Raw genomic sequence first — 72,089 nt, forward strand, 5'->3', positions numbered from 1 at the left:
GTCCCATACCTTTTTCCCTCCGCAGGGAGTTGAGTTGTAGCAGTGTGTTACGTTCCCTCTTCCTAGAGGTGTACGTAACAGTCCTCTTAAAACACGTGGGGATTACAGACTGGGACAAGGAGAGGTTGGAAATGACCGTGAATATGACTGCTAGCTGTTCTGCGTATGCTCTGAGAACGCGCCCTGGAATACCGTCGATCCCTGCGGCCTTGCAGGTGTTGACCTGATTGGAATCCGTTGTGGACTGTAGCCCCTGCCACGTGTGGTGGGCATCGGAGCCTGTAAAATATGATTCCACCTTATTTCTATCAAATCAAAATGTTTTTGTCACATACACATGTTTAGCAGATGTTATTGCGGGTGTAGTGAAATACTTGTATTTCTAGCTCCAACAGTGCAGTAATATCTAACAATTCACAACTGTACACACAATACACACAACCTAAAATATTAATAATGGAATTAAGGAATACATAAATATTAGGAAGAGCAATGTTGGAGTGGCATAGACTAAAACACAGTAGATAAGAATACAGTATATACATATGAGATGAGTAAAGCAAAAGTATGTAAACATTATTAGAGTGACTAGTGTTCTATTATTAAAGTGACCAGTGATTCCATGTCTATGTATATGAGTCAGCAGCCTCTAAGGGGCAGGTTTACGTAACCGGGTGGAAGCCGCCTATTGATGGCTATTTAACTGTCTGGTGGCCTTGAGATAGAAGCTGTTTTTCAGTCTCTCGGTCCCAGCTTTGATGCACCTGTACTGACCTCGCCTTCTGGATGATAGCGGGGTGAACAGGCAGTGGCGTAGATGCTTTTTGTCCTTCTTGTGACATCGGGTGATGTAGGTGTCCTTGAGGGCAGGTAGTTTGCCCCCGGTGATGAGTTGGGCGAACCGCATCATCCTCTGGAGAGCAACTGCTGTTTCAGCCGGTGCTACTGATGCACTAGGCGGTGACACAGCCTGACAGGAAGCTCTCAATTCTGCATCTGCAAAAGTTTGCGAGGGCTCCAGGTGCCAAGGCAAATTCCCTCCCGAGGCCGAAGAGGCACCGTTGCGCCCTCCTTTACCACACTGTCTGCGTGGGTGGACCACCCCAGATCATCAGCGATGTGTAATCAGAGGAACTCAAAGCTTTTCACCAGCTCCACTTCGGTCCCGTCCATGTATTGTCCTTTTGCTTGTTTGATGACTGTGGAGGTCATAGTGGGACTTCTTGTTCCTGTCCTCAACCGTAACCATAGTATACAACATTCACCATAAGATCTGACAACTCCCTCGGCTAGTAGAAGGTTCAACCGTAACCATAGTATACAACATTCACCATAAGATCTGACAACTCCCTCGGCTAGTAGAAGGTTCAACCGTAACCATAGTATACAACATTCACCATAAGATCTGACAACTCCCTCGGCTAGTAGAAGGTTCAAACGTAACCATATTATACAACATTCACCATAAGATCTGACAACTCCCTCGGGTAGTAGAAGGTTCAACCGTAACCATAGTATACAACATTCACCATAAGATCTGACAACTCCCTCGGGTAGTAGAAGGTTCAACCGTAACCATAGTATACAACATTCACCATAAGATCTGACAACTCCCTCGGGTAGTAGAAGGTTCAACATTTGATCAGCATATATTCCTAGACGGGTGAACAATGGGTCGGCACTTCGAGTCAGCACACCAGTTGTTGTTGATGAAGAGGCAAACACTTCCCCCTCTCGATTTCCCTGATTCCACTGTCCTGTCCGCACGGAGAATCCATCGAGTTGGATAGCCATGAGGGGTATCTTGTCTGAGAGCCATGTTTCAGAAAAGCAAAGAATATTGCATTTGAGAATCCGCAAACGCAGGTCCACCATCTTGGCCAGTAGAATGGAGAGAAGATGTGGTCGGTTCTCCCTTTGCCATAATGTCGCCAGGATCCCCCATCTCATATGTTGATATCACTGTCATTCTTATTGGCCTATGGCCATAAAGGCAAGCATTAATAGATATCCATCAGACTCTACTTCCTAATGTTCTCTGCTTAGTTCTTCTTGTCACTTGTGTGTCCTGTTGTGTGACCTGTTGTGTGACCTGTTGTGTGATCTGTTGGGTGATCTGTTGGGTGTCCTGTTGTGTGTCCTGTTGTGTGACCTGTTGTCATGTTGTCTTGCATCTTCATTTTATTTTTCAAATTCCTCCAAAGGCCAATACTGTGAACTGAAGAAGTGAACAAATTGTGTGTTACGGTCTTCATTGGCCCATAGACTTTACCAGGCCTCCTAGACTTCACCAGGCCTCCTAGACTTCACCAGGCCTCCTAGACTTCACTAGGCCTACTAGACTTCACCAGGCCTACTATACTTCACTAGGCCTACTATACTTCACTAGGCCTACTAGACTTCACCAGCCCTACTAGACTTCACTAGGCCTACTATACTTCACTCGGCCAGTGCTGAGTTTGTCGCCCTCTATCGGTATTAGGTCTGGGTGCATGCAGTTCATCTCAGCTCAGCACTGGTCTGGAGCCGCGCGCAGCTGTCAAACCGAACTAGGACAGATGATAGTTTGTAACGGAGTGACAGTTGGTCCGTTGTGCCACTGACTGGCAGAGTAGCCCACGGAATTTATGTCGGCCTGTTACCAGGTCTCACACTGGATAGTTTAGGAAATGGCTGCCAAATTTTGACAGCAGTCTTGGAAAACAAAGTGTATTGGCCCACATTTGGAAAAAAAATATGTTTTAATCGTCTAAATAATTTATTCATGGCCATAGCATATCTGACAGTTTATAAGTAGACTATAGTTTACGAACATGGCAGATGTTCGTCTAACTTTTAATGTAACCCCCTCTTCCTCTTCACGCGCTTGTGTGGCACAGCCTAGCCAGTGACCACCTGACTCCTGCGCGCGATCGCAGCTCAACCTATAGCTCTGTCGTTGGCATACGAGAGATAGCCAGACAGGGCCTTTCGAAAATAGACGGGACCACTTTGACCCCTTTCCCATATCCCCTCCCTCCGCTCCTTCTCTCTCTGTCCTCCTTTCAGACCCCTCCCTCTTGCTCGTCTCGCCGCGTCATAGTTGTACCTCGCGCCCGCCGCCAAGTCCGCACCAAGTGTACAAAACTGGACCACAGAGAACCAGAGAAAACACTCCAATAAGCACGGCGCGTTACCGAGAACAGAAAACTACCAAGGGAAGGGGGAGTGGACAATTCGGAGGGCGAACGACCGGTGGGAATACCCAACAAATACCGAGCTGAGTGAGTTGCCTCAATTGACCTAAAGCAGCCGTGTCCTACTATAATTAATAACGTCAATAACCGTCGACGCCGCAGTTGAATGCTGCGACAGCTTCTTTTACCGCATTGCCAGTGTGTGCGTAATGCTGGGAAAGTCATAGATTGTGACAATGTGACTGCGCACTTTTTATCCGCGGACAGTGTCGAGCTTTAAGTTGTAACTGCTGAACCAAATGGAGCATGTTGTGCAGGGCCAGAGGGGAGGGAGGGGGGGGGGGGTTGCCCCCTTCTTTCCTTATAGGGGTAGCATTATTAGGCTACTGTGGTAGGTTTCCAGATGTGTGAGTGTGCGTGCTTGCGCGTAAGAGCTTAAGGATTGTGTGCGTGCGTGTAGTCGCCAATATTCTTGTTATTGACAGATCAGGGAGATCTGTTTCATTTTCCTATTTGGGATGGTTAGGCCCTCTCCCCAGAGCCCCAGAGTGGTAAGGGTAGGGCTGGGGTTAGATAGAGCTGGGGGTGGGAACGGACAGTTTGGCATGTCTATATTAGGAAAGTGACCATGTCATTATTTTGCTCTGTCTGGAGAGCCATGCCAGAACAGAGCAGAGAATATAAGAGCTAAGGCCTATCACAGCAACAGACAGACAGACAGACAGACAGACAGACAGACAGACAGACAGACAGACAGACAGACAGACAAACAGACAGAACTTGTCTGTACTGTAATGGAGGTGGTTGAAAGCATTGATTGTTAGTCGCTCTGGATAAGAGCGTTCCCTACATGGTAACAATGTCAATTGAATGTAAATGTAATGGTTTCTGGGATATGAACAAACATGCAGTAATGGAAATCTATGTATTCCTACTGTTATAATACTGTTTAATAAAGAGTAGGCCTACCTTATTATACTGTTATAAACTGTTTCATAAAGAGTAGGCCTACCTTATTATACTGTTATAAACTGTTTCATAAAGAGTAGGCCTACCTTATTATACTGTTATAAACCGTTTAAAGAGTAGGCCTACCTTATTATACTGTTATAAACTGTTTAAAGAGTAGGCCTACCTTATTATACTGTTATAAACTGTTTAAAGAGTAGGCCTACCTTATTATACTGTTATAAACTGTTTAAAGAGTAGGCCTACCTTATTATACTGTTATAAACTGTTTAAAGAGTAGGCCTACCTTATTATACTGTTATAAACTGTTTCATAAAGAGTAGGCCTACCTTATTATACTGTTATAAACTGTTTAAAGAGTAGGCCTACCTTATTATACTGTTATAAACTGTTTAAAGAGTATGCCTACCTTATTATACTGTTATAAACGGTTTAAAGAGTAGGCCTACCTTATTATACTGTTATAAACCGTTTAAAGAGTAGGCCTACCTTATTATACTGTTATAAACTGTTTAAAGAGTAGGCCTACCTTATTATACTGTTATAAACTGTTTCATAAAGAGTAGGCCTACCTTATTATACTGTTATAAACTGTTTAAAGAGTATGCCTACCTTATTATACTGTTATAAACCGTTTAAAGAGTAGGCCTACCTTATTATACTGTTATAAACGGTTTAAAGAGTAGACCTACCTTATTATACTGTTATAAACTGTTTCATAACGAGTAGGCCTACCTTATTATACTGTTATAAACCGTTTAAAGAGTATGCCTACCTTATTATACTGTTATAAACCGTTTAAAGAGTAGGCCTACCTTATTATACTGTTATAAACGGTTTAAAGAGTAGGCCTACCTTATTATACTGTTATAAACTGTTTCATAAAGAGTAGGCCTACCTTATTATACTGTTATAAACTGTTTCATAAAGAGTAGGCCTACCTTATTATACTGTTATAAACCGTTTAAAGAGTAGGCCTACCTTATTATACTGTTATAAACCGTTTAAAGAGTAGGCCTACCTTATTATACTGTTATAAACGGTTTCATAAAGAGTAGGCCTACCTTATTATACTGTTATAAACTGTTTAAAGAGTAGGCCTACCTTATTATACTGTTATAAACTGTTTAAAGAGTATGCCTACCTTATTATACTGTTATAAACGGTTTAAAGAGTAGGCTACCTTATTATACTGTTATAAACTGTTTAAAGAGTAGGCCTACCTTATTATACTGTTATAAACTGTTTCATAAAGAGTAGGCCTACCTTATTATACTGTTATAAACCGTTTAAAGAGTAGGCCTACCTTATTATACTGTTATAAACCGTTTAAAGAGTAGGCCTACCTTTATTATACTGTTATAAACTGTTTAAAGAGTAGGGTTGCCTTATTATACTGTAATAAACGGTTTAAAGAGTAGGACTACCTTATTATACTGTTATACACTGTTTAAAGAGTATGCCTACCTTATTATACTGTTATAAACTGTTTCATAAAGAGTAGGCCTACCTTATTATACTGTTATAAACCGTTTAAAGAGTAGGCCTACCTTATTATACTGTTATAAACTGTTTCATAAAGAGTAGGCCTACCTTATTATACTGTTATAAACTGTTTAAAGAGTAGGCCTACCTTATTATACTGTTATAAACTGTTTAAAGAGTATGCCTACCTTATTATACTGTTATAAACGGTTTAAAGAGTAGGCCTACCTTATTATACTGTTATAAACTGTTTAAAGAGTAGGCCTACCTTATTATACTGTTATAAACTGTTTCATAAAGAGTAGGCCTACCTTATTATACTGTTATAAACTGTTTAAAGAGTATGCCTACCTTATTATACTGTTATAAACCGTTTAAAGAGTAGGCCTACCTTATTATACTGTTATAAACGGTTTAAAGAGTAGGCCTACCTTATTATACTGTTATAAACTGTTTCATAACGAGTAGGCCTACCTTATTATACTGTTATAAACCGTTTAAAGAGTAGGCCTACCTTTATTATACTGTTATAAACTGTTTAAAGAGTAGGGTTGCCTTATTATACTGTAATAAACGGTTTAAAGAGTAGGCCTACCTTATTATACTGTTATACACTGTTTAAAGAGTATGCCTACCTTATTATACTGTTATAAACTGTTTCATAAAGTGTAGGCCTACCTTATTATACTGTTATAAACCGTTTAAAGAGTAGGCCTACCTTATTATACTGTTATAAACTGTTTCATAAAGAGTAGGCCTACCTTATTATACTGTTATAAACCGTTTAAAGAGTAGGCCTACCTTATTATACTGTTATAAACTGTTTAAAGAGTAGGCCTACCTTATTATACTGTTATAAACTGTTTCATAAAGTAGGCCTACCTTATTATACTGTTATAAACTGTTTAAAGTATGCCTACCTTATTATACTGTTATAAACCGTTTAAAGAGTAGGCCTACCTTATTATACTGTTATAAACGGTTTAAAGAGTAGGCCTACCTTATTATACTGTTATAAACTGTTTCATAAAGAGTAGGCCTACCTTATTATACTGTTATAAACCGTTTAAAGAGTAGGCCTACCTTTATTATACTGTTATAAACTGTTTAAAGAGTAGGGTTGCCTTATTATACTGTAATAAACGGTTTAAAGAGTAGGCCTACCTTATTATACTGTTATACACTGTTTAAAGAGTATGCCTACCTTACTATACTGTTATAAACTGTTTCATAAAGAGTAGGCCTACCTTATTATACTGTTATAAACCGTTTAAAGAGTAGGCCTACCTTATTATACTGTTATAAACTGTTTCATAAAGAGTAGGCCTACCTTATTATACTGTTATAAACCGTTTAAAGTAGGCCTACCTTATTATACTGTTATAAACCGTTTAAATAAACCGTTTAGTAGGCCTACCTTATTATACTGTTATAAACGGTTTAAAAGTACCTTATTATACTGTTATAAACTGTTTCATAAAGTAGGCCTACCTTATTATACTGTTATAAACCGTTTAAAGAGTAGGCCTACCTTTATTATACTGTTATAAACTGTTTAAAGAGTAGGGTTGCCTTATTATACTGTAATAAACGGTTTAAAGAGTAGGCCTACCTTATTATACTGTTATACACTGTTTAAAGAGTATGCCTACCTTACTATACTGTTATAAACTGTTTCATAAAGAGTAGGCCTACCTTATTATACTGTTATAAACCGTTTAAAGAGTAGGCCTACCTTATTATACTGTTATAAACTGTTTCATAAAGAGTAGGCCTACCTTATTATACTGTTATAAACCGTTTAAAGAGTAGGCCTACCTTATTATACTGTTATAAACTGTTTCATAAAGAGTAGGCCTACCTTATTATACTGTTATAAACTGTTTCATAAAGAGTAGGCCTACCTTATTATACTGTTATAAACGGTTTAAAGAGTAGGCCTACCTTATTATACTGTTATAAACTGTTTCATAAAGAGTAGGCCTACCTTATTATACTGTTATAAACCGTTTAAAGAGTAGGCCTACCTTATTATACTGTTATAAACTGTTTAAAGAGTAGGGTTGCCTTATTATACTGTAATAAACTGTTTAAAGAGTAGGCCTACCTTATTATACTGTTATAAACTGTTTAAAGAGTAGGCCTTTGGCCAGTAACCGAAAGGTTGCTGGTTCGAATCCCGTGCTGACAAGGTAAAAATCTGCCGTTCAGCCCCTGAGCAAGGCAGTTAACCCACTGTTCCCCGGGTGCCGAAGATTCAGTTGGGTTAAACGAGGAAGACACATTTCAGTTGAATACAGTCAGCTGACTAGGTCTTTCTGTTACACTGCATTACACTCTATTGCACTGTATTACACTCTATTTACACTCTATTACACTCTATTATACTCTATTATACTATATTACGCTCTGATACACTCTATTACACTATTACACTATTACACTATTTACACTCTATTATACTCTATTACGCTCTGATACACTCTATTACACTCTATTTACACTCTATTACACTATTACACTATTTACACTCTATTATTCTCTATTATACTCTATTACGCTCTGATACACTCTATTTACACTCTATTTACACTCTATTATACTCTATTACGCTCTGATACACTCTATTTACACTCTATTACACTCTATTACACTATTACACTATTTACACTCTATTATACTCTATTATACTCTATTACACTCTGATAGACTCTATTATACTCTATTACGCTCTGATACACTCTATTTACACTCTACTGCACTCTATTATTCTCTATTACGCTCTGATACACTCTATTACACTCTATTTACACTCTATTACACTCTGTTACACTCTCTTATGCTCTGATACACTCTATTACACTCTATTATACTCTATTACACTCTATTACGCTCTGATAGACTCTATTACTCTATTTACACTCTATTTACACTCTATTATACTCTATTATGCTCTGATATACTCTATTACACTCAATTTACACTCTATTACACTATTACACTCTATTTACACTCTATTATACTCTATTATACTCTATTACACTTTATTACGCTCTGATACACTCTATTACACTCTATTACACTCTATTTACACTCTGTTACACCCTATTACACTCTATTTACACTCTATTACGCTCTGATACACTCTATTACACTCTATTTACACTCTGTTACACTCTGTTACACCTATTATACTCTATTATACTTTATTACGCTCTGATACACTCTATTACACTCTATTTACACTCTATTACACTCTATTCCACTATTTACACTCTATTACGCTCTGATACACTCTATTACACTCTATTTACACTCTATTACACTCTATTATACTCTATTACACTCTATTACGCTCTGATATACTCTATTACACTCGATTTACACTCTATTATACTCTATTACACTCTATTACACTATTACACTCTATTACACTCTATTACACTATTACACTCTATTATACTCTATTACACTCTATTACACTATTACACTCTATTTACATTCTATTACGCTCTGATACACTCTATTACACTCTATTTCCACTCTATTACACTCTATTATACTCTATTACACTCTATTAGACTCTATTACACTATTGCACTCTATTTACACTCTATTACACTCTATTACGCTCTGATACACTCTATTACACTCTATTTACACTCTGTTATACTCTATTACACTCTATTTACACTCTGTTACACCCTATTACACTCAGTTACACCCTATTACACTCTATTTACACTCTATTACACTCTATTACACTCTGTTGCACTCTATTTCCACTCTATTACACTCTGTTACACTCTATTTCCACTCTATTACACTCAGTTACACTCTATTTACTTTCGGTAACACTCTGGTCACATTTCTTATGATAACTGTGTCATGTTGCTGAGTAGAGCTGGGATCAAGACTCACACAGCAGAGACCTAGATACCTTTTGTATGTGGTGACTGGAATTCCCTGATAACACACACCCCAGAAACAAGCGGAACTAAGGCCTATCAGTTCATCCACCCTATCAACTGTCGGGTCGTGTAATGCTGCATACATACATACATACATACATACATACATACATACATACATACATACATACATACATACATACATACATACATACATACATGCAGTGGCAAAATCATAAAGCACTTGGGTGAGCACATATTTGGCTGTTTCCTTGGAAACAGATTAAGCCAGTTGTGGATTTACAGGTAGTTTCAATGGTTTCTAGTCTTGGACATCCATCTATCTGATAGTAAGAGCTCGTATTAGAGATACATTATTGAAGAAGGGCAAGTTGTTCCTGTAAACTGAGGTTAATTGAGTCAATATCAGAAGCATGTTTACACCAAGGACTCATGGTTGACAGGACTGGTTTGTTCATCTTCAGTTGTCCAGTGGAGCCACAGCATTCTATGCTGCTATGTGTATTTGTTTGGCAATGTTTCGGTCTTCATTGAGGCTCCAAAAAGGTCTCCCATCTCCAAAAATCCCAACAGCACAACTTGACTTTCTTCTTTTACTCCAGCATTTTATTTCACCTTTCAGAGAGATTTGCTCAGGTCCTAATTCTCCTGGGCTCCTGTCTGCAGGGGCAGCTGGGTCATTTTGGATATGGGTTTTAGTGCCAGCCTATGGCCTTTCTTCTGTATGTGTGTGTTCATGTCCACGCACCCTTCATTTCCTTATATACAGGAAATATTCAGTTTATCACAGATGTACATATTAACCAACAGTACTTACTTCTATATAGTATTACGTTACATACAGACTACTGCAGTTTGAGTTTATATCTTGTTTTAATGCTTTACCCATTTATCTTGTGGTCTGATCCCATATCTTCATCAGCTGTGTTTGTGTGTGTGTCTGTGTGTCTGTATCTGTGTGTGTGTGTGTGTGTGTGTGTGTGTGTGTGTATGTGAGTGTACGTGCGCATGTGGGTGTTTGTGTGTGTGTCTGTATCTGTGTGTGTGTGTATGTGAGTGTACGTGCGCATGTGGGTGTTTGTGTGTGTGTCTGTATCTGTGTGTGTGTGTATGTGAGTGTACGTGCGCATGTGGGTGTTTGTGTGTGTGTCTGTATCTGTGTGTGTGTGTATGTGAGTGTACGTGCGCATGTGGGTGTTTGTGTGGGACAATCACACTATTAATATCTGTGCTGATGGATCATCTGTGTCTCCTGTGTTTTCACGGCTTACATTGTTCTGTGGCCCGTTGCCCCGGACAATAACAAGACAACAGTACATCAGCAACAGACACATAACAACTCAACAATGTTAAATTACTATCAGCAACAGACACATAACAACTCAACAATGTTAAATTACTATCAGCAACAGACACATAACAACTCAACACTGTTATATTGCTAATCAGCAACAGACACATAACAACTCAACACTGTTATATTGCTAATCAGCAACAGACACATAACAACTCAACACTGTTATATTGCTAATCAGCAACAGACACATAACAACTCAACACTGTTATATTACTATCAGCAACAGACACATAACAACTCAACACTGTTATATTACTAATCAGCAACAGACACATAACAACTCAACACTGTTATATTACTATCAGCAACAGACACATAACAACTCAACACTGTTATATTACTATCAGCAACAGACACATAACAACTCAACACTGTTATATTACTATCAGCAACAGACACATAACAACTCAACAATGTTAAATTACTATCAGCAACAGACACATAACAACTCAACAATGTTAAATTACTATCAGCAACAGACACATAACAACTCAACACTGTTATATTGCTAATCAGCAACAGACACATAACAACTCAACACTGTTATATTGCTAATCAGCAACAGACACATAACAACTCAACACTGTTATATTGCTAATCAGCAACAGACACATAACAACTCAACACTGTTATATTGCTAATCAGCAACAGACACAACAACTCAACTTGACTTTTGACGACACTTCCATCCTAAAATACCATCGTGTGTGTTTCGCAGAATGCCAAGAGTCATAGCTTATCAATGGAAGAGGTGAGATCAGTCCCATGATTCACATCATTTAAGTTGGATTGATATTACTTCTCTTGGTCAATAAGAATTTCATGATCTCTTGAATGATTGATTAAATGCTTGATTGATTGACATTGCATATCTGTAATTGTCACTTCCTCACTAAATCATGTTTCCCTCCTTCACTCACTCTTCTTCTCTCTCTCTCCCCTCCCCACCTCTCTCCCATCCTTTTCTTCCCCACTCTCACTCTTCCTCTCTCCATCTCTCTGCCCCCCCCCCCCTCGTCACCCCTCGCTCACTCTGCCTCACTCCATCTCTCTGTTACCCCACACCCCTCTCATCGTCACCCCTCTCTCACTCTTCCTCACTCCATCTCTCTGTCCCCCCACACCCCCCTCCTCGTCACCCCTGTCTCACTCCTCCTCTCTCCATCTCTCTCTCCATCTTTACCCCCTCCCTTCTTTGTTTCCATAGCGATGAGTCGCAGCATCGTACGACAGAGTAAGTTCCGGCACGTCTTCGGACAGGCGGGGAAGACGGAGCAGGGCTATGATGACATACGCGTTTCCAAGGTGACGTGGGACAGCTCGTTCTGTGCCGTCAACCCAAAGTTCCTGGCCGTCATTGTGGAGTCCAGCGGGGGCGGTGCCTTCCTCGTCCTGCCCCTCTCTAAGGTAAGTCAGCCCTTAAAGGGGCAATCTGGGATTCAAACAACAACAAAGTAGACACCCTGACACTTTTTTTTGGTAAACAGCTCAGGGATGGGGCTGGAGGTCAGTCAAACCTTAACTTGTTATGGCTGGGGGCAGTATTGAGTAGCTTGGATGAATAAGGTGCCCAGAGTAAACTGCCTGCTACTCAGGCCCAGTTGCTAATATATGCATATTATTAGTATGCATATTATTAGGATAGAAATCACTCTGAAGTTTCTAAAACTGTTTGAATGATGTCTGTGAGTATAACATAACTCATGTGGCAGGCAAAAACCTGATAAAAAATCCAACCAGGAAGTGGGAAATTTGTCGTTTTTCAACTCTTTGCCTATCGAACATACAGTGTCTATGGGGTCAAATTGCACTTCCTAAGGCTTCCACTAGATGTCAACAGTCTTTAGAACCTTGCTTGAGGCTTTTACTGTGAAGAAGGGGGGAATGAAAGGGGATTGAGACAGAGGTCTGGCAGAGAAGTATGAGCTGACCACGTGCGTTCACGTGAGAGTTAGCTTGAGTTCCATTGCATTTCTGAAGACAAAGGAATTCTCCGGTTGGAACATTATTGAAGATTTATGATAAAAACATCCTAAAGATTGATTCTATAAATCATTTGATATGTTTCTATGTTAAACTTTTCGTCTGAACTAAGCGTTCACGCATTGTGCATTTGGACATAAATGATGGACTTTACCGAACAAATCAAACATTTATTGTGGAACTGGGATTCCTGGGAGTGCATTCTGATGAAGATCATCAAAGGTAAGTGAATATTTATAATGTTATTTCTGACTTCTGTTGACTCCACAACAAGGGCGGATATCTGTATGTCTTGATTTGTTGTCTGAGCGCTGTACTCAGATTATTGCATGGTATGCTTTTTCGGTAAAGCTTTTTTGAAATCTGACACAGCGGTTGCATTAAGGAGAAGTGTATCTATAATTCCATGTATAATAGTTGTATATTTTATCAATGTTTATTATGAGTATTTCTGTAAATTGATGTGGCTCTCTGCAAAATCACCGGATGTTTTGGAACTACTAAACATAACGAGCCAATGTCAACTCAGATTTTTGTATATAAATATGAACTTTATCGAACAAAACATACATGTATTGTGTAACATGAAGTCCTATGAGTGTCATCTGATGGAGATCATCAAAGGTTAGTGATTAATTTTATCTCTATTTCTGCTTTTTGTGACTCCTCTCTTTGGCTGGAAAAAATGGCTGTATTTTTCTGTGACTAGGTGCAGACCTAATATAATCGTTTGGTGTGCTTTCGTCATAAAGCCTTTTTAAAATCAGACACTGTGGTGGGATTAACAAGAAGTCTTTAAAATGGTGTAAAATACCTCTATGTTTGAGGAATTTTAATTATGAGATTTCTGTTGTTTTGAATTTGGCGCCCTGCACTTTCACTGGCTGTTGTCATATCGATCCCGTTAACGGGATTCAAGCCATAAGAAGTTTTAAAGGGGTATTCTGCAATTGCTACATCAATTTTTTTTACTTATAAATGAATGACATATACCCATTGACTCTTGAAGAATATTACTTAAAATGCCTCATGACCTTAGTTCAACTGTCGTAGCCCATCAGAACCGAAAATATAAGCTTGTTTTACTCCAATGTTTGTAAATAAAGTAAATATTTTTTTTACAACCCACCATATCGCCTCAAAACCTGGTTAAAACTATACATTTGATATCATGGATGGTCTCTATGCATCCATAGTCGTCTATGAATTTGAGCGTGACATCCCTCAGCTTTCTACAGAAACAAGAGACAGAGGCTTTTGTTATTGTTTCAACTGCTGATTGTCGCTTTATCCGTTTTTGACCTTTGCCTGTATATTTGAACTTATCCTGAAAGTCGTCTGTCATCCATGGTTCGAATTTGTTTCAAAAGCCACTACCAGTACTAACTCAACAAAACACAATGCACCGACATCGCATTTATGCTTCAGCTGATATCCGTGTCATTTACAGCTAATGTGATCTCTGCTAAAGTTAGGGAAATGGCCTTTAAAAGTCAAGTGCAGTGCGATGTCAGTTTGTTTGAATCCCAGCCTTGGTTTGAAGTTCCTCAGAGGTGATTTAACAAAATATTTTGAACACGATGAGCTTTCTGTGTTGGGCAGTTGAATTGGACTGTGTTGTCAGATATATACATCTCAGTGAACTTCTATAGTCCGAGCTAAGTCTTAGATCCCAGATTGTGTTTTGTTAAAATGTCAGAGTGGTGTGTTACCTTTCGTCTAGCTGATATGCCTGATGGGAACAGCGTTCATTGTGTGGGCACGATTGAGGTCAATTGAAAAGTTATATATTCAGTCAATATTGTGTTTATGTGTGAGAGTTCACTTCCAATCAGTGGCATAACGCAGTTTCACAGGACCCTCCCGCAAGGTGCGAGCAAGGCCCCCCCCCCCCCCCCCCATTTTTTTAAATTTTTACAATTATTTTGGGGGATTTATTTTGCCATGGGGCAAAGAGAGCAATTTGCAATTTTATAGCTAATGTCATGTTATTTTGCACATTTTGCCATGAATCCCCTCTCCCCTCTCTCTACTCCCCCCCCCTTGCTCTCCCCGAGTCTCACGTTTCGCCCTTCTCTCTCCGAGTCTCACGTTTCGCCCTTCTCTCTCCGAGTCTCACGTTTCGCCCTTCTCTCTCCCCCTGCTCTCCCAGAGTCTCACGTTTCGCCCTTCTCTCAACCCCCTGCTCTCCCAGAGTCTCACGTTTCGCCTTTCTCTCTACCCCCTGCTCTCCCCGAGTCTCACGTTTCTCCCTTCTCTCTACCCCCTGCTCTCCCCGAGTCTCACGTTTCGCCCTTCTCTCTACCCCCTGCTCTCCCGAGTCTCACGTTTCGCCCTTCTCTCTACCCCCTGCTCTCCCCGAGTCTCACGTTTCGCTCTTCTCTCTACCCCCCCTGCTCTCCCCGAGTGTCACGTTTCGCCCTTCTCTCTTGGGCCAGATTCACCAAGTGTTTTCTTTGTGTACCAGAGCAAAGTTCTGCACCAGTTTCTTTCCACGGGAAATAACACACAGAAACAATAGAACAAAATAAATATGTTAAAAGGAGACAAGGAAATCATCTAGATAGATAAGTATAGATAAACACAGTTTCATGCTTATCTCACTCCCCTCTGAAACAAGATGACAGGTGGAACCTTTGCACCTGGCGGGAACCGAGCGTTTAGTCTGGCCGTAAGTACCCTGCTCTCTCCCCAGGATACACTGGAGGGGATTGTTCCTACCACCGACTGAAAGCTCAGACTAACTAACCACCTGTTTAGTAAAACCTGCCAAGACAAGATAGATACTTAGAGGATTTACAAAGTTCTAGACTGGTAAGATAATAGTTGCCATTCATTCGAGGTTTAGTTAGATGTTTATATTAGTGTTTGCCTCGTGATGAAGGCAGCTTATTGTCGAAAAGTTAGCTAATTACAGTAACAGATGTATTGCATCGCAGCAGTAGAGTTCCAAGCCAGCTGCCTTGTTGTTCTTTCTGTGTTAATAACAGGGAACGTTTGGTGCCCTTCGTTCAGTGTCCTTGCTAGGGGAAGAATTCAGCTGGGAACTCTTAAGGTGGTGTTGAAGTTGTTGTTATCTGAGTTCTCGTGTGTTTCCCTAGAGGACAAAGCTCCCGATGTGTTACTGTCAGGTCAGGCCTTGCTCTCTTCGCAGTCTATCCACACACAGCAAGGTGTTACCTGAAGCAGGATTTCCCTACCTTCACTCAAGACAGGTCCCCCTGCCTGAAGGCGTCCGCATGCTTCCCAGCCAAAACAGTTCGGAAGAGTTTGTGCATGAAGAGTGCAGATACTGTAGCATGATGACATTTTGGGATGTTTTTGTTTGTTTTGGAAACGGCTTTTCGGGCAGACAACATTTTCTATTGAGGGAAGACGAAGTTCGGAGCCGACGTCAACGCCCCATTGTCGGTGATTGGTCAACAGTAGGGATTCTTCAATAAAGTCTTTGTTGTCATTAGGGTTGCACATTTTGGGGAATATTCAGAGGTGGACACTTTCTGTGGGAATTAACTGGAATACATGGGAATTAATGGAAATATATGCAAATTAATAGACATAGCATTTCTCTTTTCAACAAAAGCCATTTGCTATGTTTTTCCTACCATTGTATTTATAAATATTGCTCCAGGCCTAGGCATATTGAACTGCTTTCCACTGCCTGCTGCAACTCAACAATCAGCTATTTGCCACGCGCTGCCCAAATTGCGCGTTTAAAGCAATTAAAGAAGCAAATGATCCTCTGTGGCCAAATCATGCTCTCTGGTGTAGAATTTTGAATTAATTAATTAATGCATATGCATGAGTAATTATATAGCTAATCTTTGCAAATGTCATAAAATGCACTTCGGGGGACGGTTATCTTCCCCTATTCTATTGGAGGTGCTGCCTATGCTGTCCAATGTGAATGTAACAGGTGCATAACACAGAACTGTCTCTGCTCACTGCTGAGATAAAGGCACGCGGGCTAGTAGCTTCCCTCCGAGCGATGCTCTGCATGGTCCTAAAGCCAGCCTTTCAATACACGAAACAGTCATTGCATTTTAATCGGGATTTTAATTATTTCATTCGACTTTTTTTGTAGCCTACTTTTACATTGTTGGTCTTGAGCTACGGTATGGCGACTGCCACCTGGCACAGACGTCAGTTCAGCGTATGGTTTTGATTTAAATTTGGTTGAGTTGTCAACGAACGTGAATTCAATGTAACAATAACAAAACATGTCACCACGTCATTGGATTTAGGTGTCACGTTCTGACCTTGGTTCCTTTGTGATGTCTTTGTTTTAGTATGGTCAGGGCGTGAGTTGGGTGGGAAGTCTATGTTCTCTTTTCTATGATTTGGTATTTCTGTGTTTGGCCTGGTATGGTTCTCAATCAGAGGCAGCTGTCAATCGTTGTCCCTGATTGAGAACCATACTTAGGCAGCCTGTTTTCCCCCTTGAGGTGTGGGTGATTATATGTTCTGTTGTGTGTCTTCACCAGACAGGACTGTTTCGTTGTCGTTTCGCTCTTTCACTTGGTTGTTCTGTATTTCAGTGTTCAGTTTGATTCATTAAATATTAACGTCATGAACCTTCTTCCACCAACAATGGCCGTGACATTAGGTTAGTGACATTAGGTTAAACGTTGGGTGAAAAAAATACTAAATTCACTTACGTTGATGACTTTTTTCAAATACAATCAGTTTTCCACGTTGATTCAACGTTATCACATTTATGTTTTGGTTGAAATGACTTGTAAACAACGTTGGTTCAACCAGTTTTTGCCCAGTGGGATACCCTGCCGTACCCAGTGGGATACCCTGCCGTACCCAGTGAGATATCCTCCTGTACCCAGTGGGATATCCTGCCGTACCCAGTGGGATATCCTGCCGTACCCAGTGGGATATCCTGCCGTACCCAGTGGGATATCCTCCTGTACCCAGAGGGACATCCTGCCGTACCTAGCGGAATATCCTGCCGTACCCAGTGGGATACCCTGCCGTACCCAGTGGGATATCCTCCTGTACCCAGTGGGATACCCTGCCGTACCTAGCGGAATATCCTGCCGTACCCAGTGGGATACCCTGCCGTACCCAGTGGGATATCCTGCCGTACCCAGTGGGATATCCTGCCGTACCCAGTGGGATACCCTGCCGTACCCAGTGGGATACCCTGCCGACCCAGTGGGATACCCTGCCGTACCCAGTGGGATATCCTGCCGTACCCAGTGGGATATCCTCCTGTACCCAGTGGGATACCCTGCCGTACCCAGTGGGATACCCTGCCGTACCCAGTGGGATATCCTGCCGTACCCAGTGGGATACCCTGCCGTACCCAGTGGGATATCCTGCCGTACCCAGTGGGATATCCTGCCGTACCCAGTGGGATACCCTGCCGACCCAGTGGGATACCCTGCCGTACCCAGTGGGATACCCTGCCGTACCCAGTGGGATATCCTGCCGTACCCAGTGGGATACCCTGCCGACCCAGTGGGATACCCTGCCGACCCAGTGGGATACCCTGCCGTACCTAGCGGAATATCCTGCCGTACCCAGTGGGATACCCTGTCGTACCCAGTGGGATATCCTCCTGTACCCAGTGGGATACCCTGCCGTACCCAGTGGGATACCCTGCCGTACCCAGTGGGATATCCTGCCGTACCCAGTGGGATACCCTGCCGTACCCAGTGGGATACCCTGCCGTACCCAGTGGGATATCCTGCCGTACCCAGTGGGATATCCTGCCGTACCCAGTGGGATATCCTGCCGTGTGGGATATCCTGCCGTACCCAGTGGGATATCCTCCTGTACCCAGTGGGATACCCTGCCGTACCCAGTGGGATACCCTGCCGTACCCAGTGGGATATCCTGCCGTACCCAGTGGGATACCCTGCCGACCCAGTGGGATACCCAGTGGGATATCCTGCCGTACCCAGTGGGATATCCTGCCGTACCCAGTGGGATACCCTGCCGACCCAGTGGGATACCCTGCCGTACCCAGTGGGATACCCTGCCGTACCCAGTGGGATATCCTGCCGTACCCAGTGGGATACCCTGCCGACCCAGTGGGATACCCTGCCGACCCAGTGGGATACCCTGCCGTACTCGGTGGGATATCCTGCCGTACCCAGTGGGATATCCTGCCGTACCCGGTGGGATATCCTCCTGTACCCAGTGGGATATCCTGCCGTACCCAGTGGGACATCCTCCTGTACCCAGTGGGATACCCTGCCGTACCCAGATTCTACCCTGCCGTACCCAGATTCTGCCGTACAGAGATTCTGACGTACAGAGATTCTCACAAAAGTTCGCTCTACCGGGGCTCCCGAGTGGCGCGGCTGTCTAAGGTACTGCATCTCAGTCACTACAGACACCCTGGTACAGATACCCTGGTACAGACACCCTTGTTCCATTCCAGGCTGTATCACAACTGGCTGTGATTGGGAGTCCCATAGGGTGGCACACAATTGGCCCAGCGTCGTCCGCGATTGGCCCGGGGTAGGCCATCATTGTAAATAATATTTTGTTCTTATCTGACTTGTCTAGTTAAATACAAGTTAAATATAGCAGTTACCACTGGACAGGGTTTTGGGGCCGGGGAACATCACATTGATGCAAACATATTCTGATCTCTGAAACTGACAGTAAATCTGAACAACTGTCTGTCTATCTATTAGTGAAAAACAGACAGACAAAGAGAGCGAGGCGGAGAGAGAGAGAGAGAGAAAGAGAGGAACACTGCCGCTACCTCGCTCTCCAACCAAGGTGTGTGAATTGAGGAGCGAACTGAAATGACTGAATATCCTGTTCACTTCAGAGTGAGGAGAGTTATTTATATATATTAGAGCGCTGGACAGACAGAGGGAAGAGGAGTGGGAGAGACATGGTTATACTGTATATTAGAGGGCTGGGAAGAGGAGTGGGAGAGAGGGAGAGACATGGTTATACTGTATATTAGAGGGCTGGACAGACAGAGAGAAGAGGAGTGGGAGAGACATGGTTATACTGTATATTAGAGGGCTGGGAGAGGAGTGGGAGAGAGGGAGAGACATGGTTATACTGTATATTAGAGGGCTGGGAAGAGGAGTGGGAGAGACATGGTTATACTATATATTAGAGGGCTGGGGAGAGGAGTGGGAGAGAGGGAGAGACATGGTTATACTGTATATTAGAGGGCTGGACAGACAGAGAGAAGAGGAGTGGGAGAGACATGGTTATACTGTATATTAGAGGGCTGGACAGACAGAGAGAAGAGGAGAGGGAGAGACATGGTTATACTGTATATTAGAGGGCTGGACAGACAGAGAGAAGAGGAGTGGGAGAGACATGGTTATACTGTATATTAGAGGGCTGGACAGACAGAGAGAAGAGGAGAGGGAGAGACATGGTTATACTGTATATTAGAGGGCTGGACAGACAGAGAGAAGAGGAGTGGGAGAGACATGGTTATACTGTATATTAGAGGGCTGGACACAAATCAAATCAAATCAAATGTATTTATATAGCCCTTCGTACATCAGCTGATATCTCAAAGTGCTGTACAGAAACCCAGCCTAAAACCCCAAACAGCAAGCAATGCAGGTGTAGAAGCACGGTGGCTAGGAAAAATTCCCTAGAAAGGCCAAAACTTAGAGAGGAACCAGGCTATGTGGGGTGGCCAGTCCTCTTCTGGCTGTGCCGGGTGGAGATTATAACAGAACATGGCCAAGATGTTCAAATGTTCATAAATGACCAGCATGGTCGAATAATAGTAAGGCAGAACAGTTGAAACTGGAGCAGCAGCATGGCCAGGTGGACTGGGGACAGCAAGGAGTCATCATGTCAGGTAGTCCTGGTGCATGGTCCTAGGGCTCAGGTCCTCCGAGAGAGAGAAAGAAAGAGAGAAGGAGAGAATTAGAGAACGCACACTTAGATTCACACAGGACACCGAATAGGACAGGAGAAGTACTCCAGATATAACAAACTGACCCCAGCCCCCCGACACATAAACTACTGCAGCATAAATACTGGAGGCTGAGACAGGAGGGGTCAGGAGACACTGTGGCCCCATCCGAGGACACCCCCGGACAGGGCCAAACAGGAAGGATATAACCCCACCCACTTTGCCAAAGCACAGCCCCCACACCACTAGAGGGATATCTTCAACCACCAACCTACCATCCTGAGACAAGGCTGAGTATAGCCCACAAAGATCTCCGCCACGGCACAACCCAAGGGGGGGCGCCAACCCAGACAGGATGACCACAACAGTGAATCAACCCACTCAGGTGACGCACCCCCTCCAGGGACGGCATGAGAGAGCCCCAGTAAGCCAGTGACTCAGCCCCTGTAATAGGGTTAGAGGCAGAGAATCCCAGTGGAAAGAGGGGAACCGGCCAGGCAGAGACAGCAAGGGCGGTTCGTTGCTCCAGAACCTTTCCGTTCACCTTCCCACTCCTGGGCCAGACTACACTCAATCATATGACCCACTGAAGAGATGAGTCTTCAGTAAAGACTTAAAGGTTGAGACCGAGTTTGCGTCTCTGACATGGATAGGCAGACCGTTCCATAAAAATGGAGCTCTATAGGAGAAAGCCCTGCCTCCAGCTGTTTTCTTAGAAATTCTAGGGACAATTAGGAGGCCTGCGTCTTGTGACCGTAGCGTACGTGTAGGTATGTACGGCAGGACCAAATCAGAGAGATAGGTAGGAGCAAGCCCATGTAATGCTTTGTAGGTTAGCAGTAAAACCTTGAAATCAGCCCTTGCTTTGACAGGAAGCCAGTGTAGAGAGGCTAGCACTGGAGTAATATGATCAAATTTTCTTGTTCTAGTCAGGATTCTAGCAGCCGTATTTAGCACTAACTGAAGTTTATTTAGTGCTTTATCCGGGTAGCCGGAAAGTAGAGCATTGCAGTAGTCTAACCTAGAAGTGACAAAAGCATGGATTCATTTTTCTGCATCATTTTTGGACAGAAAGTTTCTGATTTTTGCAATGTTACATAGATGGAAAAAAGCTGTCCTCGAAATGGTCTTGATATGTTCTTCAAAAGAGACACACAGAGGAGTGGGAGAGAGGGAGAGAGATGGTTATACTGTGGAGTCCGGTTCCCTTAATAAAGATGAGAAAAAATGACTATAAAATAAATAAAAATACTGAGCTATATTGTATTTTATTTAAAAAAAAGTTGTATTATATTATACTAATACAATTGCTCAGATAAATATTTTTTTTCTTCTCAAAAAGCTAAGGGTGATAAGTTTTGACACCCCTGTTTTCAATACCTTTCAACGCATCACCTTGTGAGGATCAAGGCACTGGGCTTTTTCCTAAAATGTTTTATGAGTTGGAGAACCCATTGGAAGGGATCGTAGACCATTCCTCCGTACAGAATCCTTCCAGATCCTTGATATCCTTCGTCTGTACTTATGTTCTACACTCTTCACTTCAAACCACAGGTTTTCAATAGGTTTCAAGTCCAGAGACTGAGATGGCCATTACAAAATGATGATTTTGTGTCCAGTTAACCATTTCTTTGTGGATTTTGATGTGTGCTTGGGGTTATTGTCTTGCTGGAAGATCAACTTGTGGCCAAGTTCCAGCCTCCTGGTAGAGGCCACCAGGTTTTTGGCTAAAATGTCCTGGTACTAGGTCAAGTTTGTGATGTCCTTGACCATAACATCATAGATCCAGCAACATATTTTACAGTAGGTTTGAGGTTATTTTCTGTATTCTCATCTCGACAAACTCACCACTGGCCAAAGGGCTCTATTTCTACGTCATCCAACAAACGTAAACGCCTGGAGTTTAACTAAGCGGTGTTGGCACTTGGATTGGAACCAGTGCTGTGGTCAGATGACATGAAAATAGAGCCCTTTGGCCACGCCAACTAGTGGTGGATTTGGCGTCTAAATTATTACCTGTTAAACAACATCTCTTTCTCTGGGAAATGGTATTGGTATAAAATAATATAATTTCCCCATTTTGTTGAGGATACAATATAATATCTATATTATTTTATACAGTCTGTTTTGCTAATCTTTATCAAGAGTGCCAATCATTTCAGACCCCACTGTACATTAGAGGGCTGGAGAGTCAGTCTATATATATCTGTGCTGCTCTCCATCCATCCTGCGCAGGGTCCGAGCCAAAAGAAAAACTCCCCTTTCAACACCTCATCAGACTGCTATAAATACCCACCTCAGGGTGGTAGGATGTGTGTATGTATGTGCGTGTGCGTGTATACGTGCGTGGGTATAAGTGTGACGGGGTTGAGAGACGCGTGGTTCAAATTAACAGAACAGGAAGTGGTGAAATAGCACAGGAAGTGACATCATTGGTCAGCAATGCACATGTTCCTGTTGTGGGTTTCAGGCATGGCTAAAATAAAGAAGTGTAGTATGTGAAATGGTGTATGATGCGTTGTGTAGTTATGGTTTGAGTTCAGTCTTTATTGTCAGTCCCGCTGTGCAGATGATCAGATGTTTAACAGCTCAGGAACCACATCATTATTATATAGCTATCTCCTCTGATGTGGGGCATAACTTCTACTAGCTATCTCCTCTGATGTGGGGCATAACTTCTACTAGCTATCTCCTCTGATGTAGGGCATAACTTCTACTAGCTATCTCCTCTGATGTGGGGCATAACTTCTACTAGCTATCTCCTCTGATGTGGGGCATAACTTCTACTAGCTATCTCCTCTGATGTAGGGCATAACTTCTACTAGCTATCTCCTCTGATGTGGGCCATAACTTCTACTAGCTATCTCCTCTGATGTAGGGCATAACTTCTACTAGCTATCTCCTCTGATGTGGGGCATAACTTCTACTAGCTATCTCCTCTGATGTAGGGCATAACTTCTACTAGCTATCTCCTCTGATGTAGGGCATAACTTCTACTAGCTATCTCCTCTGATGTGGGGCATAACTTCTACTAGCTATCTCCTCTGATGTGGGGCATAACTTCTACTAGCTATCTCCTCTGATGTAGGGCATAACTTCTACTAGCTATCTCCTCTGATGTAGGGCATAACTTCTACTAGCTATCTCCTCTGATGTAGGGCATAACTTCTACTAGCTATCTCCTCTGATGTGGGGCATAACTTCTACTAGCTATCTCCTCTGATGTAGGGCATAACTTCTACTAGCTATCTCCTCTGATGTGGGCCATAACTTCTACTAGCTATCTCCTCTGATGTAGGGCATAACTTCTACTAGCTATCTCCTCTGATGTAGGGCATAACTTCTACTAGCTATCTCCTCTGATGTAGGGCATAACTTCTACTAGCTATCTCCTCTGATGTAGGGCATAACTTCTACTAGCTATCTCCTCTGATGTGGGGCATAACTTCTACTAGCTATCTCCTCTGATGTAGGGCATAACTTCTACTAGCTATCTCCTCTGATGTAGGGCATAACTTCTACTAGCTATCTCCTCTGATGTGGGGCATAACTTCTACATTTGTATTGTTATAGCTATCTCCTCTGATGTAGGGCATAACTTCTACATTTGTATTGTTATAGCTATCTCCTCTGATGTAGGGCATAACTTCTACATTTGTATTGTTATAGCTATCTCCTCTGATGTAGGGCATAACTTCTACATTTGTATTGTTATAGCTATCTCCTCTGACGTAGGGCATAACTTCTACATTTGTATTGTTATAGCTATCTCCTAAGATGTAGGGCATAACTTCTACATTTGTATTGTTATAGCTATCTCCTAAGATGTGGGGCATAACTTCTACATTTGTATTGTTATAGCTATCTCCTAAGATGTGGGGCATAACTTCTACATTTGTATTGTTATAGCTATCTCCTAAGATGTGGGGCATAACTTCTACATTTGTATTGTTATAGCTATCTCCTAAGATGTGGGGCATAACTTCTACATTTGTATTGCTGTTGCTAGTTTTTCTAACTAAACTGTACACTGTGTATATTGCAGTGTAATGTGATGCTGTCTGCCTGTCTGTCCTGTCCTATGTGATGTAGATGGGTCGTCTGGATAAGAACCACCCGTTGGTGACTGGCCATACTGGGCCTGTCCTGGACATCGACTGGTGCCCTCACAACGACAACATCCTGGCATCCTGCTCAGAAGACACCACAGCCATGGTAAGGCTGGCAGTGTGTGTGTGTGTGTGTGTGTGTGATATCATAGGAAACCATTATAATGTATCAACTGTCAGCGTTTTTAAGAACTGTCCCTGGTCTGCTGTTCATCTAACGATCTGTTAAACCAAAGGTCCTGACTCTCCGTAGTCAGTAATGATCCCATGAGGAGAACTATAGTACTGTAGTGTGGGATGTTAGCCTCGGTGTCCTGCCTAAATGCCTCACTTATAACAAGGGCTGAGGACTCAGGTTTGGTGTGTGTGGGAAAATAGAAAGGTGGGTGGTGTTAGGGGGACAGCGTGGTAGGTGGAGGGAAGGGGTGCTGCCTGCAGAGGGATGGGGTGTGTGGGGGGGGGGGGGGGGGGTTGTTGGGGTAATGGCTGGTTGGTATTTATAAACATGTGTTAACACAGCTCCCCTGAATACCCCTCTGCCTCATCCACCAATCAGATGACAGAGCCTCTCAGGATGAGCAGGGATGAGATATCAAAGCTGTGTGTGTGTGTGTCTGTGTGTGTGTGTGTGTGTGCGTGTGTGTGTGTGCGTGTCTGTGTGTCTGTGTGTGTTTGCAAGGAATGTGGTTTATCAGACCTAGTGCTACAGTCCTCCAAGACCTTGCATCACAAGGGCAGCACAAGGACAAGTGTGTGTGTGTGTGTGTGTGTGTTTTCTTGCGTTCTGGTTTTATCAAAGAAGGAACGTGTTGATGGAAACAAGGGATTTTGTGATAAAGAACACATATAGTATATATTACAGTGAAATCAAGCTAAAGGAGTAGATATCATATGGTGATACAGTCAGTAGGATTCAAACCAGAGGTTCTGTCTTGTAATGGCTGCTTGTGTGAACTAATGATGTACAGCACTGGCTGTTTATGATTCCATTTGTTACTACACTGATGCCTTTGTGTGTTCTGGAAATGGGATAGAGCATGGTCGGTCAGTCGCGGTCGGTCCCAGCTCTCTTCAGGTCATTGACCAGGTCCTGCCGTGTAGTTCTGGGCTGATCCCTCACGATCATTGATGCCCCACGAGGTGAGCTCTTGCATGGAGCCCCAGACCGAGGGTGATTGACCGTCATCTTGAACTTTTTTCATTTTCTAATAATTGCGCCAACAGTTGTTGCCTTCTCACCAAGCTGCTTGCCTATTGTCCTGTAGCCCATCCCAGCCTTGTGCAGGTCTACAATTTAACCCTGATGTCCTTACACAGCTCTCTGGTCTTGGCCATTGTGGAGAGGTTGGAGTCTGTTTGATTGAGTGTGTGGACAGGTGTCTTTTATACAAGTAACGAGTTCAAACAGGTGCAGTTAATACAGGTAATGAGTGGAGAACAGGAGGGCTTCTTAAAGAAAAACTAACAGGTTTGTGAGAGACGGAATTCTTACTGGTTGGTAGGTGATCAAATACTTATGTCATGCAATAAAATGCAAATTAATTACTTAAAAATCATACAATGTGATTTTCTGGATTTTTGTTTTTAGATTCCGTCTCTCACAGTTGAAGTGTACCTATGATAAAAAATGACAGACCTCTACATGCTTTGTAAGTAGGAAAACCTGCAAAATCGGCAGTGTTTCAAATACTTGTTCTCCCCACTGTAGATAGCAGCTGTCCAGGCTTGACATTGTGACCAGAGAAGAAGGCCTTAGCTGTAATGTCATCCTTTGGATTTCACAGACAAAAAGACATGGCTTACTGGGCCAGCTAACTTGGCTATCATTAGAGTGTGATTATGTGTGTGTGAAGGGGGGAGAGAGAGTGTGTGTTTGTGTTTGAAAACACACACACACACACACACCAAAAATTGGTGAGGGGGGGTGGTTGGAGTAGCACATTTAATTGAATTAAGTATGGAAAATTTTTCTCTAAGATATAGTACTGGAATTAGGTCATAGTAATGTTCTTTGTGTCCCAATGTGTAACGGTATTATGTGTCCCCCTGTTCCCCTGTAGGTGTAACGTTGTATTGTGTCCAAGTGTAGGTGTAACAATATTATGTGTCCCCCTGTATATATAACATTGTATTGTGTCCCTGTGTAGGTGTAACATTATTATGTGTCCCCCTGTATGTATAACATTGTATTGTGTCCCTGTGTAGGTGTAAGATTATTATGTGTCCCCCTGTAGCTGTAACATTGTATTGTGTCCCTGTGTAGGTGTAACATTATTATGTGTCCCCCTGTAGCTGTAACATTGTATTGTGTCCCTGTGTAGGTGTAACATTATTATGTGTCCCCCTGTAGCTGTAACATTGTATTGTGTCCCTGTGTAGCTGTAACATTGTATTGTGTCCCTGTGTAGGTGTAACATTATTATGTGTCCCCCTGTATGTATAACATTGTATTGTGTCCCTGTGTAGGTGTAACATTATTATGTGTCCCCCTGTAGCTGTAACATTGTATTGTGTCCCTGTGTAGGTGTAACATTATTATGTGTCCCCCTGTAGCTGTAACATTGTATTGTGTCCCTGTGTAGCTGTAACATTGTATTGTGTCCCTGTGTAGCTGTAACATTATTATGTGTCCCCCTGTAGCTGTAACATTGTATTGTGTCCCTGTGTAGCTGTAACATTATTATGTGTCCCCCTGTAGCTGTAACATTGTATTGTGTCCCTGTGTAGCTGTAACAATAGAATGGGTTTCTCCATTCAAGTTAATGATGGCATAATGGGTGGACTGGCGGCCATGTTTGGGTGTACCCATAGGAGCAAAGCAGGAAGTAAAAGCTACAGTAGGTTGAAGACCTAGAGAATGATAGAGGCCTCTAGTGGCCAGAAGACCGTTATAGCATGGGCAGTGTCATTGAGGACTTCCACCATGGCATATATCATTATATTATATTATTAAAGTAGTCAACTGGGATGGGATTCCTATGGGTTATAACCTAAATGGCGCGGCCCATGCTGTCACAGACACTATAATGGCACAGATATAAAAATGAGTCCTCTATCTATCTCTATGGTTGAAGATGACTAAGGTGAAGACAACAAGACCTCTATCTATCTCTATTGTTGAAAATGACTAAGGTGAAGACAACGAGACCTCTCATCCAATGGGTTTTGAGAGGGAGGAGAGAAGACGTGAGGAATATGATCTATCTCTATGGTTGAAGATGACTAAGGTGAAGGCAATGAGACCTCTATCTATCTCTATGGTTGAAGATGACTAAGGTGAAGACAATGAGACCTCTATCTATCTCTATGGTTGAAAATGACTAAGGTGAAGACAATGAGACCTCTATCTATCTCTATGGTTGAAGGTGACTAAGGTGAAGACAACGAGACCTCTATCTATCTCTATGGTTGAAGATGACTAAGGTGAAGACAATGAGACCTCTATCTATCTCTATGGTTGAAGATGACTAATGTGAAGACAATGAGACCTCTATCTATCTCTATGGTTGAAGGTGACTAAGGTGAAGACAACGAGACCTCTATCTATCTCTATGGTTGAAGATGACTAAGGTGAAGACAATGAGACCTCTATCTATCTCTATGGTTGAAGATGACTAAGGTGAAGACAACGAGACCTCTATCTATCTCTATGGTTGAAGCTGACTAAGGTGAAGACAACGAGACCTCTCATCCAATGGGTTTTGAGAGGGAGGAGAGAAGACGTGAGGAAATGCAATTGAGATTCTCCCCTTTGTTACCTTCAGCCGAGAGTAAAAGCAGGAAGTCAATCTGGGGCGGCAGGGTAGCCTAGTGGTTAGAGAGTTGGACTAGTAACCGGAAAGGTTGCAAGTTCAAACCCCTGAGCTGATAAGGTACAATCTGTCGTTCTGCCCCTGAACAGGCAGTTAACCCACTGTTCCTAGGCTGTCATTGAAAATAAAACTTTGTTCTTAACTGACTTAGTTAAATAAAGATTAAAAAAACAAATCTGTTCAGCACCTACACGTGCTGAAATTTGTTGAATCAACTCAACTGACATTACAAAAAATACATTGCATGAGCCGCATCATTTAAAGGAATATTCTACATTACCATGGAAATTATTGTGTCACAAAACCAAGCAGCCATTTGCGAATGTACCCGTGATACTGTATATAATGACGAGATGATCTCCCCCTTAACAATGCGAGACGTCCCAAATAGCGGGGAGGCAGGTGATCTCCTTATCGCTACATTCCCGCGTGGACAAATTTTGACGCCATGAGTCAACTCATACATGAATATAGATATGGCATATCTCCATGAGTCTACCAGTCAAATTGCCAGGCTTAGAGGATCCAAAACCGTTCTAGTTATTCTATTTCTATGCGTGTAACGTCGTTATGTGTCATCCTTTAGGTCGTGTAACGTCGTTATGTGTCATCATTTAGGCGTGTAACGTCGTTATGTGTCATCCTTTAGGCGTGTAACGTCGTTATGTGTCATCCTTTAAGCGGGTAACGTCGTTATGTGTCATCCTTTAGGCGTGTAACGTCGTTATGTGTCATCCTTTAGGCGGGTAACGTTGTTATGTGTCATCCTTTAGGCGTGTAACGTCATTATGTGTCATCCTTTAGGCGTGTAACATTGTTATGTGTCATCCTTTAGGCGTGTAACGTCGTTATGTGTCATCCTTTAGGCGTGTAACGTTGTTATGTGTCATCCTTTAGGCGTGTAACGTTATGTGTCATCCTTTAGGTGTGTAACGTCGTTATGTGTCATCCTTTAGGCGTGTAATGTTATGTGTCATCCTTTAGGCGTGTAACGTCGTTATGTGTCATCCTTTAGGCGTGTAATGTTATGTGTCATCCTTTAGGCGTGTAACGTCGTTATGTGTCATCCTTTAGGCGTGTAATGTCGTCATGTGTCATCCTTTAGGCGTGTAACGTCGTTATGTGTCATCCTTTAGGCGTGTAATGTTGTTATGTGTCATCCTTTAGGTGTGTAACGTTGTTATGTGTCATCCTTTAGGCGTGTAATGTCGTTATGTGTCATCCTTTAGGTCGTGTAACGTCGTTATGTGTCATCCTTTAGGCGTGTAACGTCGTTATGTGTCATCCTTTAGGTGTGTAACGTTATGTGTCATCCTTTAGGTGTGTAACGTTATGTGTCATCCTTTAGGCGTGTAACGTCGTTATGTGTCATCCTTTAGGTGTGTAACGTTGTTATGTGTCATCCTTTAGGCGCGTAACGTCGTTATGTGTCATCCTTTAGGCGCGTAACGTCGTTATGTGTCATCCTTTAGGCATGTAATGTTATGTGTCATCCTTTAGGCATGTAACGTCGTTGTGTCATCCTTTAGGCGTGTAACGTCGTTATGTGTCATCCTTTAGGCTCGTAACGTTATGTGTCATCCTTTAGGTCGTGTAACGTTATGTGTCATCCTTTAGGCTCGTAACGTTATGTGTCATCCTTTAGGTCGTGTAACGTTATGTGTCATCCTTTAGGCGTGTAACGTCGTTATGTGTCATCCTTTAGGTCGTGTAACGTTATGTGTCATCCTTTAGGCTCGTAACGTTATGTGTCATCCTTTAGGCGTGTAACGTTATGTGTCATCCTTTAGGTCGTGTAACGTTGTGTGTCATCCTTTAGGCGTGTAACGTCGTTATGTGTCATCATTTAGGCGGGTAACGTTATGTGTCATCCTTTAGGTGTGTAACATCGTTATGTGTCATCATTTAGGCGGGTAACGTTATGTGTCATCCTTTAGGTGTGTAACATCGTTATGTGTCATCATTTAGGCGGGTAACGTTATGTGTCATCCTTTAGGCAGGTAACGTTATGTGTCATCATTTAGGCGGGTAACGTTATGTGTCATCCTTTAGGCGTGTAACGTTATGTGTCATCCTTTAGGTCGTGTAACGTTATGTGTCATCCTTTAGGCTCGTAACGTTATGTGTCATCCTTTAGGTCGTGTAACGTTATGTGTCATCCTTTAGGCGTGTAACGTCGTTATGTGTCATCCTTTAGGTCGTGTAACGTTATGTGTCATCCTTTAGGCTCGTAACGTTATGTGTCATCCTTTAGGCGCGTAACGTTATGTGTCATCCTTTAGGTCGTGTAACGTTGTGTGTCATCCTTTAGGTGTGTAACGTCGTTATGTGTCATCATTTAGGCGGGTAAAGTTATGTGTCATCCTTTAGGTGTGTAACATCGTTATGTGTCATCATTTAGGTCGTGTAACATTGTGTGTCGTCCTTTAGGTGTGTAACGTCGTTATGTGTCATCATTTAGGCGGGTAAAGTTATGTGTCATCCTTTAGGTGTGTAACATCGTTATGTGTCATCATTTAGGTCGTGTAACGTTGTGTGTCATCCTTTAGGTGTGTAACGTCGTTATGTGTCATCATTTAGGCGGGTAAAGTTATGTGTCATCCTTTAGGTGTGTAACGTCGTTATGTGTCATCCTTTAGGTGTGTAACGTCGTTATGTGTCATCCTTTAGGCGCGTAACGTTATGTGTCATCCTTTAGGCGTGTATGTCGTTATGTGTCATCCTTTAGGTCGTGTAACGTCGTTATGTGTCATCCTTTAGGTCGTGTAACGTCGTTATGTGTCATCCTTTAGGTCGTGTAACGTCGTTATGTGTCATCCTTTAGGTCGTGTAACGTCGTTATGTGTCATCCTTTAGGCGCGTAACGTTGTTATGTGTCATCCTTTAGGTGTGTAACGTCGTTATGTGTCATCCTTTAGGTGTGTAACGTTGTTATGTGTCATCCTTTAGGTGTGTAACGTTGTTATGTGTCATCCTTTAGGCGTGTAACGTTATGTGTCATCCTTTAGGTCGTGTAACGTCGTTATGTGTCATCCTTTAGGTCGTGTAACGTCGTTATGTGTCATCCTTTAGGTCGTGTAACGTTATGTGTCATCCTTTAGGCTCGTAACGTTATGTGTCATCCTTTAGGCGCGTAACGTTATGTGTCATCCTTTAGGTCGTGTAACGTTGTGTGTCATCCTTTAGGTGTGTAACGTCGTTATGTGTCATCATTTAGGCGGGTAAAGTTATGTGTCATCCTTTAGGTGTGTAACATCGTTATGTGTCATCATTTAGGTCGTGTAACATTGTGTGTCGTCCTTTAGGTGTGTAACGTCGTTATGTGTCATCATTTAGGCGGGTAAAGTTATGTGTCATCCTTTAGGTGTGTAACATCGTTATGTGTCATCATTTAGGTCGTGTAACGTTGTGTGTCATCCTTTAGGTGTGTAACGTCGTTATGTGTCATCATTTAGGCGGGTAAAGTTATGTGTCATCCTTTAGGTGTGTAACGTCGTTATGTGTCATCCTTTAGGTGTGTAACGTCGTTATGTGTCATCCTTTAGGCGCGTAACGTTATGTGTCATCCTTTAGGCGTGTATGTCGTTATGTGTCATCCTTTAGGTCGTGTAACGTCGTTATGTGTCATCCTTTAGGTCGTGTAACGTCGTTATGTGTCATCCTTTAGGTCGTGTAACGTCGTTATGTGTCATCCTTTAGGTCGTGTAACGTCGTTATGTGTCATCCTTTAGGCGCGTAACGTTGTTATGTGTCATCCTTTAGGTGTGTAACGTCGTTATGTGTCATCCTTTAGGTGTGTAACGTTGTTATGTGTCATCCTTTAGGTGTGTAACGTTGTTATGTGTCATCCTTTAGGCGTGTAACGTTATGTGTCATCCTTTAGGTCGTGTAACGTCGTTATGTGTCATCCTTTAGGTCGTGTAACGTCGTTATGTGTCATCCTTTAGGCGCGTAACGTTATATTGTTGGGTGAAGTTCGTATATTCACTCTGGCCATCTACTCCGATTTCAGAGCACTCTCATCTAACTGTGCCTGGAGCGCAGAATAACTGATGAATTTAAAACGCTCAACACCCGTTGAATACGGCCGGTGCCAGTAAATGTCGGCAAAAAAAAAATAGTAATTGAATTGTTGCCAGCAGCACAGTTACAGTCACCAACACTCTGGAAAACATGAAAACAGCCTAACCGGCTCTGCTAGGATGAGTAAAATGGTCAGAGTAAGATGTTTTCTCTCATTTGTGTCTGGAAATAGCTAGCCAACGTTAGCCAGTTAGCTTGGGTGCTTGACTGTCGTGCTCGGATTAACGCTACTCCTCGGCCAGAGCGTCCAGTGTGCGCTCTGAACGCTCCGAGAGCAAATGCTCTGAATTTGCGAACACCCAGAGGTCACTCTAAGCGAGCTCCAGATTGAATTTACGAACGCCCAGAGGTCACTCTGAGCGCGCTCCAGATTGAATTTACGAACGCCCAGAGGTCACTCTGAGCGCGCTCCAGATTGAATTTACGAACGCCCAGAGGTCACTCTGAGCGCGCTCCAGATTGAATTTACGAACGCCCAGAGCGCTCCAGATTGAATTTGCGAACACCCAGAGGTCACTCTGAGCGCGCTCCAGATTGAATTTACGAACACCCAGAGGTCAGTCTGAGCGCGCTCCAGATTGAATTTATGAACGCCCAGAGGTCACTCTGAGCGCGCTCCAGATTGAATTTACGAACGCCCAGAGGTCACTCTGAGCGCGCTCCAGATTGAATTTACGAACGCCCAGAGGTCACACTGAGCGCGCTCCAGATTGAATTTGCGAACACCCAGAGGTCACTCTGAGCGCGCTCCAGATTGAATTTATGAACGCCCCGAGCGCTCCAGATTGAATTTACGAACGCCCAGAGGTCACTCTGAGCGCGCTCCAGATTGAATTTATGAACGCCCCGAGCGCTCCAGATTGAATTTACGAACGCCCAGAGGTCACTCTGAGCGCGGTCCAGATTGAATTTACGAACACACCAATTGTGTCCTCCTGTAGGTGTAACATTGTATTGTGTCCTCCTGTAGGTGTAACATTGTATTGTGTCCCCTTATTCATGGGTTGCACGTTTCATCACAATATTGTTTGTAACATTCGTTTTAGGACTGCTGCCCTTTAGGCACTGATGAATATTTGATCGAAAATGCATTACTGTGGCTTGGAAATACAATAACATTTCTAAAAGGAGACAGATAATTATAGGAAAACCTTTTGCCATTGTGATGTTGTCAGATTGACTTTAGATGCAGTACAACGTTAGCTAGCTAGCTATGATTGAGGAGAGACCAATCGGATGTTCGTGCTCCCAGCAAAGCTTACATTAGCCAGCAATTTCTTTTTTTATTTCTTTGGGGGAAAAAATTACCCCTTTTTCTCCCCAATTTCGTGGTATCCAATTGTTTAGTAGCTACTATCTTGTCTCATCGCTACAACTCCAGTACGGGCTCGGGAGAGACGAAGGTTGAAAGCCATGCGTCCTCCGATACACAACCCAACCAAGCCGCACTGCTTCTTAACACAGCGCGCATCCAACCCGGAAGCCATCCGCACCAATGTGTCGGAGGAAACACTGTGCACCTGGCAGCCTTGGTTAGCGCGCACTGCGCCCGGCCCGCCACAGGAGTCGCTGGTGCGCGATGAGACAAGGATTTCCCTACTGTCCAAACCCTCCTTAACCCGGACGGCGCAAGGCCAATTGTGTGTCGCCCCACGGACCTCCCGGTCGCGGCCGGTTACGACAGAGCCTGGGCGCGAATCCAGAGTCTCTGTGCCACCCGGGAGGCCTAGCCAGCTATTTCTGACAAACATTGGCAGCTAATGACAACATTGCCATCTGTCTGAAGTAAATTTGACGGCATGATAATGAGGGCAAAGTTATTTCCAACTAAATATTTGCCTACTTTAGCAATGTTATTGTATTTCCAGGCAAAACGGTCATTAGCCTCCGTTAGCCTCTGTTAGCCTCCGTTAGCCTCTTTTAGCCTCTGTTAGCCTCTGTTCAAAATGACCGGGCTTATCCTGACTTTTGGGCACTACACGGCTTGAGAAAGTTCACAACATGACGTGACCAAGTGTTGGAGGTGCGACCTATAGATGTAACGTTGCTTTTCCCCCCTCTAGGTGGAACATTATTTTGTGTCCTTCTATAGATGTAATGTATTTTTGTGTCCCCCTGTAGTTGATAAAGTTATATTGTGTCCCTCTGCAGGTGTGGCAGATCCCTGACCAGATGGGGACCCGGCCCATATCAGAGCCCATCGTGGTCCTGGAGGGACACTCCAAACGCGTCGGCATTGTCACCTGGCACCCCACCGCACGCAACATACTACTCACTGCAGGTACACACAGACACACACACACACACAATCATGCACTCACTCACACACTTTCTCACCCTACTCCTCCCTCCCTACCCCCAGGCAGTGATAACCTGATAATAATCTGGAACGTGGGAACTGGCGAGGCGCTCATCTCCATGGACGACCACCCAGACCTCATCTACAACGTCAGCTGGAACCGTAACGGCAGCCTGTTCTGCACTACCTGTAAAGACCGACGCCTCCGTGTATGTGACCCCCGCAAGAGAGAGGTGGTCGCGGTGAGTTGGTGAATGGGGGAGCTGGGGGGGAAGAAATTAAGATGACAGGGTAAGAGAGAGGTGGTCTCAGAGAGGTAAAAGGTCACAGTTCCCCAGACCTAGTCTCTGTACTCAAAGTGAGTGATTCTTATTTACAATAACGACATGGCAAAAGGCCCCCAGTGGAGACGGGGGACAATAACAAAACAAAAGACAATGGAAGACACAATGGACAACACAGACAGAAGACACTGGCAACAGCACATGTACAACAGCAAACGATCAGTGGAATTGTGTGTGTGTGTGTGTGTGTGTGTGTGTGTGTGTGTGTGTGTGTGTGTGTGTGTGAAGTAAAACAACATACTTCCTTACATAAGGCAATGCAAACTAGTGACATTGGGTGACAACTACACACATTTATGTATTTCACATGACTGGGAGTACAGATATGCATATGCAAGCTTTAAGTTCTACGGCTTTACACATCACTGGCAATCTGAAATGGTCCACCCACACAGACAGTGTGGTGAATAACCTCAGGAGACTGAAGACATTTAAATGCACCATTGAGAGCATTCTGTTGGGCTGTTATCCCCGCCTGGTATGGAAATGCTCTAGGCTCTAACCAATGGTGCGGGAAAAAAAGTGTGTGTGTGTGTGTGTGTGTAGGTAAGTAAAGATAAAAACAGTAGAAAGACATTAAAAAAAGAATAGAAGGCTATATACAGACACCTGTTAGTCAGGCTTATTGAGGTAGTATGTACATGTATCGTTAAAGTGACTGTGCATATATGATGAACAGAGAGTAGCAGAAGTGTAAAAAGAGGGGTTGGCGGGTGGTGGGACAATATGCAGATAGCCCGGTTAGCCAATGTGCGGGAGCACTGGTTGGTCGGGCCAATTTAGGTAGTATGTACATGATTGTATAGTATATACACTATATATACAAAAGTATGTGGACACCCCTTCAAATTAGTGGATTTGGCTATTTCAGCCACACCTGTTGCTGACAGGTATATAAAATTGAGCACACATCCATGCGATCTCCATAGACAAACATTCTCAGTAGAATGGCCTTACTGAAGAGCTAAGTGACTTTCAACGTGGCACCGTCATAGGATACCACCTTTACAAGTCAGTTCGTCATTTTTTTTTCCTGCTGTAGATGCCTCGGTCAACTGTAAGTGTTGTTATTGTGAAGTGGAAATGTCTAGGAGCAACAACGGCTCAGCCTCAAAGTGGTAGGCCACACAAGCTCACAGAACGGGACCTACGAGTGCTGAAGCGTGTAGCTCGTCTGTCCTCGGTTGCAACACTCAATACCGAGTTCCAAACTGCCTCTGGTAGCAACGTCAGTTAATGCTACAGCATACATTCTAGACGATTCTGTGCTTCCAACTTTGTGGCAACAGTTTGGGGAAGGCCATTTCCTGTTTTAGCATGACAATGCCCCCCAGGCACAAAGCGAGGTCCATAAAAAAAAGGTTTGTCGAGATCAGTGTGGAAAAACTTGACTGGCCTGCAGAGAGCCCTGACCTCAACCCCATCAAACACCTTTGGGATGAATTGGAACGCCGACTGCGAGGCAGGCCTAATCACCCAACATCAGTGCCCGACAACACTGATGCTCTTGTGGCTGAATGGAAGCAAGTCCCCGCAACAATGTTCCAACATCTAGTGGAAAGCCTTCCCAGAAGAGTGGAGGCTGTTTTAGCAGCAAAGAGGTGGAGGACCAACTACATATTAATGCCTATGATTTTGGAATGAGATGTTTGATGAACAGGTGTCCACATACTTTGTCATGTAGTGTATATATACATATTATACTCCATTGCGCGATCTAATATTTTTATATTTCTTCATTCCATTCTTTTACATGTTGATTTGTGTATATTGTTGCGTATTGTTAGATATTACTGCCGCGGCTTTTGTGGAGCGATGGGTAACGATGCTTCGAGGGGTGACTGTTGTTGATGTGTGCAGAGGGTCCCTGGTTTGCACCCGGGTATGGGCGAGGGGACGGTCTAAAGTTATACTGTTACATTGGTGGTAGGAACACAAGCATTTAGTGTGACCACCATTTGCCTCATGCAGCACGACACATCTCCTTCGCTTTGAGTTTATCAGCTGTTGGTTGTGGACTTTAAAATGTTGTCCCACTCCTATTCTGTCGTACACGTCGATCCAGAGCATCCCAAACATGCTCATTGGGTGACATGTCTGGTGAGTATGCAGGCCATGGAATAACTGGGACATTTTCAGCTTCCAGGAATTTCGTACAGACCCTTGCGACATGGGGCTGTGCATTATCATGCTGAATGAGGTGATGGCAGTGGATGAAAGGCACAGCAATGGGCCTCAGGATCTCGTCACGGTATCTCTGTGCATTCAAATTGCCATCGGTTAAAATGCAATTGTGTTCGTTGTCCATAGCTTATGACTGCCTGCCCATACCATAACCCCACCGCCACCGTGGGGCCCTCTGTTCACAACGTTGACATCAGCAAACTTCCCGCCCACACAATGCCATACACGCTACGCTGTCTACCATCTGCCCGGTACAGTTGAAACTGGGGTTAATCCATGAAGACCACACTTCTCCAGCGTGACAGTGGCCATCTAAGGTGAGCATTTGCCCACTGAAGCCGGTTACGACGCCAAACTGCAGTCAGAGGTCAAGACCCCGGTGAGGATGACGAGCATGCAAAAAAAACTTCCCTGAGATGGTCTCAGAACTTTTTCAGTTGTGCAAAGCCACACTCACATTAGCTGTCCGGGTGGCTGGTGTCGGTTGAAGAAGCCAGATGTGGATGTCCTGGGCTGGCATGTTTGCACTTGGTCTGCAATGTGAGGCCGGTTGGACGTACTGCCAAATTATCTAAAACGACGTTGGAGGCGGCTTATGGTAAAGAAACAAACATTCAATTCTCTGGCAACAGTTCTGGTGGACATTCCTGCAGTCAGCATGCCAATTGCACACTTCCTCAAAACTTGAGACGTCTGTGGCATTATGTTGTGTGACATAACTGCACATTTTAAAGTGGCCTGAAAGTGTAATGATCATGCTTTTTAATCAGCCTCTAGATATGCCACAAGTGTCAGGTGGATGGATTATCTTGGCAAAGGAGATATGCTCACCAACAGGGATGTAAACAAATTTGTGCACAAAATTTGAGATAAATAACACTTTACATGTTGCGTTTATATTTTTGTTCAGTGTAGATATTTAGTCCAAATCGTGCAGGCCTCAATGGGACTGCTTGTGCTTTCACAGAAGCCATGATGAGCCCTCTTTCCACCTTGATGGGTGCTCTGTACTCTGTTAGTGATGTCTGTCTTGTGCGTTCGGTCCAATAGGAGAGGATGGCTCCACACGACGGGATCCGACCGATGAGGGCCATCTTTACCAGAGACGGAAACCTGTTCACTACCGGCTTCACCAGGATGAGTCAGAGAGAGCTGGGCTTGTGGGACCCGGTAACACACACAGACAAATACACACGAGCACACACACGACACATATGGACACACATGCATGCAACCTCACTCGTAATTCCTCTTGCAGGACAGTGAACATCGGCCCAATGAATTCCTCTCGTCCCTCTTCTCTCATCTTGTCCTTCTTTGCTCTGTTCCTACCAGACAAGTTTTGAGGAGCCCATTGCACTGCTGGAGTTGGATACAAGTAACGGTGTGTTGTTACCGTACTACGACCCAGACACCAACATGGTTTACCTCTGTGGAAAGGTATAAAACACACACACACACACACACACACACACACACACACACACACACACACACACACACACACACACACACACACACACACACAGTAAAACAGTATTATCCATTACCTTGATACTACTACTGTAAATCCTCCCCTCCCCTCTTCTTTCCCACCCTTCCCCTCCCCTCCTCTCCCTCCCCTCCCTTCCCCCTTTCCTCCTCTCCTTTCCTCCTCTCCCCCTCTCATTTCCTCCTCTCCCCTCCCTTCTTCTCCCCTCTCCTTTCCTCCTCTGACCTCCCCTCCCCTCTCTTCTACTCACTCCTCCCCTCCTATCTAGGGGGACAGTAGTATCCGGTACTTTGAGATAACAGAGGAGCCTCCCTATGTCCACTACCTCAGTACCTTCAGCAGCAAGGAGCCTCAGAGGGGGATGGGCTTCATGCCTAAGAGAGGGGTGGACGTCAGCAAGTGTGAGATCGCCAGGTAGGAAACTGCGCACAGACACACACGCACACACACTCCCAATCAGGGATGGACATTACACACAGGTATATGCAATGCAATTTCGATACCTTTTGGAAACAAAACAAGTTTTATAAGGAAGATGGGATCCACCCAAATCATTTGGGTTCCTGGATCCTTTCACAGCACTATAAGGCTGAGTTGAGACAATGACTTATCAATGACCCAAGCCCAGTTTAGATAATCCCTACCATTGTGTTGCTGAGTTGTCATAATGCTTCAGCAAATGTACATTATCACAGGGGCGTTGGTAGACACAATGTAAGTAACCTAATTGATGTCCCTCTAACTGCCCTGAACGCCTCTGCTGGTCCTACAGCTATTGTATGCAGTAATCATGTGCCTATGAACCAGAGTTATACTGTTAGCACTGAGGTGGTGTGCCCAAGTAGGAAGTCCACTGTGTGCAGCTCACCCTGCACTAACAGAAATAACATGAGAATATCTACTTCTGATAAGTTTCCCAGTAAAGCAATGAAAACAATCAAGCATCCCAGAAGAAAAGTGCTCAAAATAGCCCACGTTAACATATGTAGCTTAAGAAGCAAGGTTCATGAAATCAATCATTTGCTAGATGACGTTCATATTCTATCTCGGACACTCACTTAGACAATACCTTTGATGATACAGTGGTAGCAATACACGGTTATAACATCTACAGAAAAGACAGAAATGCCAAAAGTGGAGGTGTTACTGTTTATATTCAGAACCACATTCCTGTAAAGCTTAGAGACAATCTCATGTTAAATACTGTTGAAGTAATATGGCTACAGGTTCATCTGTCTCACCTAAAGCTCATTCGTGTGGGAAGCTGTTATAGACCACGAAGTGCTAACAGTCAGTATCTGGATAATGTGTGAAATGCTTGATAATGTATGTGATATCAACAGAGAGGTATATTTTCCTGGGTGATTTAAATATTGACTGGCTGCCCACTCAAGAAATAAGCTTCAAACTGTAACCAGTGCCTGCAACCCTGTTCAGTCAACCTACCAGGGTAGTTACAAACAGCACAGGAATGAAATCATCAACATGTATTGATCACATATTTTCTAATGCTACAGAAATGTGCTTGAAAGCAGTATCCAGATCCATCGGACGTAGTGATCACAATATAATAGCCATATCTAGGAGAACCACAGTTCCAAAGGCTGGGCCTAATATAGTGTATAAGAGGTTATGTAAGAAGTTTTGTAGTGAACACTATGTTGTTGATGTACAGAATATTTGTCGGTCTGTGGTGTGTAATGAGGAGCAAACAGACGCTGCACTTGATACATTTATGAAATGTCTTATTCGAGTTGTTAATAAGCATGCACCTGTAACGGATGTGAAACGGCTAGCTTAGTTAGCGGTGTTCGCGCTAAATAGCGTTATCATATGTAACGGATGTGAAACGGCTAGCTTAGTTAGCGGTGTTCGCGCTAAATAGCGTTATCATATGTAACGGATGTGAAACGGCTAGCTTAGTTAGCGGTGTTCGCGCTAAATAGCGTTATCATATGTAACGGATGTGAAACGGCTAGCTTAGTTAGCGGTGTTCGCGCTAAATAGCGTTTCAATCGGTGACGTCCCTTGAAGTAGTTGTTCCCCTTGCTCTGCAAAGGCCGCGGCTTTTGTGGAGCGATGGGTAACGATGCTTCGTGGGTGTCAGTTGTTGATGTGTGCAGAGGGTCCCTGGTTCGCACCCGGGTATGGGCGAGGGTACGGTCTGAAGTTATACTGTTACACACCCATTGGGGCGGCAGCGTAGCCTAGTGCTAAGGGCATTGGACTAGTAACCAAAAGATTGCAAGAATGAATATCCGAGCTGACAAGGTAAAAATCTGTCGTTCTGCCCCTGAACAAGGCAGTTAACCCACTGTTCCTAGGCCCTCATTGAAAATAATAATTTGTTCTTAACTGACTTGCCTAGGTGAATAAAATAATATATATATTTTTTAAATGACTGTAAAAACAGCTAAATCCCAGTGGATTGATGAGGAATTGAAAAATGGTATGTTTGAGAGGGATGAGGTAAAGGAATGTTAAATACGTCTGGCTGCACAACCGATTGGCAAACGTATTGAGAAAGGAGGTGACTAAACTGAATGAAAAGAAGAAGAAACTACACTATGAAACAAAAACAAATGACAAAGAATAATAGTAAAAAGCTTTGGAGCTTCAATGAAAAGTCAAACTCAGGTCCATCCTTCATTAAATCAGAGGGCTCATTCCTCACAAAACACACTGATATTGCCAACTACTTTAATGATTTTTTTCATTGGCAAGATTAGCAAATTTAGGCATGAAATGCCAGCAACAAACGCTGACACTACACATCCAAGTATATCTGACCAAATTATGAAAGACAAGCATTGTAATTTTAAATTATGTAAAGTGAGTGTGGAAGAGGTGAGCATGTTTTGTTGTATATCAACAATGACAAGCCACCGAGGTCTGACAACTTGGATTGAAAATGACTGAGGATAATAGTGGAAGATATTGCCACTCCTATTTGCCACATCTTCAATCTAAGCCTACAATAAAGTATGTGCCCTCAGGCCTGGAGGAAAGCTAAAGTCATTCTGCTACTACTGTTCAGTAGTGTGGTCAGGTGCCACAAAAAGGGACTCTGGAAAATTGCAATTGGTTCAGAACAGGGCAGCACGGCTCAGAACAGGGCAGCACGGCTCAGAACAGGGCAGCACGGCTCAGAACAGGACAGCACGGCAGCACGGCTCAGAACAGGACAGCACGGCTCAGAACAGGACAGCACAGCAGTACAGCTCAGAACAGGGCAGCACGGCTCAGAACAGGACAGCACGGCTCAGAACAGGACAGCACGGCAGTACAGCTCAGAACAGGGCAGCACGGCTCAGAACAGGACAGCATGGCAGTACAGCTCAGAACAGGGCAGCACGGCTCAGAACAGGACAGCATGGCAGTACAGCTCAGAACAGGGCAGCACGGCTGACCCTTGGATGTACACAGAGAGCTAACATTAGTAATAAGCATGTCAATCTCTCCTGGCTCAAAGTGGAGGAGAGATTGACTTCATCACTACTTGTATTTGTGAGTGGTATTGACATGTTGAATGCACCGAGCTCTCTGTTTGAACTACTGGTGCACAGCTCAGACACCCATGACTACCCCACAAGACGTGCCATCAGAGGTCTCTGTTTGAACTACTGGTGCACAGCTCAGACACCCATGACTACCCCACAAGACGTGCCATCAGAGGTCTCTGTTTGAACTACTGGTGCACAGCTCAGACACCCATGACTACCCCACAAGACGTGCCATCAGAGGTCTCTTCACAGTCCCCAAGTCCAGAACAGACTATGGGAGGCGCATCGTACTACATAGAGCCACAATTACATGGAACTATTCTACATCAAGTAACTGATGCAAGCAGTAAGAATGTGATTTTAACCCTTGTGTGGTCTTATCATTCTGTATACTCCCCTTGTACTAAGCGTCAAAAATGACCTGCCTTCACTAAACCCCTAAAATAAAGCAGCTTAATTGAACTTTAAACCCCAAATCTATTTTGCATGAGGAAACAACCTGTCATTCATCACAAACTTTGTTAATATCTGTGTTTTTCCTCTTCACAATGCAGACAGACTGCATTTAATCAGTGGACACCACTCCTTTTATTACCACACACCTGGCATAAAGGTTTTCTTTACCTATAGTAGAGGTTTATTATTATTATTGCTAAATGTACTGCATAGGTGTAAACATACATTGTTTAGCAAGAGATAACACTTGTATCGCCTAAGAAAGTAGCAGAAATGTGCAGAAAGTAGTTTTGAATGCATTTTATTGAAAGGGAAACAATAACAGTCTCTAATTTTTGGGGGCAAAATAGTGATATATTCTCATATACTGTAATTAATTGTATAACTGCCTTAATTTTGCTGGACCCCGGGAAGCGTAGCTGCTGCCTTGGCAAGAACGAATGGGGATCCATAATAAACCCCAGGAAGAGTAGCTGCTGCCTTGGCAAGAACGAATGGGGATCCATAATAAATAGAAAAATGCGTAGGCTTAGCTGAGCAGGGTGATGTGGGAGTGTTTGTTGTGGCTGTTCTCTGACTCCAACCCTGTTCTCCAGGTTATATAAGCTTCATGACAAGAAGTGTGAGCCCATCGCCATGACAGTACCTAGAAAGGTAATCTCTTTCCCTCTCCTCATCTCCCTCTCTCCTCTCCCTATATTTACAGCTTGTTAAAACTTTCCCTCCCTCTCTTCCCCCTCTCCTCCACATCACTCTCTCTCTCTCCCCTTCCTACCCCAGAAGAGTCCTCCCTCTCTCTCCCCATCCTCCATCTCCCTTCCCTCCCTCCTCCCTCGCTCTCCCTCTCTCTCTCCCCCTCCATCCTTACCTTTGTTGTGGCTGTCTCCCCCTCCACCCTCTCCTCCTCCCTCCATCCTTACCTTCATTCTCTCTCCCCCAAGATCCTTACCTTCCCTCTCTCTCCCCCTCCATCCTTACCTTCCCTCTCTCTCCCCCTCCACCCTCTCCTCCTCCCTCCATCCTTACCTTCCTTCTCTCTCCCCCCTCCATCCTTACCTTCCTTCTCTCTCCCCCTCCATCCTTACCTTCCCTCTCTCTCCCCCTCCACCCTTACCTTCCCTCTCTCTCCCCTTCCTACCCCGACCCTCCTCCCTCTCTCTCCCCATCCTCCATCTCCCTTCCCTCCATCTCCCTCCTCCCTCTCTCTCCCCATCCTCCATCTCCTTCCCTCCCTCCTCCCTCGCTCTCCCTCTCTCTCTCCCCCCTCCATCCTTACCTTCCCTCTCTCTCCCCCTCCACCCTCTCCTCCTCCCTCCATCCTTACCTTCATTCTCTCTCCCCCTCCATCCTTACCTTCCCTCTCTCTCCCCCTCCATCCTTACCTTCCCTCTCTCTCCCCCTCCACCCTCTCCTCCTCCCTCCATCCTTACCTTCCTTCTCTCTCCCCCTCCATCCTTACCTTCCTTCTCTCTCCCCCTCCATCCTTACCTTCCCTCTCTCTCCCCCTCCACCCTTACCTTCCCTCTCTCTCCCCCTCCACCCTTACCTTCCCTCTCTCTCCCCCCTCCACCCTCTCCTCCTCTATCCATCCTTACCTTCCTTCTCTCTCCCCCTCCATCCTTACCTTCCCTCTCTGTCCCCCTCCATCCTCTCCTCCTCCCTCCATCCTTACCTTCCTTCTCTCTCCCCCTCCATCCTTACCTTCCCTCTCTCTCCCCCTCCTCCCTCTCTCTCCCCCCCTCCATCCTTACCTTCCCTCTCTCTCCCCCTTCCCCTCCACCCTCTCCCTCCTCCCTCTCTCTCCCCCTCCTCCCTCTCTCCCCCTCCATCCTTACCTTCCCTCTCTCTCCCCCTCCCCCTCTCCTCCTCCCTCTCTCTCCCCCTCCACCCTCTCCTCCTCCCTCTCTCTCCCCCTCCTCCCTCTCTTGCCTCCCTCTCTCTCCCCCTCCACCCTCTCTCCTTCCTCCATCCTTACCTTCCCTCTCTCTCTCCCTTCCTCCATCCTTCATCCTTCCCTTCCCTCTCTCCCCCCTCCACCCTCTCCTCCTTCCTCCATCCTTACCTTCCCTCTCTCTCCCCTCCACCCTCTCCCTCCTCCCTCTCTCTCCCCCTCCATCCTTACCTTCCCCCTCTCTCCCCCTCCTCCCTCTCTCTCCCCCATCCTTACCTTCCCTCTCTCTCCCCCTTCCCCTCCACCCTCTCCCTCCTCCCTCTCTCTCCCCCTTCATCCTTACCTTCCCTCTCTCTCCCCCTCCACCCTCTCCTCCTTCCTCCATCCTTACCTTCCCTCTCTCTCCCCCCCCCTCCCTCCTCCCTCTCTCCCCCCTCCCCCCTCCCCCCTCCCCCTCTCCTCCTCCCTCTCTCTCCCCCTCCACCCTCTCCTCCTCCCTCCCCCCCTCCACCCTCTCCTCCTCCCTCTCTCTCCCCCTCCACCCTCTCCTCCTCCCTCTCTCTCCCCCTCCACCCTCTCCTCCTCCCTCTCCTCCCCCTCCACCCTCTCTCCTCCCTCCCTCTCCCCCTCCACCCTCTCCTCCTCCCTCCAGTCAGACCTGTTTCAGGATGACCTGTATCCAGACACGGCGGGTTCAGACCCAGCTCTGGAGCCAGAGGAGTGGCTGGAGGGGCGAGATGAGGACCCCACCCTCCAGTCCTTGAGAGATGGCTACGTTCCCCCTAAGAGCCGCGAGCTCAAAGTGGCCAAGAAGAACGTTCTGGACTCCAGACCCACCACCAGACGCAGCATGTCCTCCTGCGACGGCTCAGCCAACCTGCCTGTGAGTCACACTCTGTCTGTCTGTCTGTCTGTCTGTCTGTCTGTCTGACCCTAACCACCAACCTGCATGTGAGTCACTATGTATATAATCCCCTCCTCTCCCTCTCTCTCTAATTTCTCCTCTCTCTCGCTCTCATTAGGCCTCATTCTGATCTTTAGAAATTCTGACTACTGTTGTTTTCCTGTAGCTGCCTGTTGTTTTCCTGTTGTTTTCCTCCTTTAGCTGCATGTTGTTTTCCTGTTGTTTTCCTGTTGTTTTCCTGTAGCTGCCTGTTGTTTTCCTGTTGTTTTCCTGTAGCTGCCTGTTGTTTTCCTGTTGTTTTCCTCCTTTAGCTGCATGTTGTTTTCCTGTTGGTTTCCTGTAGCTGCATGTTGTTTTCCTGTTGTTTTCCTGTAGCTGCATGTTGTTTTCCTGTTGTTTTCCTGTTGTTTTCCTATAGCTGCATGTTGTTTTCCTGTTGTTTTCCTGTAGCTGCATGTTGTTTTCCTATAGCTGCATGTTGTTTTCCTGTAGCTGCATGTTGTTTTCCTGTTGTTTTCCTGTTGTTTTCCTATAGCTGCATGTTGTTTTCCTGTAGCTGCATGTTGTTTTCCTGTAGCTGCATGTTGTTTTCCTGTTGTTTTCCTGTAGCTGCATGTTGTTTTCCTGTTGTTTTCCTGTTGTTTTCCTATAGCTGCATGTTGTTTTCCTGTAGCTGCATGTTGTTTTCCTATAGCTGCATGTTGTTTTCCTGTAGCTGCATGTTGTTTTCCTATAGCTGCATGTTGTTTTCCTGTAGCTGCATGTTGTTTTCCTGTAGCTGCATGTTGTTTTCCTGTTGTTTTCCTCTACCTGCCTGTTTTCCTGTTGTTTTCCTCTACCTGCCTGTTTTCCTCTACCTGCATGTTGTTTTCCTGTTGTTTTCCTGTAGCTGCCTGTTGTTTTCCTGTAGCTGCATGTTGTTTTCCTGTTGTTTTCCTGTAGCTGCATGTTGTTTTCCTGTTGTTTTCCTCCTGTAGCTGCATGTTGTTTTCCTGTAGCTGCCTGTTGTTTTCCTGTAGCTGCATGTTGTTTTCCTGTTGTTTTCCTGTAGCTGCATGTTGTTTTCCTGTTGTTTTCCTGTAGCTGCATGTTGTTTTCCTGTTGTTTTCCTGTAGCTGCATGTTGTTTTCCTATAGCTGCATGTTGTTTTCCTGTAGCTGCATGTTTTTTTCCTGTAGCTGCATGTTGTTTTCCTGTTGTTTTCCTGTAGCTGCCTGTTGTTTTCCTGTAGCTGCATGTTGTTTTCCTGTTGTTTTCCTGTAGCTGCCTGTTGTTTTCCTATAGCTGCATGTTGTTTTCCTGTAGCTGCCTGTTGCTTTCCTGTAGCTGCCTGTGGTTTTCCTGTAGCTGCCTGTTGTTTTCCTGTAGCTGCCTGTTGTTTTCCTGTTGTTTTTCCTGTAGCTGCATGTTGCTTTCCTGTAGCGGTCTGTGGTTTTCCTGTAGCTGCCTGTTGTTTTCCTGTAGCTGCATGTTGTTTTCCTGTTGTTTTCCTATAGCTGCATGTTGTTTTCCTGTTGTTTTCCTATAGCTGCATGTTGCTTTCCTGTACCTGTGGTTTTCCTGTAGCTGCCTGTTGTTTTCCTGTAGCTGCATGTTGTTTTCCTGTTGTTTTCCTATAGCTGCATGTTGTTTTCCTGTTGTTTCCTATAGCTGCATGTTGTTTTCCTGTAGCTGCATGTTGTTTTCCTGTTGTTTTCCTGTAGCTGCATGTTGTTTTCCTGTTGTTTTCCTGTAGCTGCATGTTGTTTTCCTGTTGTTTTCCTGTAGCTGCCTGTTGTTTTCCTGTAGCTGCCTGTTGTTTTCCTGTAGCTGCCTGTTGTTTTCCTGTTGTTTTCCTGTTGTTTTCCTGTAGCTGCCTGTTGTTTTCCTGTAGCTGCCTGTTGTTTTCCTGTTGTTTTCCTGTAGCTGCCTGTTGTTTTCCTGTTGTTTTCCTCTACCTGCCTGTTTTCCTCTACCTGCCTGTTTTCCTCTACCTGCCTGTTTTCCTCTACCTACCTGTTTTCCTCTACCTACCTGTTTTCCTCTACCTGCCTGTTTTCCTCTACCTACCTGTTTTCCACTACCTACCTGTTTTCCACTACCTACCTGTTTTCCTCTACCTGTCTGTTGTTTTCCAGTTTTTTTCCTGTAGCTGCCTGTTCCTGACCTATCTTTCCTCTTTTTCCTTGTTTCTTCCTTCCTTTCCATCTCCTACCCTTTCTTCCCTTCCTTCTTTCCCTTCCTACCTTCCTCTTTCCCCACTCTGCCCCTCCCTTACCCCCCCCCCCCTCCTTCCCTACCTCTCCCTCCTTCCCTCTCTCCAGCCTCAGTTGGTAGAGCGGTTGTTGGAAGAAGTTCAGAATCTCAAGGCAACAGTTCTGTCTCAAGAGAAGAGAATCTGTGACCTTGAGAATAAACTCTCCAAGTACACCAACGGCACAGCCTAATACACACACCACACACACACACACACACACACACACACACACACACACACACACACACACACACACACACACACACCACGACAACACTCTGTAACAGCCCACGCACACAATTCCACTATCCACATACACCGCCACACCCCTACACAATAGCCTTACTGCCTTACATACACAGCCAGGCCAACATTCAATCAAAGCTGTTAGCAACAAGCACATTGCACTTGACTTTTAAAGGCAATTTACGATTGAGCTGAAATCCGCGGGTGTATACCATGAATGTGATCTCCGTGAACAACTGAGAAATTGTCTTTTAAAAGGTGCATTATCATTTGTGTAGTTCACAAATGTTGTAGTTCACTAGCAGCCCCAATAACCCCTAACTTCAAACACATATAACCCCCACCCCCGTACACACACACACTCACACACACTCACAGACCCCCAACCAATGCCCAGTACCTAGGGAGAGTGTCAGTTAAAAAATTATGTTTGAGTCGGGTTGTGAGAGACATTTTGTGAAAGTTACTGGAATTTTGAAAACCTAGTTGAGAGTACAAACAGTATCATAGGCTACACACGCGCACTGTCCCCATCCCTCCATCCATCACCGACCAACACTCAGTAATAACCATCTCTGGATCTCAGTTAACCTTCTCAAAATGTAAATAGTGCGTTAAAGCAGAAAAGGTGGCGGGGGGGGGAGTTTTTAAAAATACCCACATTTGTGAAAAAACCTCTAATCTAAGAAGACTTTAGTGTGTTCTGTAAATGATTATACATGAGACACGTGATGACATCAATTAAAACAATCTCTTTTTTATTAACTGGTTGGACTAAACTTTTCCTTTTCTTGTGTCATGGAGCTGCTTTTATTTTTTATGTAATGTTTTCTCAGTGTTTTACAAATGTTCCATCCTGAGAATAAATCACTCTTTTTCCTGTGTAACCTGTTATTTCCCACCAAAACCGGAAGTGTAATTCTAAAGCATACAAAGCATATAAATATGTCTGGATTTGATTTCAACTGATCAGAATTAACATTCAAAGGGCCTTCCGGGTGGCGCAGTGGTTAAGGGCGCTGTATCGCAGCGCCAGCTGTGCCACAGCTGGGTTCGCGCCCAGGCTCTGTCGTAACCGGCTGCGACCCGGAGGTCCGTGGGCGACGCACAATTGGCCTAGAGACATCCGGGTTAGGGAGGGCTTGGCCGGTAGGGATATCCTTGTCTCATCGTGCACCAGCGACTCCTGTGGCGGGCCGGGCGCAGTGCTCGCTAACCAGGTGCACAGTGTTTCCTCCGACACATTGGTGCGGCTGGCTTCCGGGTTGGATGCGCGCTGTGTTAAGAAGCAGTTGTGTATCGGAGGACGCATGACTTTCAACCTTCGTCTCTCCCGAGCCCGTTCGGGAGTTGTAGCGATGAGACAAGATAGTAGTTACTAAAAAACTGGATAGAAAAAGGGGGTAAAATATCAAATAAAATAATTAACATTCAAGCCTGATGCTACCCCATTAAAGATATTTTATGAGCCCAATCCAAAAAAAGCCCAAATATTGTATTGTATTATATGGACTGGAATTACGCACCTCGTTCAAACTATGAAGCTGGGAGAGAAGATGTGAGAAGATGTGATGCTGGTGCAGGACACAACCTACAATTAGATATTTGAAAACATATATAATATTTTATAATTAGGCTGATACATGAGTCTACCTTTCATCATATTTCCCCTAATGTTGTTAGCATGCCTTTCATCATATTTCCCCTAATGTTGTTAGCATGCCTTTCATCATATTTCCTCTGTTGTTAGCATGCCTTTCATCATATTTCCCCTAATGTTGTTAGCATGCCTTTCATCATATTTCCCCTAATGTTGTTAGCATGCCTTTCATCATATTTCCCCTAATGTTGTTAGTATGCCTTTCATCATATTTCCCCTAATGTTATTAGCATGCCTTTCATCATATTTCCCCTGATGTTGTTAGCATGCCTTTCATCATATTTCCCCTAATGTTGTTAGCATGCCTTTCATCATATTTCCCCTAATGTTGTTAGCATGCCTTTCATCATATTTCCCCTAATGTTGTTAGCATGCCTTTCATCATATTTCCCCTAATGTTATTAGCATGCCTTTCATCATATTTCCCCTGATGTTATTAGCATGCCTTTCATCATATTTCCCCTGATGTTATTAGCATGCCTTTCATCATATTTCCCCTGATGTTATTAGCATGCCGTTCATCATATTTCCCCTGATGTTGTTAGCATGCCTTTCATCATATTTCCCCTAATGTTGTTAGCATGCCTTTCATCATATTTCCCCTAATGTTGTTAGCATGCCTTTCATCATATTTCCCATCATAATGTTATTAGCATGCCTTTCATCATATTTCCCCTGATGTTGTGAGACGTGTATATTACCTCCTTCATTCCTTCCTTGCTCTCCACAATTACAATTGAAGTCAGAAGTTTACATACACCTTAGCCAAATACATTTAAACTCAGTTTTTCCACAATTCCTGACATTTAATCCTAGTAAAAATTCTCTGTTTTAGGACAGTGTGGATCACCACTTTTATTTTAAGAATGTGAAATGTCAGAATAATAGTAGAGAGAATGATTTATTTCATGATTTATTTCAGCTTTTACTTCTTTCATCACATTCCCAGTTGGTCAGAAGTTTACATACACTCAATTGGTATTTGGTAGCATTGCAATTTAAATTGTTTAACTTGGGTCAAATGTCTCAGATAGCCTTCCACAAGCTTCCCACAATAAGTTGGGTCAATTTTGGCCTATTCCTCCTGACAGAGCTGGTGTAACTGAGTCAGGTTTGTAGGCCTCCTTACTCGCACAAGCTTTTTCAGTTCTGCCCACAAATTTTCTATGGGATGGAGGTCAGGGCTTTGTGATGGCCTCTCCAGTACCTTGACTTTGTTGTCCTTAAGCCATTTTGCCACAACTTTGGAAGTATGCTTGGGGTCATTGTCCATTTGGAAGACCCATTTGCGACCAAGCTTTAACTTCCTGTTTGATGTCTTGAGATGTTACTTCAATTTATCCACATAATTGTCCTCCTCATGATTCCATCTATTTTGTGAAGTGCACCAGTCCCTCCTGCAGCAAGCACCCCCACAACATGATGCTGCCTCCCCCGTGCTTCACGGTTGGGATGGTGTTCTTTGACTTGCAAGCCTCCCCCTTTTTCCTCCAAGCCATGGTCATTATGGCCAAACAGTTCTATTTTTGTTTCATCAGATCAGAGGACATTTAAAAAAATATATATATATCTTTGTCCCCATGTGCAGTTGTAAACCGTAGTCTGGCTTTTTAATGGAGGTTTTGGAGCAGTGGCTTCTTCCTTGCTGAGTGACCTTTTAGGTTATTTCGATATAGGACTCGTTTTACTGTGGATATAGATACTTTTGTTTCCTCCAGTATCTTCACAAGGTCCTTTGCTGTTGCTCTGGGATTGATTTGCAGTTCTTGCACCAAAGTACGTTCATCTCGAGGAGACAGAACGCGTCCCCTTCCTGAGCGGTATGATGGCTGCGTGGTCCCATGGTGTTTATACGTGCGTACTATTGTTTGTACAGATGAACGTGGTACCTTCAGGCATTTGGAAATTGCTCCCAAGGATGAACCAGACTTGTGGAGGTCTACATTTTCTATTCTGAGGTCTTGGCTGATTTCTTTTATTTTCCCATGATGTCGAGCAAAGAGGCACTGATTGAAGGTAGGCCTTGAAATACATCCACAGGTACACCTCCAATTGACTCAAATGATGTCAATTAGCCTATCAGAAACTTCTAAAGCCATGACATCATTTTCTGGAATTTTCCAAGCTGTTTAAAGGCACAGTCAACTTAGTGTATGTATACTTCTGACCCACTGGAATTGTGAGACAGTGAATTATAAGTGAAATAATCTGTCTAAACAATTGTTGGAAAGATTACTTGTGTCGTGCACAAAGTAGATGTCCTAACTGACTTGCCAAAACTATAGTTTGTTAACAAGAAATTTGTGGAGTTGTTGAAAAACGAGTTTTAATGATTCCAACCTAAGTGTGTGTAAACTTCCGACTTCAACTCTGAATAGAATACCCTTTGTTATCCTAATCTTCATCATTGTAATGACATGTTTGCTTGAATAATATAGGACTAAATGCAGACGGCTTTCACTTCTATTCAACGAGAATGAATCATTATGGGTCGGACTAAATAACTGCTATAGCCTATCGCCATCGCGTGTTCTCTTCTTTCAAACTCCCCGCCAGCTCTTTGGCTGCTGTATTTAACACAAGAGCAGGATTGCTTCCCTCGTCCTATTAGTATAAGAAATGCAAGAAGAATAAAAAAGTCCAAGCTATTCTAGTGTAGCTTTTCCTGGGACTCCACAAGAGCCAAGGAGCCAGTGGAGAGCAGGCGTCTATTGCGCAAGAGTGAAGACAGAGGCTAAGTTTGAAGCTTATGCATATCAACCCATCATTCATTTGCTAAATATGAGGCTAATACTGCATTGAATGTATTACCTAAAAGAGGTAAGCTAGGACATCATATATACTGAAGCTATATATCTATAGTAACAGTCAAAAGTTGGAACACACCTACTCATTCAGGGTTTTTCTTTATTTTGACTATTTATACATTGTAGAATAATAGTGAAGACATCCAAACTATGAAATAACACATATGGAATCATGTAGTAACCAAAGAGAGATTCTTCAATAAAGTCAACCTTTGCCTTGATGACAGCATTCTCTCCACCAGCTTCATGAGGTAGTCACCTGGAATGCATTTCAATTAACAGGTGTGCCTTGTTAAAAGTTAATTTGGAGAATGTCTTTCCTTTTTAATATGTTTGAGCCAATCAGTTGGGTTGTGAGAAGGTAGGGGTAGTATCCAGAAAATAGCCTTATTTGGTAAAAGACCAAGTCCATATTATGGCAAGAAGGATAAGTTCATTATAATTACCAGCCTCAGAAATTGCAGCCCAAATAAATGCTTCACAGAGTTCAATTAACAGACACATCTCAACATCAACCGTTCAGAGGAAACTGTGAATCAGGTCTTCATGCCCAATTGCTCAAAGAAACCACTACTAAAGGACACCAATAAGAAGAAGAGACTTGCTTTGGCCAAGAAACACAAGCAATGGACATTAAACCAATGTAAATCTGCCCTTTGGTCTGATGAGTCCAAATTGGAGATTTTTGGTTCCAACCGCCATGTCTTTGTGAGACACAGAGTAGGTGAATGGATGATGTCCGCGTGTGTGGTTCCCACCGTGAAGAATGGAGGAGGAGGTGTGATGGTGCTTTGCTGGTGACACTGTCAGTGATTTATTTAGAATTCAAGGCACACTTAACCAGCATGGCTACCACAGCATTCTGGAGCGATACGCCATCCCATCTGGTTTGTGCTTAGTGGGACTATAATTTGTTTTTCAACAGGACAATGACCCAACACTCCATGCTGTGTAAGGGCTTTTTGACCAAGAGGGAGGGTGATGGAGTGCTGCATCAGATGACCTGGCCTCCACAATCACCTGACCTCAACCCAATTGAGATGGTTTGGGATGAGTTGGACCGCAGATTGATGGAAAAACAGCCAACAAGTGCTCAGCATATGTGGGAACTCCTTCAAGACTGTTAGAGAAGCATTCCAGGTGAAGCTGGTTGAGAGAATGCCAAGAGTGCGCAAAGCTGTCATCAAGGCAAATGGTGGCTACTTTGAAGAATCTAAAATGTAAATTATATTTGGATTTGTTTAACACTTTTTTGGTTACTACATGATTCCATATGTGTTGTTTAATAGTTTTTATGTCTTCACTATTATTCTACAATGTCGAAAATAGTACAAATAAAATAAAAACCTTGACGGGGCGGCAGATAGCCTAGTGGTTAGAGCTTTAAACTAGTAACCGAGAGGTTGCAATATTGAATCCCTAAACTGACAAGGTAAAAACAAGGCAGTTAACCCACTGTTCCTAGGCCGTCATTCAAAATAAAAATGTGTTCTTAACAGACTTGCCAAGTTAAATAAAGGTACAATTAAAAAAAAAAAATGACTAGGTGTGTCCAAACTTTTGACTGGAACTAAATATTGTATATCTATGAACAGGATGATCTATTTTGTATGCAATTTGAATGGAATTGATGGAGAGAGAGAAAGACAGCGAGTGGTCACATGCGCACTGATTTAAAGCAACGGAATTGGAGTGAGAGGCACTTTTTAAACTCTGCAGCTGCAATTAAAAAATCATTCATCTTTACATAAAAAAAATGGTGACCCCTGAAAGCCAGATGGAGATGTGTAAATTAGATGTGCTTTCAAACATATTATTCCCTTTTACTGTAGAATAGGCCATGCTGCAGCAAATTGACAAGAAAAAAAGTTACCAGTTGATGAGATTATCCATTCATTGTCCTCGCTCGCTATGAAATGTGCTGTCTGTCCCCACCCTTAGCGTTGATGAGATTATCCATTCATTGTCCTCACTCACTATGAAATGTGCTGTCTGTCCCCACCCTTAGCGTTGATGAGATTATCCATTCATTGTCCTCACTCACTATGAAATGTGCTGTCTGTCCCCACCCTTAGCGTTGATGATTGATCATTCATTGTCCTCACTCACTATGAAAGACAGATTTCCCCACCCAGATCGCGTTGATAATTATCCATTCATTTCACATCTTACAATATAAAATGTTATTATTTACTGTCCCCACCCTTTATCGTTGATGAGATTATCCAAAATCTGTTCCTCTCACTAAAATTTCCTGCAGTCCAATGACCCCACCCTCTAGTGGTTGATGAGATTATCCATTCATTGTAAACTTTTTTCAACATGACAAAAATGTGCTATCTATGTCAAACGGTTTTGTTATATTTCAGTTTTCTGATGATTGATCATGCAGATAATATTGGGATGCAAACTCAAAATTTGACAGATTTATCTGACATGGGTGTCTCCTTTTTATTTAACACGTTGTGTGGTGTATACTTTTGTTTCAAAATAGATTTGTTTAAGACTACCAAGGAAACAGATTTAGACAGCTCACTGGAGTATCATTTCACTGTTGGTTGATGATTCATCATGCAGATACCGGGCACCAAACAGATTTAGTATCTCGTATCATTTCACTGTTACCGTTGATGATTCATCATGCAAATGTAGGCCTACCTGGACAAGAAAAAAAAGTGACAGATTTAGACAGGTCTATCATTTCAACTGCGCTCCATTGATGATTCATCATGCTGAGCGTGGAGAAGACAGATTTAGACAGGTGACATTACATTTCACTGCTAATTCCTTGATGATTCATCATAGCTGATACACATAGTAAAACAGATTTAGATACAGGATATCATTTCACAGTTCGTTGACACTGATTCATCATCCAGAACACTGTCACAACAGGATACTTAGACAGGTGCTATCATTTCACAACTCCCCTGAAGATGATGATTCATCTTACACACTGGAGAAGACAGATTTAGACAGGGCATACAGTATCATTTCACATGTTGCCGAGGACACCCAGATGATTCATCATTGGCAGAAAGCCTAGACTGGAGACAAACTTACACAGGGCACATAATTTCCCAGTTCGAACATTGTGTGACTGAAGATAGCGTGGAGAAGACAGATTTTTTCAGCTGAACAGGGTGTGACGATCATTTCACAGTTGGTTGATGATTCATCATGCAGATGACGTGGAGAAGACAGATTTAGCCAGATGACGTATCATTTCACTGTTCCAATGATGATTCATCATGCAGATATCAACCTGGACTTTCTGTTCTGTATATGAAGCTTGTATCCATTGTTACTGTGTCTTTTTGATTCATCATGCAGATAACAGAGGGGCCGTATACGAAGACCAGATATCTCCACTCTTTCACTGTTCGTTGATGATTCATCATGTCAGATGCCTTGAGAAGACATATTTAGACAGGGCATATCATTTCACAGCGTTGATGATTCATCATGCAGATACCGTGGAGAAGACAGATTTAGACAGGGCACATATCATTTCACAGTTCGTTGATGATTCATCATGCAGATACCGTGGAGAAGACAGATTTAGACATCACATATAATTTCACTGTTCGTTGATGATTCATCATGCAGATACCGTGGAGAAGACAGATTTAGACATCACATATAATTTCACTGTTCGTTGATGATTCATCATGCAGATACCGTGGAGAAGACAGATTTAGACATCACATATAATTTCACTGTTCGTTGATGATTCATCATGCAGATACCGTGGAGAAGACAGATTTAGACATCACATATAATTTCACTGTTCGTTGATGATTCATCATGCAGATACCGTGGAGAAGACAGATTTAGACAGGGCATATCATTTCACAGTTCGTTGATGATTCATCATGCAGATACCGTGGAGAAGACAGATTTAGACAGGGCATATCATTTCACTGTTCGTTGATGATTCATCATGCAGATACCGTGGAGAAGACAGATTTAGACATCAGCATATCATTTCACTGTTCGTTGATGATTCATCATGCAGATGCCGTGGAGAAGACAGATTTAGACAGGGCATATCATTTCACAGTTCGTTGATGATTCATCATGCAGATACCGTGGAGAAGACAGATTTAGACAGGGCGTATCATTTCACAGTTCGTTGATGATTCATCATGCAGATACCGTGGAGAAGACAGATTTAGACAGGGCGTATCATTTCACTGTTCGTTGATGATTCATCATGCAGATACCGTGGAGAAGACAGATTTAGACAGGGCGTATCATTTCACAGTTCCATTTCACGCCATGCTGTTCATATAAATAATTTACTATAATCTGCCGGTTTCTTGTAAATTATTTATCCCGGGAAAAGGGAGGGATTTTGAGAGGTAAATCCTGGTAAATCTCAGTAACTGGGTTTCCGCCATCCAACCCAAGACCTGACCACAGAGCTATTGTAAAGTCCCCATATTTGTGGACCCTATTTGATTTGTTTTATTCAATTCAGTTTGGTATGAGAACAGTAGCCCCCGTCTGCAAAAGCAGGGTGTCTGCGGAAAAGATGAGTGTCTTGGCTATTGATCGGTGCCTTCAAATCTTCCAAATATATGGACATACAAAACATATAAGGGAAAGCCGAGCCGATGACCTCATTTCAAGACGGCTGCAACCTACATCCGGGTTATCGTTGTAAAGCATAAACTAAATAAACACGGAATATCTTGATACACACCGAAAGCCGGGCCTCCACAGATCATGAGGATATCTTATTTGTCTGCCATTATTGATCACCACACTATTATTTTACACAACATTTTCACCAAACAGCAAACATTTTACAAGGTACGATTCAGTTTGGTCTGCTTTTGATCAATAGCTACATGGGGGGTATCAAATGAATCCCGAGGTTGGTAGGAACAAATCTAGCCTTTGTTATCTGATGATGTATGACTTAAATGGCAACATCAAATGTCCACCGAATGACTAGGTTGACAAAACACTTGGGTATCCTCTGTATGTCCTCTGCCACCATCACAATGTTTAAGAGGTTGGTGTTGTAGAAATGTTGTTTTTATCATGACCAATAACTTTTAGGCACATCCAGTGTGCAAAAACAGTGCAATTACCTCATTCAGACACTTTGGAGAGGTTGAAAGGACATGTACCCTGGATACCCCATAACACCACCACAATGTTTGATTGAGGTTGATATGGTAGAAATTGTATTTTTATGCAGAGCAAATAGCATTCAGGGATTTCAAATATGCAATAGCACTGGAAAATATAATTTACAGACATGCCACTTTGGAGAGGTTGAGGGACACTTGAAACGTCCCATGACCACACCTGACACCACTTACTAAAACATCTGCCCATTTCTAGTAGTTAGGTCTATCAATCCAATTTCTAGTAGTTAGGTCTATCAATCCCATTTCTAGTAGTTAGGTCTATCAATCCCATTTCTAGTAGTTAGGTCTATCAATCTCATGTATATACAGTACCAGTCAAAAGTTTGGACACACCTACTCATTCAAGGGATTTTTCTTTATTTTGACTATTTTCTACATTGTAGAATAATAGTGAAGACATCAAAACTATGAAATTACATATATGGAATCATGTAGTAACCCAAAAAGTTTTTAACAAATCAAAATCTATTTAACATTTTAGATTCTTCAAAGTAGCCACCCTTTGCTTTGACAGCTTTGCACATGCTTGGTATTCTCTCAACCAGTTTCACCTGGAATGCTTTTCCAACAGTCTTGAAGGAGTTCCCACATGTACTGAGCACTTGTTGGCTGCTTTTCCTTCACTCTGCGGCCCAACTCATCCCAAACCATCTCAATTGGGTTGAGGTTGGGTGATTGTGGAGGCCAGGTCACCTGATGCAGCACTCCATCATTCTCCTTCTTGGTAATATATCCCCTACACTGCCTGGAGGTGTGTTGTGTTGGGTCATTGTCCGGATGAAAAACAAATGATAGTCCCGCTAAGCACAAACCAGATGGGATGGCGTATTGCTGCAGAATGCTGTGATAGCCATGCTGGTTAAGTGTGCCTTAAATTCAAAATAAATCACTGACCGTGTCACCAGCAAAGCACCATCACACCTCCTACTCCATGTTTCATGGTGGGAACCACACATGTGGAGATCATCCATTCACCTACTCTGCGTCTCACAAAGACACGGCGGTTGGAACCAAAAATCTCACATTTGGACTCAGACCAAAGGACAGCTTTCCACCAGTCTAATGTCTTTTGCTCGTGTTTCTTGGCCCAAGCAAGTCTCTTCTTATTGGTGTCCTTTAGTAGTGGTTTCTTTGCAGCAATTCGACCATGAAGGCCTGATTCATGTTGAGATGTCTGTTACTTGAACTCTGTGAAGGATGTATTTGGGCTGCAATTTCTGAGACTGGTAATTCAAATGAACTTATCATCTGCAGAAGAGGCAAATCTGGGTCTTCCTTTCCTGTGGCGGTCCTGATGAGAGACAGTTTCGTCATAGCGCTTGATGGTTTTTGTGACTGCACTTGAAGACACTTTTGAAGTTCTTGAAATTTTCTGGATTGACTGACCTTCATGTCTTAAAGTAACGATGGACTGTCGTTTCTCTTTGCTTATTTGAGCTGTTCTTGCCATAATATGGACTTGGTCTTTTACCAAATAGGGCTATATTCTGTATACCACCCCTACCTTGTCACAACACAACTGATTGCCTCAAACGCATTAAGGAAAGAAATTCCACAAATTAACTTTTAAGAAGGCACAACTGTGAATTGAAATGCATTCCAGGTGACTACCTCACGGAGCTGGTTGAGAGAATGCCAAGAGTGTGCAAAGCTGTCATCAAGGCTACTTTGAAGAATCTCAAACAAATTATATTTAGATTTGTTTAACACTTTTTTAAAGTTACTATATGATTCCATATGTGTTATTTCATAGTTTTGATGTTTTCACTATTAGTCTATTAAGTCAGAACAATAGGCTAAGTTATAAGGGGGAAAGGGACCAAATTATTAGGTTGAGGCACATGGGCTACTAACAGCTTACTTCACAACATTCACTTATGTATACTGTAGTGGAGAGAGTAATACTATCTCCCTGGCATATTACATCATTTATGCAGCCGCATACAATACATGTTTGGACTCACCTTGTTGTGCTGTTGCTCTCTTGAACAGGAAGGTGGCACGGCGGTCTTTCTTGTGGGAAGATTTTGTCATCAAATTCTGGAATTCTCTGGATATATGGAGCTTTCAAGATAACTGGTGGGGGGGGGAGAACAAGGTTGAATCATGACATCCGTGATCTTCATGTCGGAGCTCAAGATAGAGGTCCGAGTTCCTGTCTTGGAATTCTGAGATTTTTTCCCAGCCGGAGCTTGTTTTTTTCAGAGTTCCCAGTTGCCTTGAAGTAAGAGTAAGCATGCATCTCTCCTCCAATAGGCTGTTAGTAGGCTAAATAAAATAAGTTGAAATAAGTGTCCAACAGGCTTTGTAGTCTGTCTTTTCCTGGGACTCCAAATGATTTAAATGGAATAAGTGTGGCAGGGCCCAGATTCACAGAACCTTCTTAAGAAGACATTTCTTCTTAACTGACATTTTTTCCTAAACTTTAGACTTAAGAAGAAAGTTAAGTAAAGCTGCTATTCCTCAAAAAGGTTCTTGGAAATGTTCTTGTGCTATTTATTATGTTTCTTCTTAAGCAAAAAGTTAAGAGAACTGAATTTTTCCATAATCAAATTTAATTGGAAATGTTCTTAATTCCAAGATGGTTAAACCCTTGTCTTAAACTCAGAGCAGTGAGAGAAAAAGATAATGAAAGCAATTGAACCTGTTTAATTCACACAAACTTCATCTGAACGTTTCAGTATTGATTATTTTAAACCCAAGAACAGTAATCTCACTAAGAAATATGCCAACATGATTACCATTGCTAGCTAGATAGCTAGCTAAATCGATTGCCAAGCAACAAACATCTTAAGAAGATTCGTAAGAAGACATTGGAGAAGTTTGTAAGTAAATCATTGAATCTTAAGATATTGTTGAGGAATTGCTGTTCTTATGAACTTGTTTTTTTCTAAAGAAATGGTTTGTTTTTGCTTAAAAACTTTTGTGAATCTGGGCCCAGGTGTTCATAATGCTTTATAAACTGTATATATCTAAACTAGACACTATACTTTTGGTATACACTATACAATTTGTTTTACTAGTTATCAGTTTTGAGCTAATTGAAATAAATCAAATGTCAGCCCTTGTATCAGGAACTCTGTCTGTGAATATTAGTGGTTACATTTTTTAAGCTTGCTTAAAAGCAGTGCAGGACCGTTATTTAATTGTTGAATCACAGATATACAATACATTTCAAATACAATGATACATACTATACTTCTGGTTGAATAAGGCTTGTACTCCTTGCACCCTAGCCTTGTCAAACCCCTTGATCTTTGACTGTGAAGCTGCAGGTTTTCCTAGATCTGCAGGTTTTCCCCGTACTGTAGGAGTGTGTTTAAAGGTTATTACAGATCTTACTTTGAGTCAGTTTGCTACAGCAGGAAAATAATCCTGCAGTAACAGGAAATGTGAATTGTTAAGTGGATTATAATACATTGTCAGGGGTTGATATATTTTTCTTAAGGGAAAATCAAATCTGAAATTTCAGAAGCCTTATTAAACATCAAATACACTACAAGTTAAAAATGTTCCGCATTGCAGAAAAGTTGTCCTGAAACAGGGGGATCAACTCAGTAAACTAATAAAAAATAATGTAGAAATAGGCAAGATAAATAAATGATATCGGATGTAAGATTTTTTTTTTTAAAGACAATATCTACAAATGCTTATAGGAAAAGATTTGGTGAAAAGACAAATCTTCATTGAGAAAAATGCCTGTTCTCTCTCTTAAATCTGTACCTCAACTCTAACTCCAACTATCAAATACATTACTTTTTTCAAGTAAAAGTTTCAAAATGTCACGATTTACTATTGTGACCCTATATATTTCCACATTTGATTTCAGCAGTCTTAAATAATCTTTGACTTTTAATGCCTTCAGGTTCCCCTTCAACTCCTGACCTCCAGCCTGTAGCTTGTCTGCCTCCTCACTATGAATGAGCTTTTGTGGCAGGAGATAATGCCTGCCATTTGCCCTGTGTACCTCCCATAACTCCTGACAGAAAACATGACAAATGTCAGTGCCATTGTTTTATCTATCTATTCTATCAAGGCATTACAACAACAAAACTTTTACTTGTTGAAACAAAGTAGAACTATGTGTCAGATGGAGTCAGACTTTAGAATTTGTCGTTGGACCCATAAAGTTCTGAAGAGAAACCCTTATAATTCCTCTAAAAATAATAGTAATTAAACCTCTACGGGATCCGTGTCCCTCCACTGGGACGGTTGAGCTAACGTGCGCTAATGTGATTAGCATGACGTTGTAAGTAACAAGAATATTTCCCTGGACATAGACATGTCTTATGTGGGCAGAAAACGTAGATTAACAACAATGTGACTGCACTGTCCAATTTACACTAGCTATTACAGTGAAAAAATACCATGCTATTGTTTGAGGAGAGTACACCGCAACAACACTTTTATCACGGCAACTGGTTTGATACATTCACCTCTGAAGGTAAATAATGTACTCTAAAGTTTGAACCCCCTACATTTTCAAATCAAAGTAATTGCACATACTTTATTAAAAGAGTGAAAACAAAAATATTGCTCCACCAACTCCACTTTTTATCTTGCAGATGATTGAAAAAGGAGCCCTTAGTGTAGTATGGCATCATGTATAGTGTAGTATGTCATCATGTATAGTGCAGTATGTCATCATGTATAGTGCAGTATGTCATCATGTATAGTGCAGTATGTCATCATGTGTATATACTATGAATTATCTGTATTGTGACACAACCAGAAGGGAAGTGAGGGGTGTTTTGAATCTGGGTTTTACCAGGCAATATGAAACAAGAGGCAAAAAAACAAATTGCTACTGGAAAAGTTTTAAATAACATAAGAATCAACATTTATTATCACAACAAGAGAGGATAGAATCCAGGATTTGCATGTTATTTAAAAAAAGAAAGAATTTTAAGTCATAACCCTCTGATAGCTATCCAAGGGGAAGGGGTAGGGAGTGCATTGGGACCAGGTTAGGGAATCCCAATATCCCGACAACAATGGATGAATGAATACTTCATTGTTACATAGCAGCATTTGTTTGGGAATAATGGCACACATGCAACATCACAGAACATTGAACACTTCACTTAAATACAACATAGATATCACAGGACATACTTCACAAGGACATACAGACAAATAGATAGAGGTATACTGTAGGTGGTGGGTTACAGTTTAGTCTTCCTGTATTTAGGAACCTGATGCTCGTTGATATCAGTGACTTGTGTGCCTTGTTTGTTCTACAGTGGGGGTTTGAACCGTCGACCTGACAGCAGCAGTTGGTACTGGTCGTATCGTGGGTGTGTCTTAGTCAAATTGTCTGGATTTATGGATGGTTCTTGATTTGTAGAGTGATGGGATGCTTTGAGACATGACCCTGCCGAACCACCCAAGGAAGCAGAAGGTTAGGATGCGTTCAATGAATGTCTTATCTAAAAGGTGAATCATCAGTAAGGCCATAGGAAGTTTCCTACGTATTTCTAAGCTAAATTTTTGCCCAGAACCCAGCGAGATATTGCAAAAAGAGATAACCCTTTCTTATGTTCACAGAATAAAAAACAGAACATTAGTGACCCTCACCTCCACAGCACTCTCTGACAGTCCAGTTCTGGTGGCGGCCTCGGCCAGCAGAGGCGACCCTCTCCTGGTCATTTCCTGGTCAAATAATGCTTTCAAAACCTCTAATCAGGAAAAATGTACAATCTTCTTTGTCCTAAAAACAGAATGACACTTGTTAAGACATATCTAATCCAGTCTTTATATATGGATCAGTATACATATCAGACCTCATTTGAGAAGTGGGCCATAATCAGCTAAGAAATAACTGGGGCATAATACAAGATTGCAGTAAGACTTTGCACCAACACTGGTCTATTCCAGGTGCTCCTGACGACCCAGACAGAGGTGAAGGTGGCAGAGGTCTACGTGGGTTCACGCCAACTACTGCAGGATGGTGCTCCACAGTCCAGACAAAGATGTACCAGCTGATGGATCGTCATAGGCGACCCCAGTGGCCATGGGAGGACCAAGACCAGACTCTACGCATCATGTTTGCTGCTTTCGTGGTCAGACTTCTCATTGCTGCTGTTGTATGGGCCCCGGGAGAAGTGGCCACAATGCAACTGAAGTATAAAACACCAGCATAGTCTCACGGTGGACATAAGTAACACCCGCTCCAGCTCGAGCCAACGTCAGGCTCAGGACGGGTGTCTAGCAAACAATAGCCTCCCCGTTTCTAGAAGAAGCAGTAGGTCTATGCTGAACTCTGGAAGTGTGGACAGGGTCAACGTGACGATTGTCCTCTTTGTACAGCCAAGGAATGTACTCCTGTGTAACTGTTTAAATGAGTCCCTTAAATGTTTTGCACCATGAAGGAAAAAAAACTCAGTGGCTCAACGGAAGCCATTTACAAAGATAATGTACTGGTTGGTGTAAGAGAGCCTACAATGCTTTATATTTTGCTTGGTTGAAGTTTATTACTTACATGCTTACTTTTGTATTAGGTTGAAATTAGTCTCAAAAGGGAGGAATATGATGGGGAAAATTACAAACTATTATGCACATGCGCTGTATAAGCCTTAAACCTGTACATTTCCACTGTCTGCTTCTGTCATGTAAGAAGCCAGTGTTTTTCCTTTGTCTTTGGCCATGTGACTAAGGCCTGTCTGAGAGTGACCGGTTTCTGGTCCATCTTGTTCTTTTCATGTCTTTCAAGGGCACAGCTGTATGGAGATATGAAGAGAACAGACAGATCAGTAACAATTCTAACAGCTAACACAACTGCCGTTATCAATTGTTTGTATGCATTGTCAGTAACAATACCTAAAAAGCAGCCTCTGGCTGGGCAGAAAGGATTTTAGTTAACAAGGGCAACTGCCCCTACCAACCCTTCTATTTAATTGTTTGTATGCTATTGTCACTCCCTTATTTTCCGGTCTAGCTGACTTTTTAAATATTATAAGCCCAATACCTGCAGTATATATCAAACCTAATAACTTCTTCTATTAGCCTCACTTGGAAACTAGTATTGGTATATGTTTTGACCTCGTCCTCTGGCTGGGCAGAGTAAGGCTTTAGATCGTTAATTTTAGTTACTTCTGTTTTTGTCTTATTATTACAATTCAATGGTTATACAGTTTCTAAATACAACAATAATGCTCAATCAACCCTTAATGCTTTAAGCGGCCCTACCAACCCTTCTATTTATTTCCTGTAATGGCCAATAGATTCGTAATTCCAATATCTTAATACACTTCCAACTCTGTGTATAGACTCAATATATTGTAACTGGTATTTGGCTGTTTCCTTTATTGCTAATCACTTCTGGACCTGGTGTCTCACTGTGTGAATGCTGCTTTGTCTGTGATCAAGAGGTGTCTAGACCCCTGTGTTTCGGAGACTCAGTTTCGGGTTCACAAAGTTCAACCAAGCAGATAGTGATCCAATAAGTACTTCGGCAAAATTATCCAGTTCTCAAATATTGTTCTAGTCTAACAAAAAGCTTTTAGTGCAATAGTAAATTTACCTATGATGATCCTCCATATGAAGTCTGTCTCATATGTCAGTGAGGATCATGCCTCTCTTATGATCTCTGTTCTCTTTATATACCTTTTTACAGGGGAAGTTCGTAAGTTTCTGGAGCTGTGTCTAAACCACACTTTCACACTGACACTGCACTCGTAGGCTGCCTACACCGGCTGCTTACACCGACTGCTTACACTGGGACTGTAGATTACTTACACTGGGACTGTAGATTACTTACACTGGGACTGTAGATTACTTACACTGGGACTGTAGATTACTTACACTGGCTGCTTACACTGGGACTGTAGATTACTTACACTGGGACTGTAGATTACTTACACTGGGACTGTAGATTACTTACACTGGGACTGTAGATTACTTACACTGGCTGCTTACACTGGGACTGTAGATTGCTTACACTGGGACTGTAGATTGCTTACACTGGGACTGTAGATTGCTTACACTGAATGCTTACACTGGGACTGTAGATTACTTACACTGGCTGCTTACACTGGGACTGTAGATTACTTACACTGGGACTGTAGATTACTTACACTGGCTGCTTACACTGGGACTGTAGATTGCTTACACTGGGACTGTAGATTGCTTACACTGGGACTGTAGATTGCTTACACTGGCTGCTTACACTGGGACTGTAGATTGCTTACACTGGCTGCTTACACTGGGACTGTAGATTGCTTACACTGGCTGCTTACACTGGGACTGTAGATTACTTACACTGGCTGCTTACACTGGGACTGTAGATTGCTTACACTGGGACTGTAGATTGCTTACACTGGGACTGTAGATTGCTTACACTGGGACTGTAGATTACTTACACTGGGACTGTAGATTGCTTACACTGGCTGCTTACACTGGGACTGTAGATTACTTACACTGGGACTGTAGATTGCTTACACTGGGACTGTAGATTGCTTACACTGGGACTGTAGATTGATTACACTGGGACTGTAGATTGATTACACTGGGACTGTAGATTGCTTACACTGGGACTGTAGATTACTTACACTGGGACTGTAGATTACTTACACTGGGACTGTAGATTACTTACACTGGGACTGTAGATTGCTTACACTGGGACTGTAGATTACTTACACTGGGACTGTAGATTGATTACACTGGGACTGTAGATTGCTTATTACGTAATCTTAGACCTGTGTCTAAACAGAAGCTTCCTATTCTAAATCTAGGTGATGCACTACTAACTCCCACACTGCTGCTTCCCTGTTATTGTTGGCTGATTCTACTTGATGATACCAGCTGGTTGTTTCTACCACTGGAGGCGGCGTAGGTGGCATGTCAAGCGTCAGCTGGGAGAAGTCTATGATAGGTATCTCCTCTGCTTCCCCCTGTTGTCCAGTTTCTGCAGGTGTGGTCCGTGGTTCCATGAGGTCCCGTGGATGCCCTGTGTTGTTGTCCCCATTGCTTGATGGAGTGGGCAGATTCTTTTTGGCTCTTGTTACACTATGTTCCCATCATGATCTCACACATCTGCTAAACTGCCACGTAGACAAAGGTTATAAAAGCTGAGACCCAACTCTTGTACGCTGCAATGTTAAGTGGATTGTTCCCTGCTCCAGATTCACTGTTCACTGCTCCAGATTCACTGTTCACTGCTCCAGATTCACTGTTCCCTGCTCCAGATTCACTGTTCACTGCTCCAGATTCACTGTTCACTGCTCCAGATTCACTGTTCACTGCTCCAGATTCACTGTTCACTGCTCCAGATTCACTGCTCACTGCTCCAGATTCACTGCTCACTGCTCCAGATTCACTGCTCACTGCTCCAGATTCACTGTTCACTGCTCCAGATTCACTGTTCACTGCTCCAGATTCACTGTTCACTGCTCCAGATTCACTGTTCCCTGCTCCAGATTCACTGTTCACTGCTCCAGATTCACTGTTCACTGCTCCAGATTCACTGTTCCCTGCTCCAGATTCACTGTTCCCTGCTCCAGATTCACTGTTCACTGCTCCAGATTCACTGTTCACTGCTCCAGATTCACTGCTCCAGATTCACTGTTCACTGCTCCAGATTCACTGTTCCCTGCTCCAGATTCACTGTTCACTGCTCCAGATTCACTGTTCACTGCTCCAGATTCACTGTTCACTGCTCCAGATTCACTGTTCACTGCTCCAGATTCACTGCTCACTGCTCCAGATTCACTGCTCACTGCTCCAGATTCACTGCTCACTGTTCCAGATGTTTAATAAAAAGTTGTCTGAAGAATCTACAGTCGCTTCCTTTCTGGTTAGAATTTCCACTGCAATAATGTCCACCTGGAACGCACTCGTGTTGACTTGCAACACACCCACGGGCTAGCAATGAAACCGCAGCCTAGCAATGAACGCACCCATGTCGACCTGCAATGCTTCTGCGGGCTAGCGATGTCAGTCAAGCTAGCCAGCCAGCTATACCACGAGTTGCCAGAGAAAACTAAGTTTGAAATGTTTTTATTAATTTAGGAGCTGCAAATGCCATGCTCACTTATTATTTATTAATTACCATTTTGCTTCCTATGGCAGCAAGTGAGTTCTGGTTGTCGGCCATGCTGGAAATGTGATCTTGCGTTATTTTGCCATTGTCAATACAGTACATCTACACCACGATATGAATCGTTGATTTGAACCTTCTGAGCAACTAGTGGGTCAGGCGGTGCCCCACAGTCGGATTCATATTGCGTGATTTCTGATGATAGTTCTCGATTATATCGACAGATTGCTATTGTATAGGGTGCTCTCATCGCGCTGGTGAATGTTAGCTTACAGTGTCGGTTAGAGATGACGTGCAGGAGCTTCCTGCAGGAAGTTGTAGTCTTGCTGAGGTCTTCTCTGTTGCTAATTAGCATTTTTTAAAATTGAGAGTAAATTGAGGCGAATGTACTGATAAAACTCCCCTTGTCCGAGAGAGAATTCGATGGTTATCGAAACGTCATGCCAGGGTAAGCATACACCAAACACAGACCTTATATGAAGTAGTAATGGTGGGAAAAAACTATTGGAACCATTACTGGGTTTTACTGCTAGGTTTTAAATGGTACTATGATGCGTCCACTGTGCCGGACTATTCAGAATTGTTTAGAATTTTTGGTGCGCTGCAAGGTGTTATGGGATAGCTTCCCTGGAAAATTCATTTAGCAGACACCCTTATCCAGAGCCACTTACAGGAGCAATTAGGTTTAAGTGACTTGCTCAAGGGCACATCAACAGATTTTTCTCCTTGTCGGCTTGGGGATTCAAACCAGCTACCTTCTGGTTACTGGTCCAACACTCTTAACCGCTAGGCTACCTGTCACGAAACTACAGACCAACCACAGATTACTGCAAGATTGTTCTCATATTTGCACAACAATAAAGACAACTTTAACACAAGAGCTAGAAATAGCGTGTCATCAAATTTTGCACCTAAAAATCTAGACGTATGGACCAAATAAGATCATGATGACAGTATAAAGAAACCACATCATTCACATAAGGAGAACTTCCATTTTTTAATAATACAGTCGAGAATTTCATTTCATTCTGTTTGGCAATGAAAAAAACTGTCCATAGAAACCATAAAATAAAAAAACCTGTTCCAGGCAGTTAATTTTAATGTGACGACAACCTTGTTAAATTATCATGTAGTTTAGCAGTCAGTGACGTTCAAAGCTTTCAGTTACAGCTATACTGTATCCTTAGAATCCAAATTCAACTTATAGTTGATATTGACAATCCAATCAAATATATTTATAAAACCCTTTTTACATCAGCAGTTGTCATAAACTGCTTACCCAGAAACCGAACCTAAGCCAGAGAGCAAGCCATGCAGATGTAGAAGCACGGTGGCTTGGAAAGACTCCCTAGAAATGCTGGAACATAGAAAGAAACTTTAAGGAACCAGGCTCTGAGGTGTGGCCAGTCCTCTTCTGGCTGTGCCGGGTGGAAATTAGAAACCTAGAGAGGAACCAGGCTCTGAGGTGTGGCCAGTCCTCTTCTGGCTGTGCCGGGTGGAAATTAGAAACCTAGAGAGGAACCAGGCTCTGAGGTGTGGCCAGTCCTCTTCTGGCTGTGCCGGGTGGAAATTAGAAACCTAGAGAGGAACCAGGCTCTGAGGTGTGGCCAGTCCTCTTCTGGCTGTGCCGGGTGGAAATTAGAAACCTAGAGAGGAACCAGGCTCTGAGGTGTGGCCAGTCCTCTTCTGGCTGTGCCGGGTGGAGATTAGAAACCTAGAGAGGAACCAGGCTCTGAGGTGTGGCCAGTCCTCTTCTGGCTGTGCCGGGTGGAGATTAGAAACCTAGAGAGGAACCAGGCTCTGAGGTGTGGCCAGTCCTCTTCTGGCTATGCCGGGTGGAGATTACAAGAGTACATGGCCATTTTGTCAGATCGGTCTTCAAAATTTTCAAAAGTGAATGGATGACCAGTAGGATCAAATAATAACCACAGTGGTTATGGAGGTCGCAACAGGTCAGCACCTCAGGAGTCAATGTCACTTGGCTTTTCGTAACTGAGCATTCAGCCATCCATCCATTTTTTGTACTCCATAATTTGTTTGATACATTAAAATGAATCAATTGTTTGTTCATTGTTGCAGCAGAGAGTCCCTTCACTTTCTTTGAACTGGGGAATACGTATGCAATAAATTATTGCATCCGAGCTCTCTCAAGGGTGCGGCTCTCCATTTTTCTTATACATTTTCAATAACATCAAGACGAGTGGACAACATATGGAGGTTATTAAAAAGAAAGCAAATTGAAAAATAAAAGACCAAAAAAAAAGACATGCTTTGAAATCAATGAAAAAAGAAGGAGAACGCAACAACGCAGGCTCTTTCAGGAAGAAGACAGACAAGCTTCACCCTCACCCCTTTGATTGGGTACACAACTAGGAAGGAGTCGTGTGATTGGCATAGAGAGAGAGAGAGGTCTCGTCTTTGTACCTGTGCCATTATAGCGTCTTTGAGAGCATGGGCTGAGCCATTGAGCAAACTAAAAGAAAATCCCTTCGTGATTGGCTGATCCCTCCTGATGACCCGGTTGAACATGACTCACAGGACACTTTAAAAGATGGATCACTAGTCACTTTAAACAGTGCCACTTTCGTGATGTTTACATATCTTACATTACTCATCTCACATGTATATACTGTTTTATACCTTCTACTGCACCTTGCCTATGCTGCTCGGACTTCGCTCATCCATATGGGTTGGGGCGGCAGCGTAGCCTAGTGGCAGCGTAGGGTAGCCTAGTGTTTAGAGCGTTGGACTCGTAACCGAAAGGTTGCAAGATTGAATCCCCGAGCTGACAAGATACACATCTGTCGTTCTGCCCCTGAACAGGCAGTTAACCCACTGTTTCTAGGCCGTCATTGAAAATAAGAATTTGTTCTTAACTGACTTGCCTAGTTAAATAAAGGTCAAATATATGTAAATATTCTCATTCACCCCTTTAGATTTTTTGTATTAGGTAGTTGTTGGGGAATTGTTAGATTACATGTTGGATTTGTGTGTATTAGGTAGTTGTTGGGGAATTGTTAGATTACTTGTTAGATTTGTGTGTATTAGGTAGTTGTTGGGGAATTGTTAGATTACTTGTTAGATTTGTGTGTATTAGGTAGTTGTTGGGGAAAACATAAATGTTAGATTACTTGTTAGATTTGTGTGTATTAGGTAGTTGTTGGGGCAATTGTTAGATTACAAAAGAGGAGACAGGTGTTGGATTTTAGTGTGTATTAGGTAGTTGTTGGGGGGGAAACGAAGAGAAGAGAAAGCACAGGGACAAGACATAACATGACAGTACCCCCACTGTTAGATTACATGTTGGATTTGTTTTTAAATGAGACACGGGTGTATTAGGTAGTTGTTGGGGAATTGTTAGATTACTTGTTAGATTTGTGTGTATTAGGTAGTTGTTGGGGAATTGTTAGATTACTTGTTAGATTTGTGTGTATTAGGTAGTTGTTGGGGAATTGTTAGATTACTTGTTAGATTTGTGTGTATTAGGTAGTTGTTGGGGAATTGTTAGATTACTTGTTAGATTTGTGTCCAAACGACAAAAGGAGCGATGGCTAAGCGGATGGCGAGCAGTTCAGCGGTTTACCACATCATAGTTACGTTCCGACGGCGACAGGCGATAGAATCGGAGCGCTGGGACAGAATGGCTCCCACGCCCACCTCTGACGCGTCAACCTCGACAATGAACTGTCTAGAGACGTTAGGTAGTTGTTGGGAAACAGGAGGGATAGCAGACATTAAACATTTCACATGACAAGAGACGTTCCAGTTAGATTACATGTTGGATTTGTGTGTATTAGGTAGTTGTTGGGGAAGGCTGTTAGATTACTTGTTAGATTTGTGTGTATTAGGTAGTTGTTGAGCTCTGGGACATGAAATGACAAAATGACCAGCGGAACCGCAATAGAGACAGAGACGGTTGTTAGATTACTTGTTAGATTTGTGTGTATTAGGTAGTTGTTGGGGTCAATTGTTAGATTACTTGTTAGATTTGTGTGTATTAGGTAGTTGTTGGGGAATTGTTAGATTTGTGTGTATTAGGTAGTTGTTGGGGAATTGTTAGATTTGTGTGTATTAGGTAGTTGTTGGGGAACAATTC

General features: G+C 43.0%; 1 protein-coding gene across 1 annotated transcript; it reads left to right on the top strand.

Moving 5' to 3' along the window:
- Positions 1-3,091: 3,091 nt before the first annotated feature.
- On the top strand, positions 3,092-48,689 carry LOC115146857 (coronin-6). Its single transcript, XM_065004930.1, has 11 exons — positions 3,092-3,263; positions 12,127-12,326; positions 24,859-24,981; positions 34,922-35,051; positions 35,133-35,311; positions 38,648-38,767; positions 38,933-39,037; positions 39,358-39,503; positions 43,645-43,702; positions 45,592-45,822; positions 48,147-48,689. The coding sequence occupies exons 2-11, from the start codon at positions 12,129-12,131 to the stop codon at positions 48,267-48,269; spliced, it is 1,413 nt and encodes a 470-aa protein (XP_064861002.1). The 5' UTR covers positions 3,092-3,263; positions 12,127-12,128; the 3' UTR covers positions 48,270-48,689.
- Positions 48,690-72,089: the final 23,400 nt, after the last annotated feature.

Source organism: Oncorhynchus nerka, linkage group LG19 (assembly GCF_034236695.1).
Source record: "Oncorhynchus nerka isolate Pitt River linkage group LG19, Oner_Uvic_2.0, whole genome shotgun sequence".
Lineage (NCBI taxonomy): Eukaryota > Metazoa > Chordata > Actinopteri > Salmoniformes > Salmonidae > Oncorhynchus > Oncorhynchus nerka.

Excerpts from the sequence above, each read along its gene's own strand:
- LOC115146857 (XM_065004930.1), top strand. The coding sequence starts at position 12,129 with ATGAGTCGCAGCATCGTACGACAGAGTAAGTTCCGGCACGTCTTCGGA. Across the intron at positions 39,504-43,644 it reads AGCAAGTGTGAGATCGCCAG|GTTATATAAGCTTCATGACA; the intron begins GTAGGAAACTGC and ends CCTGTTCTCCAG. Across the intron at positions 45,823-48,146 it reads ACGGCTCAGCCAACCTGCCT|CCTCAGTTGGTAGAGCGGTT; the intron begins GTGAGTCACACT and ends CCCTCTCTCCAG.